The 57398-nt window shown below is 38.6% G+C and overlaps 4 protein-coding genes and 1 long non-coding RNA gene across 5 annotated transcripts; 4 read left to right on the forward strand and 1 right to left on the reverse strand.

The window, feature by feature from the left end:
• Nucleotides 1-14450: 14450 nt before the first annotated feature.
• LOC117294377 (neuronal acetylcholine receptor subunit alpha-7-like) lies at nucleotides 14451-18582 on the forward strand. Its single transcript, XM_033776758.1, has 6 exons — nucleotides 14451-14465; nucleotides 14679-14723; nucleotides 15463-15507; nucleotides 15772-15881; nucleotides 16426-16967; nucleotides 18575-18582. Exons 1-6 carry the CDS (start codon nucleotides 14451-14453, stop codon nucleotides 18580-18582), a joined length of 765 nt encoding a protein of 254 aa, XP_033632649.1.
• A 6622-nt stretch (nucleotides 18583-25204) lies between these two features.
• On the reverse strand, nucleotides 25205-27461 carry LOC117287821. Its single transcript, XR_004518853.1, has 3 exons — nucleotides 27369-27461; nucleotides 25954-26005; nucleotides 25205-25263 (listed from the first exon to the last, which is right to left on the reverse strand). It is a non-coding gene; the product is annotated as an uncharacterized LOC117287821 (long non-coding RNA).
• Nucleotides 27462-29985: 2524 nt separating this feature from the next.
• On the forward strand, nucleotides 29986-39541 carry LOC117306988 (lactadherin-like). Its single transcript, XM_033791604.1, has 4 exons — nucleotides 29986-30460; nucleotides 31424-31535; nucleotides 32263-32615; nucleotides 37729-39541. Exons 1-4 carry the CDS (start codon nucleotides 30104-30106, stop codon nucleotides 37870-37872), a joined length of 966 nt encoding a protein of 321 aa, XP_033647495.1. The 5' UTR covers nucleotides 29986-30103; the 3' UTR covers nucleotides 37873-39541.
• A 4549-nt stretch (nucleotides 39542-44090) lies between these two features.
• LOC117297825 lies at nucleotides 44091-47135 on the forward strand. The gene is made up of 3 exons (XM_033780979.1): nucleotides 44091-44255; nucleotides 44355-44775; nucleotides 46466-47135. The coding sequence occupies exons 1-2, from the start codon at nucleotides 44171-44173 to the stop codon at nucleotides 44771-44773; spliced, it is 504 nt and encodes a 167-aa protein (XP_033636870.1). The 5' UTR covers nucleotides 44091-44170; the 3' UTR covers nucleotides 44774-44775; nucleotides 46466-47135.
• On the forward strand, nucleotides 45543-55929 carry LOC117294496 (acetylcholine receptor subunit alpha-like 1). Its single transcript, XM_033776929.1, has 7 exons — nucleotides 45543-45608; nucleotides 46466-46487; nucleotides 51918-52063; nucleotides 52817-52861; nucleotides 53126-53235; nucleotides 53781-54322; nucleotides 55922-55929. The coding sequence occupies exons 1-7, from the start codon at nucleotides 45543-45545 to the stop codon at nucleotides 55927-55929; spliced, it is 939 nt and encodes a 312-aa protein (XP_033632820.1).
• The last annotated feature ends 1469 nt before the right edge of the window (nucleotides 55930-57398 follow it).

Below are 57398 nucleotides of genomic sequence, written 5' to 3' on the forward strand. Positions count from 1 at the left end.
AAAACAGTAGTCGCGACTCAAATAATAATTTGTAGTCGCGACTTTAACACTAAAGCACACTAGTCGCCCCTGCCTACTTTTGTCACAAGTAAAGCACGGTTTTTCCTGCGAATGCAAATCAAATTTTTAAGTCACTGTTTTCGCAGTGAAAGTTTCGCAGGAGTTGAGCACAATTAGTCAACTGTAGCAAAAATTTTTATGCGAATTGTGACGTGAAGAACACATTCCCTGCTAAGCTGTAAAATACGCTTAGCGTAAGCACAGTTCCCTGATTACGTAAGAGCTGCGATTCTTTCCTTTAAAAGCCATTGGCCCAGGGCCAAACTACATAATAGCTTTTTAAACACAAAAAGCAGCTTAACCATGCCTCATGTTCAAGTTGTGAATCCAGGTATTCTGCTCAATTTCTGCAATTTTGTAAAGCAAAATGTTTTGCCTGTTTATTATAAGCAGCTCTATAAAACTGAGCCACTCAACCACCAGAGAAACGTCAGCATAATAAAATCTCTGCTTTTGTATTCCTGTCAAAAGTTTTTGTTTGTCATTGTCTAATTTCCGAACGTAACGCGAAATACTGGAATTAGTTTAGGCAAATGGTCCCCGGTGCGAACAAGGTGACTTTACCCGTAAATAATTCCAAATCCCGGGCGGTCTGTTTTCGTCGTCCACGCTCGTCAGCTGAAATGAACCCGGTCCACGACGCACCATGCTCAGGCTTGTCAAATTTTGGGAACAAGTTTAGACTTGTGCTAGTCGGTTACCGTAAGAAATCTATGTATATTGAACAAAAAAACGCAATAACACCGGTCGAAAATGGTATAAGGACTTGGTCAAGTTAACAGTTTTACAATTTTGACTATTCAAATCAAGTTTTACGCCGTACCCATGATCTTTGAAAAAACTTCCTCGGAAATACAGGTTTTTAAAAATAATTACACTGTTTCTATAAGTTCTGATGCTTTTAAAATGACCATCAATAAAATATATCTTAATCTAAAGCAATTTTGGGAAGTGTACAACATGTAATTTAATTTTAGTCGAATAAATTATGTTTTGGAAAGCTGGGTTTGTTTACACTTCAAGAGACATTGTGTTTGTGCACAGACACAAAACGTGCATTACATGACGGCATGGTGACGTCGTCCAGAATTTTATGTCGGAAATCACATTAACAGGACCTGACTAGTGTATAGCTGAAAAAAGTTTCAGGATCGGCGGTCTAATTTTTGAGATATGGTGTTAACTTGGTTTGCTAATAAACATTCACAAGCTTAATTAAGGCTTATTGAAAAAAGTTTGAAAATCGGTTGTATATCTCTGAGATCTGGTCCCACTTCCGGTTGACCCGGAAGTAGAGGTCAACTTGAGGTCACGGTTTGTCAAAAGTTATATTTTATGCCTAAGGATTTTATAACTGAAAAAAGTTTTATAATCTGTTGTATAGTTCTTGAGATATGGTCCCACTTCCGGTCGACCCGGAAGTAGGGGTCAACTTGAGGTCACGATTTTTCAAAATTAATTTCCAATCCCCAAAGAGTCTTTAGCAACAAACAGTCTTAAAATCGGCTGTATACTTCTTGAGATATGGTGCAGCAAAGATTTTCTAATTTAATATGCAAATGAGGGTCATGTGGTTAATTAGTTACTAGTTGCCATTTTTCAAAAACAAATTAAAGATGCAAACATCACGACATCGTCTTCTCAGACTCTCCCCGAGAGTCCTCAACCCATACAGGTCCGCAGTGTGTTGCAAGAGCCATAGAGATGTTTAAACATTGCAATGAAAGTGACTGCACCCAATTTATGAAGTACTACGTTGTACCCATGATGCCAAGATTCTAATTGATTAATTAATTAATAGACGAACATTGATTGCTTTTATGGACTGAAACAAATCTTATTAGAATCAGTGTATTTTTCTACACATAATATGATATTTAGGAAACTAACAGATAAATTATTTCGAAGTTATTGTGTTTTTGACCAGTTTAAAGTATAGATTTGAAGAGCCATTGTGTTTGTGCACAGACACAAAACGTGCATTAAATGACGTCATGGTGACGTCGTCCGACATTTTATGTCAGAAATCACCTTAACAGGACCTGACTAGTGTATAGCTGAAAAAAGTTTCAGGATCGGCGGTCTACTTTTTGAGATATGGTGTTAACTAGGTTTGCTAATTAGATATTCATAAGCTTAATTAAGGCTTATTAATTAACAATTTTAATTTTTTTTTACGATAAGAATTAAGCTTATGTTCTAAGCTTCAATTTGGTATAATAAACTCACTCTTTCGTATTATGGTTTAGGAGATTAGGCTGCCACAAAAACGTGTACAAACACTATGGGATTTAGGGAGAAACAAAGAATAATAATAATAATAATAAAAACTAGACATTAAGTGTTTGTGAACAAACACGAAGCTGTTCCGTGATGTTTTGCTTGGATTATGTGCTTCATTGCCCAAGGAATTAATAACTGGAAAAAAAGGTTCAAAAAAGTTGTGTAGCTCTTGGTATTAGGTCACACTTCCCGGTTGACCCACAAGTAAAGGTCAAAATGGGCCCACAGCTACCAAAGACTAATCTGCAATGCCAAGGAGTCTATTACTGAAAAAGTTTAAGCAATCGGTTGTGAAGATCTTGATATATAGTCCCACTTCCGGTTGCCCAGAAGTAGAGGTCAACATAGGGTCACAGTTTTTCAAAGTTAATATTTATTGCCTTAGAGTCTATAACTGAAGTTTGAACATTGGCTTTGTACTTCTTGAGATATTGGCCCACTTCCGGTCGACCCGGAAGTAAAGGTCAACATGGGGTCAAATGTGTTTCAAACTTATCTTGAATGTCCAAGGAGTCTATAACTGAAAAAAGTTTGAAAATCGGTTGTATATTTCTTGAGATATGGTCCCACTTCCGGTTGACCCGGAAGTAGAGGTCAACTTGAGGTCACGGTTTGTCAAAAGTTATATTTTTATGCCTAAGGAGTTTATAACTGAAAAAAGTTTTATAATCTGTTGTATAGTTCTTGAGATATGGTCCCACTTCCGGCCGACCCGGAAGTAGGGGTCAACTTGAGGTCACGATTTTTCAAAATTAATCTCCAATCCCCAAAGAGTCTTTAGCAACAAACAGTCTTAAAATCGGCTGTATACTTCTTGAGATATGGTGCTGCAAAGATTTTCTGATTGAATATGCAAATGAGGGTCATGTGGTTAATTAGTTACTAGTTGCCATTTTTCAAAAACAAATTAAAGATGCAAACATCACGACATCGTCTTCTCAGACTCTCCCCAAGAGTCCTCAACCCATATAGGTCCGCAGTGTGTTGCAAGAGCCATAGAGATGTTTAAACATTGCAATGAAAGTGACTGCACCCAATTTATGAAGTACTACGTTGTACCCATGATGCCAAGATTCTAATTGATTAATTAATTAATAGACGAACATTGATTGCTTTTATGGACTGAAACAAATCTTATTAGAATCAGTGTATTTTTCTACACATAATATGATATTTAGGAAACTAACAAATAAATTATTTAGAAGTTATTGTGTTTTTGACAAGTTTAAAGTATAGATTTGAAGAGCCATTGTGTTTGTGCACAGACACAAAACGTGCATTACATGACGTCATGGTGACGTCGTCCAGAATTTTATGTCGGAAATCACATCAACAGGACCTGACTAGTGTATAGCTGAAAAAAGTTTCAGGATCGGCGGTCTACTTTTTGAGATATGGTGTTAACTAGGTTTGCTAATTAAATATTCACAAGCTTAATTAAGGCTTATTAATTAACATTTTTTAAATTTTTTACGATAAGAATTAAGCTTATGTTCTAAGCTTCAATTTGGTATAATAAACTCACTCTTTCGTATTATGGTTTAGGAGATTAGGCTGCCGCAAAAATGTGTACAAACACTATGGGATTTAGGGAGAAACAAAGAATAATAATAATAAAAACAATAAAAATCTAGACGAAAACAATACCTGTTCCGACGGACGGTCGGAACAGCTAATAATAAAAATCTCGACGAAAACAATAGCTGTTCCGACTGGATCGGAACAGCTAATAATAATAAAAATAATAAAAATCTCGACGAAAACAATAGCTGTTCCGACTGGATCGGAACAGCTAATAATAATAACTAGACATTAAGTGTTTGTGAACAAACACGAAGCTGTTCCGTGATGTTTTGCTTGGATTATGTGCTTCATTGCCCAAGGAATATATAACTGGAAAAAAAAGTTTCATAAAAGTTGTGTAGCTCTTGGTATTAGGTCACACTTCCCGGTTGACCCACAAGTAAAGGTCAAAATGGGCCCACAGCTACCAAAGACTAATCTGCAATGCCAAGGAGTCTATAACTGAAAAAGTTTAAGCAATCGGTTGTGAAGATCTTGTATATAGTCCCACTTCCGGTTGCCCAGAAGTAGAGGTCAACATAGGGTCACAGTTTTTCAAAGTTAATATTTATTGCCTTAGAGTCTATAACTGAAGTTTAAACATTGGCTTTGTACTTCTTGAGATATTGGCCCACTTCCGGTCGACCCGGAAGTAAAGGTCAACGTGGGGTCAAATGTGTTTCAAACTAATCTTGAATGTCCAAGGAGTCTATAACTGAAAAAAGTTTGAAAATCGGTTGTATATTTCTTGAGATATGGTCCCACTTCCGGTTGACCCGGAAGTAGAGGTCAACTTGAGGTCACGGTTTGTCAAAAGTTATATTTTTATGCCTAAGGAGTTTATAACTGAAAAAGGTTTTATAATCTGTTGTATAGTTCTTGAGATATGGTCCCACATCCGGCCGACCCGGAAGTAGGGGTCAACTTGAGGTCACGATTTTTCAAAATTAATCTGCAATCCCCAAAGAGTCTTTAGCAACAAACAGTCTTAAAATCGGCTGTATACTTCTTGAGATATGGTGCTGCAAAGATTTTCTGATTGAATATGCAAATGAGGGTCATGTGGTTAATTAGTTACTAGTTGCCATTTTTCAAAAACAAATTAAAGATGCAAACATCACGACATCTTCTTCTCAGACTCTCCCCGAGAGTCCTCAACCCATACAGGTCCGCAGTGTGTTGCAAGAGCCATAGAGATGTCTAAATACTGAAATGAAAGTGACTGCCCCAATTTATGAAGTACTACGTTGTACCCATGATGCCAAGATTCTAATTGATTAATTAATTAATAGACAAACATTGATTGCTTTTATGGACTGAAACAAATCTTATTAGAATCAGTGTATTTTTCTACACATAATATGATATTTAGGAAACTAACAAATAAATTATTTAGAAGTTATTGTGTTTTTGACCAGTTTAAAGTATAGATTTGAAGAGCCATTGTGTTTGTGCACAGACACAAAACGTGCATTACATGACGTCATGGTGACGTCGTCCAGAATTTTATGTCGGAAATCACATTAACAGGACCTGACTAGTGTATAGCTGAAAAAAGTTTCAGGATCGGCGGTCTAATTTTTGAGATATGGTGTTAACTAGGTTTGCTAAGTAAATATTCACAAGCTTAATTCAGGCTTATTAATTAAATTTTTTTACATTTTTTACGATAAGAATTAAGCTTATGTTCTAAGCTTCAATTTGGTATAATAAACTCACTCTTTCGTATTATGGTTTAGGAGATTAGGCTGCCGCAAAAACGTGTACAAACACTATGGGATTTAGGGAGAAACAAAGAATAACTAGACATTAAGCGTTTGTGAACAAACACGAAGCTGTTCCTTGTTGTTTTGCTTGGATTACGGCTTCATTGCCCAAGGAATATATAACTGAAAAAAAGGTTTCAAAAAAGTTGTGTAGCTCTTGGTATTAGGTCACACTTCCCGGTTGACCCGCAAGTAAAGGTCAAAATGGGCCCACAGCTACCAAAGACTAATCTGCAATGCCAAGGAGTCTATAACTGAAAAAGTTAAAGCAATCGGTTGTGAAGATCTTGATATATAGTCCCACTTCCGGTTGACCCAGAAGTAGAGGTCAACATAGGGTCACAGTTTTCCAAAGTTAATATTTATTGCCTTAGAGTCTATAACTGAAGTTTCAACATTGGTTTTGTACTTCTTGAGATATGGGCCCACTTCCGGTCGACCCGGAAGTAAAGGTCAACATGGGTCAAATGTGTTTCAAACTAATCTTGAATGTCCAAGGAGTCTATAACTGAAAAAAGTTTGAAAATCGGTTGTATATTTCTTGAGATATGGTCCCACTTCCGGTTGACCCGGAAGTAGAGGTCAACTTGAGGTCACGGTTTGTCAAAAGTTATATTTTATGCCTAAGGAGTTTATAACTGAAAAAAGTTTTATAATCTGTTGTATAGTTCTTGAGATATGGTCCCACTTCCGGTCGACCCGGAAGTAGGGGTCAACTTGAGGTCACGATTTTTCAAAATTAATCTCCAATCCCCAAAGAGTCTTTAGCAACAAACAGTCTTACAATCGGCTGTATACTTCTTGAGATATGGTGCTGCAAAGATTTTCTAATTTAATATGCAAATGAGGGTCATGTGGTTAATTAGTTACTAGTTGCCATTTTTCAAAAACAAATTAAAGATGCAAACATCACGACATCGTCTTCTCAGACTCTCCCCGAGAGTCCTCAACCCATACAGGTCCGCAGTGTGTTGCAAGAGCCATAGAGATGTTTAAACATTGCAATGAAAGTGACTGCACCCAATTTATGAAGTACTACGTTGTACCCATGATGCCAAGATTCTAATTGATTAATTAATTAATAGACGAACATTGATTGCTTTTATGGACTGAAACAAATCTTATTAGAATCAGTGTATTTTTCTACACATAATATGATATTTAGGAAACTAACAGATACATTATTTCGAAGTTATTGTGTTTTTGACCAGTTTAAAGTATAGATTTGAAGAGCCATTGTGTTTGTGCACAGACACAAAACGTGCATTAAATGACGTCATGGTGACGTCGTCCGAAATTTTATGTCAGAAATCACCTTAACAGGACCTGACTAGTGTATAGCTGAAAAAAGTTTCAGGATCGGCGGTCTACTTTTTGAGATATGGTGTTAACTAGGTTTGCTAATTAGATATTCATAAGCTTAATTAAGGCTTATTAATTAACAATTTTAATTTTTTTTTACGATAAGAATTAAGCTTATGTTCTAAGCTTCAATTTGGTATAATAAACTCACTCTTTCGTATTATGGTTTAGGAGATTAGGCTGCCACAAAAACGTGTATAAACACTATGGGATTTAGGGAGAAACAAAGAATAACTAGACATTAAGTGTTTGTGAACAAACACGAAGCTGTTCCTTGTTGTTTTGAATATATAACTGAAAAAAAGGTTTCAAAAAAGTTGTGTAGCTCTTGTTATAAGGTTTTACTTCCCGGTTGACCCGTAAGTAAAGGTCAACATGGGCCCACAGCTACCAAAGATTAATCTGCAATGCCAAGGAGTCTATAAAATCGATTGGGTAGATCTTGATATATAGTCCCACTTCCGGTTGACCCAGAAGTAGAGGTCAACATAGGGTCACAGTTTTCCAAAGTTAATATTTATTGCCTTAGAGTCTATAACTGAAGTTTGAACAATGGCTTTGTACTTCTTGAGATATGGGCCCACTTCCGGTCGACCCGGAAGTAAAGGTCAACATGGGGTCAAATGTGTTTCAAACTAATCTTGAATGTCCAAGGAGTCTATAACTGAAAAAAGTTTGAAAATCGGTTGTATATTTCTTGAGATATGGTCCCACTTCCGGTTGACCCGGAAGTAGAGGTCAACTTGAGGTCACGGTTTGTCAAAAGTGATATTTTATGCCTAAGGAGTTTATAACTTAAAAAAGTTTTATAATCTGTTGTATAGTTCTTGAGATATGGTCCCACTTCCGGTCGACCCAGAAGTACGGGTCAACTTGAGGTCACGATTTTTCAAAATTAATCTCCAATCCCCAAAGAGTCTTTAGCAACAAACAGTCTTAAAATCGGCTGTATACTTCTTGAGATATGGTGCTGCAAAGATTTTCAAATTTAATATGCAAATGAGGGTCATGTGGTTAATTAGTTACTAGTTGCCATTTTTCAAAAACAAATTAAAGATGCAAACATCACGACATCGTCTTCTCAGACTCTCCCCGAGAGTCCTCCACCCATACAGGTCCGCAGTGTGTTGCAAGAGCCATAGAGATGTTTAAACATTGCAATGAAAGTGACTGCACCCAATTTGTGAAGTACTACGTTGTACCCATGATGCCAAGATTCTAATTGATTAATTAATTAATAGACGAACATTGATTGCTTTTATGGACTGAAACAAATCTTATTAGAATCAGTGTATTTTTCTACACATAATATGATATTTAGGAAACTAACAAATAAATTATTTAGAAGTTATTGTGTTTTTGACCAGTTTAAAGTATAGATTTGAAGAGCCATTGTGTTTGTGCACAGACACAAAACGTGCATTACATGACGTCATGGTGACGTCGTCCAGAATTTTATGTCGGAAATCACATTAACAGGACCTGACTAGTGTATAGCTGAAAAAAGTTTCAGGATCGGCGGTCTACTTTTTGAGATATGGTGTTAACAAGGTTTGCTAATTAAATATTCATAAGCTTAATTGAGGATTATTAATTAACAATTTTAACATTTTTTACGATAAGAATTAAGCTTATGTTCTAAGCTTCAATTTGGTATAATAAACTCACTCTTTCGTATTATGGTTTAGGAGATTAGGCTGCCGCAAAAACGTGTACAAACACTATGGGATTTAGGGAGAAACAAAGAATAATAATAACTAGACATTAAGTGTTTGTGAACAAACACGAAGCTGTTCCGTGATGTTTTGCTTGGATTATGTGCTTCATTGCCCAAGGAATATATAACTGGAAAAAAAAGTTTCAAAAAAGTTGTGTAGCTCTTGGTATTAGGTCACACTTCCCGGTTGACCCACAGGTAAAGGTCAAAATGGGCCCACAGCTACCAAAGACTAATCTGCAATGCCAAGGAGTCTATAACTGAAAAAGTTTAAGCAATCGGTTGTGAAGATCTTGATATATAGTCCCACTTCCGGTTGCCCAGAAGTAGAGGTCAACATAGGGTCACAGTTTTTCAAAGTTAATATTTATTGCCTTAGAGTCTATAACTGAAGTTTGAACATTGGCTTTGTACTTCTTGAGATATTGGCCCACTTCCGGTCGACCCGGAAGTAAAGGTCAACATGGGGTCAAATGTGTTTCAAACTAATCTTGAATGTCCAAGGAGTCTATAACTGAAAAAAGTTTGAAAATCGGTTGTATATTTCTTGAGCTATGGTCCCACTTCCGGTTGACCCGGAAGTAGAGGTCAACTTGAGGTCACGGTTTGTCAAAAGTTATATTTTTATGCCTAAGGAGTTTATAACTGAAAAAAGTTTTATAATCTGTTGTATAGTTCTTGAGATATGGTCCCACTTCCGGCCGACCGGAAGTAGGGGTCAACTTGAGGTCACGATTTTTCAAAATTAATCTCCAATCTCCAAAGAGTCTTTAGCAACAAACAGTCTTAAAATCGGCTGTATACTTCTTGAGATATGGTGCTGCAAAGATTTTCTGATTGAATATGCAAATGAGGGTCATGTGGTTAATTAGTTACTAGTTGCCATTTTTCAAAATCAAATTAAAGATGCAAACATCACGACATCGTCTTCTCAGACTCTCCCCAAGAGTCCTCAACCCATATAGGTCCGCAGTTTATTGCAAGAGCCATAGAGATGTTTAAACATTACAATGAAAGTGACTGCACCCAATTTATGAAGTACTACGTTGTACCCATGATGCCAAGATTCTAATTGATTAATTAATTAATAGACGAACATTGATTGCTTTTATGGACTGAAACAAATCTTATTAGAATCAGTGTATTTTTGTACACATAATATGATATTTAGGAAACTAACAAATAAATTATTTAGAAGTTATTGTGTTTTTGACCAGTTTAAAGTATAGATTTGAAGAGCCATTGTGTTTGTGCACAGACACAAAACGTGCATTACATGACGTCATGGTGACGTCGTCCAGAATTTTATGTCGGAAATCACATTAACAGGACCTGACTAGTGTATAGCTGAAAAAAGTTTCAGGATCGGCGGTCTAATTTTTGAGATATGGTGTTAACTAGGTTTGCTAATTAAATATTCACAAGCTTAATTCAGGCTTATTAATTAAAATTTTTTACATTTTTTACGATAAGAATTAAGCTTATGTTCTAAGCTTCAATTTGGTATAATAAACTCACTCTTTCGTATTATGGTTTAGGAGATTAGGCTGCCGCAAAAACGTGTACAAACACTATGGGATTTAGGGAGAAACAAAGAATAATAATAATAAAAACAATAAAAATCTAGACGAAAACAATACCTGTTCCGACGGACGGTCGGAACAGCTAATAAAAACAATAAAAATCTAGACGAAAACAATACCTGTTCCGACGGACGGTCGGAACAGCTAATAATAAAAACAATAAAAATCTAGACGAAAACAATACCTGTTCCGACGGACGGTCGGAACAGCTAATAATAATAAAAACAATAAAAATCTAGACGAAAACAATACCTGTTCCGACGGACGGTCGGAACAGCTAATAAAAATAATAAAAATCTCGACGAAAACAATAGCTGTTCCGACTGGATCGGAACAGCTAATAAAAATAATAAAAATCTCGACGAAAACAATAGCTGTTCCGACTGGATCGGAACAGCTAATAAGCTCGCATTATATTCGACGTGTAATTGCATAATGGTTTTAAACACTAAAAGTGTAAGTAACATAACATAAAATCAAATATTATTATATTTAATAACTTCAGTTGAACTTAGTGAATTTACTAAGATTACTTAGGAGTCCTGCTGAAAAAATAAATAAAACATTAACAACTGATGGAATATTTCTTTTTCAGGTGAGGGTAGAAAATAATATAGGTCAATATAGTTGACTAAGTTGTTAGTTACCTATGATGGGGGGATCATTTTAATCCTGTATACTATAGTTCTGTTTACGTTTAATTTAGGTATGATGAAACTCCATCTTCCTATTGTGTGTCCTCATTAAATATTTCATTCAACCTTCCGTCTTCCTTTGTGTGTCCACAAAATTTTAATCCCTTCTCCTTCCGTCTTCCTTTGTGTGTCCTCATTAAATATTTCATTCAACCTTTCGTCTTCCTTTGTGTGTCCCAAAAATCTTAACCCCTTTCCTTTGTGTGTCCCCAAAATTGTAATCCCTTCTCCTTCCGTCTTCCATTTTGTGTCCTCATTAAATATTCCATTCAACCTTTCGTCTTCCTTTGTGTGTCCCCAAAATCTTAATCCCTTTCCTTTGTGTGTCCCCAAAATTGTAATCCCTTTCCTTTGTGTGTCCTCATTAAATATTCCATTCATTCCTTTGTGTTTTTATCGATTTCCAATACTATTTTCCTTTGTGTGTCCCCATCAGACGCATCCTTCTACTGTCATCTACGCTTGGTAATCACTGACTCTTGAAAAACGGCAATAAAACTTATTTGGTTGAAAATACAATAGCTTTCGGCGGTATAAAGCGTTTTGAAGTGTAAAAATATATCAGCTTTTATGCCCCAAATTCAAATCTGAGAAGCGTTGCTACAGTAACGTTTTTCCAATTGTGTGTTCCTCATAGGGATGAGTCTCCATGCGTAAACATATTCGCCTTGGAATTTTTGGCTAAATCTCCAAAACGGGGATCACCTTTTGAATTAATATTTTCACACTCAAGTTAGTTTTATTGTATAGGCCGACATCAACATTTAGGATTGGAACGATCGAATGGTTCTAAAAATCCAAAGGTATAACTTTCCCTTTAAAGCCATTGTACACTTTCGGTACAGAAAAAAAAAAGTTCACAGATTTACAAATAACTTACAGGGTTTACAGAAGGTAATGGTGAAAGACTTCTCTTGAGATATTATTACATGAAATGCTTTACTTTTTTTATAAAACATTAAAAGTATATCAATTCTCGATATCGAGAATTACGGATTAATTTTAAACACATGTCATGACACGGCGCAACATGTGGAAACAAGGGTGGGTTTTCCCGTTATTTTCTTCCGACTCCGATGACAGTGAGCAGGTTTGTTATTTTATATATATAAGTTGTGACACACAATGTGTGGGCCTTGGACAATACTGTTTACCGAAAGTGTCTAATTGCTTTAAAGTCACCTGGAAATAGAATTGTTTTTCTTTCAAACATAAGAGTATATGTATGAAGGATTTGAGGCATTGCATGGTGAGGTATCAATGTATATTTGGTTTGCGGTAACACCATGTGTGTATCTACTTGCCAGGTAGAGTTGTTCTTAGGGAACTGTCTTGCTTTATTCTACTGCCGTGGAGTAGATAATCGGAGGTTCGGGAGACTTCTCAGTTCTGAAAAGAACTGTCCTGCTTTTTAGCTATTACCAGGGCGGATGGTATAGAAATTAGACTGGACTACTACTTTAGCTTATAGGATCGTAATTAACTGTACTGCCGCGGAGTCAGTATATGATTACGAACAATAAAACAATTGGGGGGCTGACTCCGCCTACCCCTTTTGTGACCTCAATCGAGGCAGACTTTGCCTGCAATGCGTATAGTAAACACACGTGCAAAGTACATGTACGTCCAAGTCGTGAGTTGGTACATTTCAAAAAGTGTTTTTCTGCATTCAGCAGCAATACACCTGGTCGGCATTGCCGGAAAAAAAACTTTTTTTTTTTTTTAAACGTACAAACTCACGACTTGGTCCGTACATGTACTTTGCAATTGTGTTTACTCTACGCATTACAGGCAAAGTCTGCCTCGATTTACGTCACGAACAGCGCCCTCTCGGGTCGGGGTCTACTCTTAAGTTTGAAAATAACATAAGAACTGATTTTTTAAAACCTTAGTTAACTGTGTATTCACATTCCACTCATCAAAACACATATATTAGTGACAAAAGCTTTATTTTGAAAAAATACCACTTCCAGGTGACTTTAACTGCTCGTTATTACGCAAAATAATTGTTAGCATAAAAACCTATTTGGTAACGACGATGGAGAGCTTTGAGAAACGGCCTCCTCTGAAGTACTCACTGAAATATTTGAATTGAACTTCTAGACCTCAGCTGAGGTCTGGAGTGCAAGCATCTGAAAGTACACAACTTGTGCAACAAGGGTGTTTTTTCTTCCATTATTCTCTCACAACTTTCCACAGGTTTGTTATTTTGTGCAATTGTTGGGATACACCAAGTGTAACTTGCCTATAATGACCTGTTAAAAATTCATATGTGTCCCCTTACCGTATTTTTATGTAAGCTCAAGAAACTTTTTGATGTCTAGACTTAATGTGTTTTGGGGGATTTAGGAGACATACGCCTTTTAGCGATAGTTATTTTATTAAAACGTTTATGCTCTCCTGGGCACCCCACTGTCGTTTTATCTTGTTTTAAAAAAGAATATTTTTAATGTGTACATGTGCTTGTTAATGAGTTTGCCCAAATAAATATTATTGTTATTAAGAACACTGGTATTTGACAATTACAAAATGTGTCATGTGGTCGATTTCCTAACTTAGGTCTAGTCCTAGGAGATAAACAAAACGTACGGCTAGTCCTAAGTTAGGACGAGTAACTCGTCCTAACTCGAGATAAGACTATAGTCTTCAAGTTAAAACTCTTTGTGAAATCCACCCCAGTGCCCATTAAAGATCAGTTCGTGGTTGGTGCTTGTCGTCTTTTACCACTGATGATGAGTTAAACCTCTTTTTTTGTAGTGACACTCTTGTCTCCTCGGCATCAAAAAAGAGCGTCGTGACTCACCTTCTCAGCAGATATGGTCCTCGGAACACAAGACCGTTGGTAAACTTCTCCAAGGCAGTTCACGTTACCATCCGTCTCCGGATTGCTCAAATTGTTGAGTTTGTAAGTCATTACAAATATTTTTCTTCAATTTTAAAACGAACAATAATTGTTACTTATTTTCCACTTTTTCAAGCGCATGTAGTTTGGGATATACACTCCTTTAGACATCGACCGCAATTGTTTTCTTCTTCTACACGTTAGAATTGCCATCCTGAAAAGTTGCCCTGCTGTTTTTTAAGGTTTTTTTTTAATTGATCTAGAAGAAGAAACACAATTCAAAATTGAAAAGCACTACGACATTGGCAATTTCGTAAAGCAGAACAAATTGTTTCCCGGCCGCAATGACACGTTATCGAGCCTTTTCAAATTGGCGGCTAGGACTGTTGCTACGGACGTCCAATACTTCAATTCATGACGACGGGCGATCCATTTAGCCGCATAGCCGTAGCTAGTCTTGGTGCAAGACGTTTCTCGTTTTCCTTTCACGCACAGCGCGGCCAACGCACCAACAGTGCCCATCATAGGGCGCCCGAGAGACCGGTGAGGGGCGGTGAGTGGGCTAAGTGAGGTTAGTCGATGCGGGCGCTGTTGGTGAGTTGGCCTCGCTGCTGTGCGTTAAAGGGTAACGAGAAACGTCTTGCACCAAGACTAAGCCGTAGCCGACATACATCGCACTTACGCGAACCGTAAATTCAGATATTCTGAATAACAATTGGTGTACAACAAAAAAGAACACGTCATCGAATGTCGTCTTATTGCACAGTCACACCTTGATTTTCATACTTTGCACATTTCTTTTTGTAGGATGAACCTAAACAGCAGTTGACAGTGAACGGATGGCTAGAGATGGTAAGTTAGAAAATAAGTTCACCAAGTAGGGTATTGGGTGAAGCTCAGATGTTGACCTTTATCCTTTGCCTTCATTTCCATAAAGTCATTTCACGATACTACAAGCCTCGGCTTATCAAATCGGCCTATCTGTACATACTGTCTTTTCTATGAATGATATGCATTCTGCAATGCTGTGTTTTTGACATGTTTTAAAATAAATGTGAATTTAAATGAATATTTTCATTAATATTGCTAGGTGTTATCCTTGAATATTTGAATTGAACTTCTAGACCTCAGCTGAGGTCTGGAGTGCAAGCATCTGAAAGTACACAACTTGTGCAACAAGGGTGTTTTTTCTTCCATTATTCTCTCACAACTTTCCACAGGTTTGTTATTTTGTGCAATTGTTGGGATACACCAAGTGTAACTTGCCTATAATGACCTGTTAAAAATTCATATGTGTCCCCTTACCGTATTTTTTATGTAAGCTCAAGAAACTTTTTGATGTCTAGACTTAATGTGTTTTGGGGGATTTAGGAGACATACGCCTTTTAGCGATAGTTATTTTATTAAAACGTTTATGCTCTCCTGGGCACCCCACTGTCGTTTTATCTTGTTTTAAAAAAGAATATTTTTAATGTGTATTCAGATATTCTGAATAACAATTGGTGTACAACAAAAAAGAACACGTCATCGAATGTCGTCTTATTGCACAGTCACACCTTGATTTTCATACTTTGCACATTTCTTTTTGTAGGATGAACCTAAACAGCAGTTGACAGTGAACGGATGGCTAGAGATGGTAAGTTAGAAAATAAGTTCACCAAGTAGGGTATTGGGTGAAGCTCAGATGTTGACCTTTATCCTTTGCCTTCATTTCCATAAAGTCATTTCACGATACTACAAGCCTCGGCTTATCAAATCGGCCTATCTGTACATACTGTCTTTTCTATGAATGATATGCATTCTGCAATGCTGTGTTTTTGACATGTTTTAAAATAAATGTGAATTTAAATGAATATTTTCATTAATATTGCTAGGTGTTATCCTTTTATCCAACTGACAGACATGGAAGGACGAATACCTGGTCTGGAACCCTGACAACTACGATGGAGTTAATGAGATTTTCGTATCAGAATCGGACATCTGGATACCCAAACTCAAGTTGCTCCAAAAGTAAGTAAAAGTTAATCTCGTCAAAAAACAAAGGGTTTAATTGTTCTATTGTGCGTTACTTTTTTACCAGTTTTCATACAAAATATTTAAATGTTTTGGTTTTGTTTTGGGTTTAGGGTAACATTCAATAAATCGTTCAGCCTAAAACTTGTTCTGCTTTTATAAAGACACTTTGGGTATCATGGCGAGCGGATATAAGAGCACCGAACTCAAGCTCTGGTGTTTCTGTTCAGCAGAGTGTTGGTTCAAGTTCTGGTCGTGACACTTTGTGACCCTAAAAAAGACACTTAACTATAACTTTCTTCTATCCACCCATGAGTAATCCGGTACCTCCCTGTGAGGGCAGAAATGGTTCTTGTGATTGATTTAGCTTAGTAGCACGTTGCACCATTGCACACGCATACTCCCAGGGAGCTTAGATGGTTTAAAGAATGGATTAAATGGCCCACAGTGACTGAGGTAAAAATGTTGGAATCGCTTCTTATGTGTATAAAGCGCTATATACAAACCGATTACTAAATTTATTTCCAATTTTCCTTTCCAGTGTCGCCTTCGAGTTCTTAACAATGGATGAGGTAGAGCTGTGGGTTACCTCAGATGGAACCGTTCAGTGGCACGCACCCATCATGTTTAAAATATACTGCGCTGTCGAAGTCAGCAAGTTCCCGTTCGATGTTCAGTATTGTGAGGCCTCATTCTTGTCGTGGGTTTACGACTCTGCTAAAATGAATCTCTCCCGTTTCGACAACGATGACGACTCCTATAATCACTTATTCAGCATAAATGGGGTGTGGAGTCTCCAGAAGGTCGATTCGTCTCAAGAATCAATCTATTACATGTGTTGCGAGGCTCCTTTCTCCCGTGTGGTTTACAGGTTGACGTTGAAGAGGGGATCCATGTTCTATGTCTTCAGTATGATTATTCCATCAGTGATTCTTACGACGATTTCCTTGTTGGTATTTTGTATGCCGCCCGAATCCGGGGAGAAGATATCCCTTGGTATTACCAACCTTTTAGCCTTCATCCTCTTTCAGCAGCTCATATCGGGCGCTATGCCCCCACAAGGCATCGTTGTACCCGTAGTCGGTAAGTTCATAGATAGGTTGATTTTTACCCAATTCACCTTACGTCATCATCCAAATAATCTTGGATGCGCCATTTTGGTGGTCAACGTCACTGTGCATTGTTCAGTGAAGTGCACATTTTTAGGCGACGCGGCGTTAACACGTAAACCATGCCTATTGACCACCAAAATGGTGAGCGTGGCACAGTCTCCGCATTTTGTGACGTGCGTGCAAGAGGGTACGGGTTTCACACAATAGGGTGCGTTCGTTTAGCTTCCCTGGGTCGTCCCGTGTGGCGGCCTCAGCGCTCCGGCGGTCTCAGAGCTCCGGGTGACGTCACCGGACATTTCGGCACGCAGTAATTACGGTCTCAGATCTCTGGCGTGCCAAGCTCTCCGGGATGACGTAGCATGCTGTCGTTGGGCGTGAGTCCCCGTCGCCCCCCCTACCGCAACGAATAAATCTTCGAGACCTGCATGTTTTGCACGGTTATCGTCGTACGAGTGCTTTTCCGAGGGGCAACCCAGTACCCTTTTCTGGCTTTCAGAAGAACCTTCTTTGTAATTCCAACTCCTCAAATACTTTTTATAAACGTGATTACTTTTTTTCACAATACTGTCGCATACGCTCCACTCGTTCACCACACGATATGGGCGCCGCCATGACAGCTACGAGAGTGGACTTGTGGACAAGTCGTTTATGGTCCCACGCGGTGAGATAGTCGAGTTGCAGCGAACTGCTGGTTGCGCGACTACTACGAGCTGCCTGGAGTCGGGCAGCGCATGTAGTTGCGCAACCAGCAGTTCGCGCGCGGAGAGTACCGCTGCAACTCGACTATCTCACCGCGTGGGACAATAAACGACTTGTCCCTAAGTCTACTACGAGAGTGTACTCGGCACGGCGCTAAAATCGACTACTTTCGCTTGGTGTGCGCAGGCACGGCATGACGTAATACTACCGTATTTGGTAATCTGGAGCTCTGAGACCGCCGGAGCTCCGAGACCGCCACACCGGTCCGTCTCCGGTGCGTTCGAATAGCTTTGACGTCATTCCAGGGGCTCACCCGGGTTAGCCCCCAGTGCCCTGCTTGTGGAGTGGGTCACTTGGGGGCTGGCCCTAGGTACATGACGTCACTACGAGAGCGGTGAGTGATCGTTCGTTAAGCTCTTGTCAGGGGCTCACCCGAGTGAGCACCCCGCGGGGTAGACCCAGAGACCTTATCGAACGCACCCATAAAGAACCCTTAGACGGACAGAAGGGGGCGCAAAACTGTGTGTTTCTCCTTTTCAAACCTTGGGCGGAAGTGAATTTACGTCGCGTTTTTTCACACTTTTACGCCGTGTCTAACAGTAATGCCACCACTTCAAAGGGAATTTCGCTTAGTTTGAAATGGACCCCACAGAGTAAAAAAAACAATCCATTCAACTATTTTATTTAGGTTTAAAAAGAAAGATTTTCGATCTCCTTTCGAAATACCAAATGTCTAGAAAGAGACAATATACTTTCTTGTTTAAAGTTGCCCTCTCCAATTAAATGCCTCACTCACCAACCTTAGAAAAAGGTTCTTTTTTGTCTGTGGTCAATACCATAGCACAATTAACATTTTGTTGTTTTACGGTATTGTTATAGGGTTTTGAAAACCTGGATGTGCAGCTTAAAGGCAGTGGACACTATTGGTATTACTCAAAATAATTATCGGCATAAAACCTCACTTGGTAACGAGTAATGGGGAAAGGTTGATAGTCTAAAACATTGTGAGAAACGGCTCCCTCTGAAGTGACGTAGTTTTCGAGAAAGAAGTATTTTTCCACGAATTTGATTTCTAGACTTCAAGTTAGAATTTGAGGTCTCGAAATCAAGCATCAGAAAGCACCCAATTTGTGTGACAAGAGTGTTTTTTCTTTCATAGATATCTCGCAACTCCGATGACCAATCGAGCTCAAATTTTCACAGGTTTGTTATTTTATGCATATGTTTAGAGATACACCAAGTGAGAAGACTGGATTTTGACAATTACCAATAGTGTCCATTGTCTTTAATGTATTGGTTTATTATGTGACAAACCTTAGTTAAAAACTAAAACTGTTTGATTTGTTTCTTGGGTGTAGTTATGTACCTGTTCTGCATGGTGGCTGTTGGATCCACGTCTATCTTCGCATCAGTTTACGTACTACGGCTGATGTTCTGGTTATTTTTGTTGGTATCTTTTGCTGTCTTATTTTTCACATTTCTAAGCCTTGTTTTTTAAACAACTGATCATGATTCAATCTAACGCCAGTTCGACAATAAATACATATTCTATGTTTTGAATGTGGGCCAGCCCAGTGATACAAACTCCACACCTTTGTGGTTAATTTTCAATGTCGTCATTCAAACAAAGTAATGTAACTTTTGGGGTAGTTTTAACAAAATAAAAATTATTTGTATTTTTTGATATCATCCACTATATGGATCTATACTGCATTTGGAGTATCACTCAGATTTGCCCAGTGGTTTTTTCCCGTACTTTCAAATCCCACGTCAGAACTGGGCCTCGCAAATAGATTGGATTTGTATTCACCTCCAGTGACTGCGTGGGTTTGCCCTGTTTAGGATTTTCTTGTAACTTAAATTTTAATATTTCTTCTTTCGTTCTATTCACCATCCTTTTATTTTGTACTTGCTCGCTTTTTTTATGTTTAAACAAATATAAACAAATAAATGAACTTTGTAGTTTGTATATAGTTATTAGGTAGTGGTTTAACTGTTGGCGCCATCGTGGATATGCAAATTTCTCTTTCACACTCAAACACAAGCAAAACGCAATGCCATTATTCAGCGTCGTATTTATTATAGGTATATAGGCCTACAACAACAGGCGTGGCCGGATATTATGTCCCACCGAGATTCTGTATTTTATTATTGCGAACTGTCTACAAATTTCTTCTGATATTTATAGCGCCCTCTTCTGAATCAACCTCCTTTAGCCAAGTTATTTTCCCATAACTGTGGACAGAATATCCCGTAGCCTTGATCAAGGCGCTCAAGCCAGCCGCGACCTGCATAATCCGAGTCCCCACTGACGTTTACGAGGTTGAAAGTAGAAAGACACGATCGTACTCACGACATTGCTATACTGTTCTCGCTGTACAATGTACTGTACATACAATGTACTGTACATACAATGCATACGTTGTTCGTGTATGCACTTCTTGTGCACTGCCGAATCGTGCCGCACCGGGCCGGGGCACACTACGCCAACATCCTTGAGTCAAGGCTACATCTCCGGGGCGTGCGGGACCCGGGACAGAAATATCTTGGACACCGTCAACGCACTTACACACATGCATAGCCTTAACAAAAGTAAAGCGAGGAGTTAACAACAAACATTTTATAAGAACATAAAATGTTCTTTGTAAGCTTCAAGAGATCTTAAACCGTTTTGAAAGTAATGACACAACATTGATAACGATTTGATAACCAACATTCATAAATACCTCAGACAGTTTCGCTATTCCTATTGGTGGAGAGTGCGTCACATGGGTGTGTATACACCTTTGTTTATGACCGGTAAAAGGTGTTAATTCATGGGCGTGACACGCGAGTTTGCACCTGTGCTTATAAGCTAGTTTCTGCAATCCTATTGGTCGAGAGCAACGGCTGAAACAGCTGTGCCACATCACGCGATACGCGCGACGCGCACAGCATTCCCTTATAAGGAGTTGTTTACGCGAGGGCGGCAGATGGTTTTACCATTTCATAGCTGGAGGGTTTGACCAAAAAGTGATGATGTTTTTGACCGAAAAGGTTATTTATGAATGGGAATCAAAGTGTGTTGAATCGGTTTTCAACTAGTGGTTTAAACCCGCCGAGGCCTGGTTCTTGATAATTTACCTCGACTTCTCCTCGGTAAAATTATCAAGAACCAGGCCTCGTTTGGATTAAACCACTAGTTGAAAACCTCTTCACCACACATTGATTCCCTTAATAATGTCATAGGAAGACACAATGTAAAGATGCATACACGTAAAGCACAGGTGAAAAAAACCAGTCGCACAGCAATGTTTCTCGATTTTGGTGCGGAACCGAAGTGTGCCCTCATTTTTACATCCTGCGTGTATATTTTCATTAAAGACACTGGTTTCTGGCATGTTTTGATTAGAGTAATATATAGTTGTACTTACACGATTTTGTTAAATACTGAATTTAAAGAACGCGATTGTTTTGTTAGTTGTTCTATGAAATGCGTTTGAAACATTTTGCATGATGAAACGCATATGTTTAGAAAGATGTTTTAAAAATAAAATTTAACAATCCGCACAATATGCCTCGAAATTGCATGATTTTTCTTATACGTTGTGAACTATCACGGCACGCCAATTTATGGAGTCAAGTTTTTGGAGTCAAGTTTTTAACTCAGTTGTCTTTCCTCAGCACTCAGCTCTCCAAGTGTTGTTTATGACAGCACTTTTGTGACCGATCTTCACTCCGCCAACAAGCAAGCACCCTTGCCTTAACGTCCTAACTTGAAGACACTGGACACTATGGTAATTGTAAAAGACTAGTCTTCTCACCTGGTGTATATCAACATAGCACAAAATAACAAACCTTTGGAAATTTGAACTCAATTGGTCATGGACGTTGCGAGATAGTAATGGAAGAAAAAACACCCTTGTAACACGAAGTTGTGTGGTTTCAGATTTTCGAGATCTCAAAAAATAATTCTGAGGTCTCGAAATCAAATTCAAATATTCTAGTGGAAAATTACTTCTTTCACGAAAACTATACGTTACTTCAGAGGGAGCCGTTTCTCACAATGTTGTAAACTATCAACGGCTCTCCATTGCTCATTACCAAGTAAGTTTTTTGCTAACAAGATACTTTGAGTAACTACCAATATACATGTAGTGACCAATGCCTTTAAGGGTCGTGCCGAGTTACCTACGTAAACGTATATGAACGCTTGATTGGATTTAAAGTCAGATTATACAGTGAAAACAATGGAGTTTTTATTGGGTCACGTGGAGCACCTGTTGGTGATAAGTACTCAGCAGTGAACATTATCAATAACTTCACAAATTGACTGCGGTTCGTGAAATAAATCAATTGGATAAGCCTAAGCAGATGATAGCTAATGTTTTGTTTTCTAAAATCAACATACGGATGAGAAGATGAGTTAACAATGTTGTTGAATGCAGAAAAAATATCATAATACATGGACGACAAAATGGTAGCGGGCCGGCACATTAATCTGGAAGTTGCAGGTTAAAATCCCACTCTATAGTCAATTTGTATTCGATTAACTGACAATATTGTGTTTATTTTAATCATCTTATTAGGAAAAAACCTTATGACAGAAACTTCGAACAACGGCTTTCTTTTCTCTTCTTTTTTTAAAATGATTGAACGGGAGAAATACATGACAGCAACTATATTAAACTATATGAAGTTGTCCATCTTATAATAACAGACAACCAATAGACCTTTGATGATCGTGGTACATCCATTATGAATTTTCCCCATTTATATCAATGTATAATCAAACTGAGGCTGGAAGCACAAAATAAACTGGTTCCTATTTGCAAAATGATTATTAGCATTCATTAGTGTTATTCGATACAAGGGACACGACCAAGATGGAGACGCCACGATAAACGTCTATTAGGAGAGGTGTTGGTATGTTACACATATTAATATGACCCGTTTTTAGAGATATTGTCCTACCACTTTTAGTTCTCTATGCATAGACAAAATTCAGTATTCTCATATCAAATTAAAACAAACATAATCTGAAGACTCACTGATAATTATGAAAGTTTTAAAGACAATGGACACTATTGGTAATTGTCAATAGGAGACTTTCCAACGCTAGGTGGCAGCAGACATACCGGGTAAATTTCCATTGTTTACGTAGTTCTGAACATGCGCATAATTCTGAGAACAATGGATTTACCCGGTAAGTCTGCTGCCCTCTATCGTCCCAGAAAGTCTCCCATTGGTGTCTCTCAACATATGCATAACATAACAAACCTGTGAAAATTTCAGCTTGATTGGTCGTCGGAAAAAAAACCTTGTCACACGAAGTTTTGTGCTTTCAGATGCTTTATTTAGAGACCTCAAATTCGAAACTTAAGGTCTCGAAATCCACTTCGTGGAAAACAACTTCTTTTTCGAAAACTATGCCACTTCAGAGGGAGCCGTTTCTCACAATGTTTTATACTATCAACCTCTCCACATTACTCGTTAGCAAGTAAGGTTTTATGCTAATAATTATTTCGAGTAATTACCAATCTTCTGTGCTTTTTTATATTCCCCTCTTTTGCCTTAATGTTTTTTGGGGGATTAAGGAGACATACGCCTTTTGGCGATAGTTATTTTTTTAACTTTTATGCTCTCCTGGGCACCCCACTGTTGTTTTACTTTGTCTTCTTAAATGTTTTTAATGTATGTACATGTGCTTGTAAATGTGATTGCCCGAATAAATATTATGATTAATATTATTCATTATCAAAAGCTTTTCAACAAAGGAGTTAGCATGATACATCTGGTTTGTATACATTTAACTTGTAATGAAAAGCTAAAAAACCATCTTAATTGATTGGACATGAATGTAGAAACCTTGGAGAGATTGTGCAAGTTTGTTTTGTTAAAATCCCCCAAACTTTCAATCGCCTCGCTTTCCACCAATCAACAGTGCTAAGCAACACCACAGTAAGTGAGAGTGTGTAGTTTCTACTGTCATTGTTTTAAATACTGAATGACATGGCATTGGAAGCATGCATTAAATAAATTTGGTCTAAACTCCTTCCCATTGGCCTCCATTATTTCATAAATTTTCATAAGTTTTCATAGAGAAATAGAATTAGCTGTTGCAAACAGCTTACCATTCAAGAGGAACTATCAAAGGCTTAATCGAGAAAGACGCTGCTAGGGTCGAAACGTGAGGGCCATTCACTATTTCCCATATTAAAGGAACACGTTGCCTTGGATCGGTCGAGTTGGTCTTTGAAAAGCGTTTGAAATCGTTGGTTACGAAATGGCCGACCATGTTAGTTGATGATGTAAAAGGAAAACCATGCAATTTCGAGGCATATTTGTGTAGATCATTGTATTCTACTTTACAACATCTTTCTAACTATATGCACTTTATTACAGACCAACTCGTCCAAACCGAGGCAACCTGTTCCTTTAATATTATTATTACCCATTATTCGGCATAACAAAAAGAACAATGCAAAATACAGGAATCACAAAACCAAACAGCAAGGAATATAGGCCAAAAGCACATGCCTGGAACCAAATCTCTGTGACTCGGAAGCCAATGCCACTGGCTACATTAAAATGTATAAACAATCTAAGTAAGCCAAGATTACAGAAAGCAGCAATAAAATATTTACAAGAAAATACACAAAATACAATGTCCAAGGAAAGTTAAAAGAACCTTAGCATAAAACAAAAAACATATACAATATATACGCATACATATATACACGCAAACCAGTGTGTATACGCCTGCAATCGTGGGCCTCCTACTTGCCCTCTTTTGTTTATTATCTTATTTTTTTGCGCAACAACATGTTTTACAACTGTGGACTTTTCCTGAACCATTGACAATATGTGACCCGCTCTCTGAAAATGAGTCAGATGTAGGCAATTTCAAGAATACACGTTCAAAACGATGACCTATAACAAAAGGACAAAGAAAGTCCACGGTTGCAGGATACACAAGCACATACAATAATATACATGTACGGACATACAAAAACAAATGCATATAAATACTGCAGCCTGTAAGTTCATATTTGAGAGGGCAGGGCCGTTTTCAATTCCCAAAGGGAAATTCCATTAGAAAACTTTGAGTCTATGGGAATCTTTTGAAGAGGCACCAAGGCCAAGACCAGGGGCCACTGAGGCCATGACCTCTGTGACCTCTGCGTAAATCCAGAGATGCAATAGACCCTATTTAAAACGTGCAGCGCACATACACGCGCGTCTGCTGTCCGCCACTTTGTGACAAAACGTGCACAAAAGGATGGTACACGTGTTTAACGCACCTCAGAACAATTTTCTGCCCTTTTGGGGTGTCCATTCCTTTTTGACACACAAAATGGCTGACAGCAGATGCGTGTGTACGTGCGCTGTGCGTTATAAATAGGGTCTGTATTACATGTTTGATTGGTATTGATCACGACTTACTGACTGGGTGAGCACCATGCTGTCAATCTGCAAGGCTGGAACCTGGCCTGTTGGATTCACAGACAGATACGTCTCCCCAAGGTGCTCGGATTTTAACAGATTCACCGCTGAATATTCATGTTCGATTCCTTTCAATGCCAATGCTTTTGGGATCGGGAAAGGGGAAGGAATGGTTCATGAAAACGAATCGAAGATAACAAATTCAATTGATTTTGTTAATTTTGTTTTTATTGATAAACAATTGATAAAACTAACAATAGATTTTATAGGGGGCTAGATACTATCTACTATCAAATAATATGTATAGATAGATAAATTGTTATGGTCCAACCAGGGGAAAGCCATAAGTTTGGCCTTTTGACAGAATAAAAACAAGTATAAAATAGACAGATAATTAAACGCAATAATTATTAAAACAACTTGCAAGTTACAATGATTCTAAACGATGTAGTAATGAAATGATGCAGTTGGCAGTTTTGATAAACAACCCATATGAATAGATACAACTTTATGGTCCCACTAGGGTAAAGTCATGTGTGGCTTTTGACAGCACAAACAACACAAATAACAATGAAAACTTGTAAAGATAAAGCATTGACAGTATAAATAGGCCAAAAGTAGGCAGAACATTGTAATAATAAATGACAACAGAAAAGTTACAATATTCTAAACAATTGAAATTCTGGTGAACATCAAGCATCAATATAAAACATGATTTTTAAAGAAAAAAAAGTTATTTATTTTGAGAGAAAAAATATAACTGAAAAGCAGGATAATTCACAGTAAACATAAATTGGTTTATCCAGTTACGTTAGGGTACAACCTCTACTTACCAATCCTCACTCGCCAAGAGCAGGAGCTTCGATAGTAAGAATACAAAATGGGCTGAAAATGAAACAGATATAATTAATAAATATATGTTTTAAAAAGAGGTAACATGAACTGGCTTTGGGAATTGGACTGTATTGACAAAATAAAAGAAGAAAACAAAAAAGGCAATTATTTTGCCAGTACTTTTATAGAACTGAAAATGCTCAACATATTTAACATTCAAATACAAACTAATTTTAGCCAAATGCCTACTGGGTTTTACAAAAAGTAAACAATGTTTTCCTCTATCAATAATTCAACTGCAAGATGAGAAGGTGGAGATAATTTGCAATGTATTGAAATTGAAGTAGCAATAACTTTGGCTGATCAAGGTTGGAATACCTTCCATTGCACACTCATTTATGAATATTCAATTGCATCACCATTTATATGACCACAAAAAATACCTGGCGGTTCTACACAATTGCATTGTATTTTTTGTACTACCTCCGTGGTTGTTCTTTGTTGTAAGATTTAAGACAGTGGACACTATTGGTAATTGTCAAAGGTCAGTCTTCTCACCTGGTATATCTCAACATATGCATAATGATAAAATAACAAACCTGTAAAAATTTGAACTCAATTGGTCATCGGAGTTGCGAGATAATTGGCACACGAAGTTGTGTGCTTTCAGATGCTTGATTTTGAGACCTCAAATTCTAAACTTGAGGTCTCTAAATAAAATTCGTGGAAAATTACTTCTTTCTTGAAACTACTTCACTTTAGAGCGAGCCGTTTCTCACAATGTTGTTTACGTCTTCACTTAAGGATTCTGCCGAGTATCAACGTTAACGTAAACGTAAGCGTATCAACCTTTCCCCATGGCATTACTCATTACCAATTGAGGTTTTATGCCGACAATTATTTTGAGTAATTACAAATAGTGCCACTGCCTTTAAAGAAAGTAGACACATACATAAGACTTTGTTATTACTAAGTTAACAAGAAATTTGATTCAACCATGGAGGTAGAAATGATTCAACAAACACAAAACAGGGAATGTTTTTAATTTTATCCAGCAATTTTGGAAGCAAGGAACCAGCAGCTCTTAAAAAATTAATAATGCAATGCAAGTTATGGGACGAACGATTGTACGCTGCGGGACACAAATATTTACACTCGGCATCCATCATACATTCTTACACCGAACTTCAACATGGAGGTTCTACCTCCATGCACCACCATGATCATAGTGCACTGACCCGACAGTGTGCACAGTTCATGCAATCACACCATCCATTTGTTCCGTCCCAACTTGATAATCACCCCAACTATAGTTGGTGTTGTTTTTATATGGTATATGGAAAAACAAAAGTACGTATTAGAAACATATGACAATGAAGGCGGACACAACACACTGATTAATTAAGTCACCCACCTTTCCAGCCATATTAATGGATTAAATAATAGACAGGCTTAGTGGTTGGCAGACAGCAGACGAAACGTACCAGCTTTTTCAACAAAACGTGTACCGTACACAAACTACAGAAAATAACTTTTAACTCTTGAGGGCGCTACTTCATTTGAGTTGCTGTGTTGTGTGGCCAGCCAAAGAAGGGGGCGGGGGAATGAATTCAGTGTGGCTGGAGATTCTGCCCCCCCCCCCCCCATATGGCGAACTGGGTACAAACTTCTTCTGATGGCGCCCTTTTTTTGATCATCCTCCGACACGGCCCACGTTAACATCCCAAAAGGAGGACAGCATCTCCGGTGCGTCATCTTCAAACATTCTTCTGTTATATTAAAGTAGGCCCTATACTACTCCTAGAACTATTTCGGTTTCGTCCGGCTATCGTCTCCCGTAACGGGAGACGATAGCCGGACGGGAGACGATGGCCGGACGAAACCGAAATAGTTCTAGGAGTAGGCCTATACCGTATCAAAAGAACTTGTTGGTCTTGTGCAAAACGAATTTGACGCTCTGCGATTCAGCTGGTGTCCCAGTGAATGACAACTAATATTTTTAAATAATTTAATGTTTTAATTAGCCATGTTCAAGGAGTGAAAAATATTAAAACATCGCAACACAAGTTCTTTTTAGAGAACAACTGTCGCAATACTGAAACTGTCATACTGCGATGGTTGGCACGGTCGGCCGAATGTTGGCAAACATTCAATGTGTGGACATTTTTCTGACCAAATTAATTCAACATTTTTTTGCAAATCTTCAATTAATTTAATAAATCTCCCATGATTGGTCGCTTATTTTTTGAATTGTAACTTTTTGTGTAATTGTTACTCGAGTGCCATGTTTTTCTTGTGTATGGCTATATGAGTTTCCAACCTCAAACCAGGCTGTGACGTTGCGTATTGACAGAAAGGCCTCTACGTCTTATAAATTTTAGGATAACAGGAAAATTGTTCACAATCAAAAACTAAATGTTTTTTTTTAAATCATCTATCCAATTTTTTGAACAATAACACTTACACTTCATGGTGTGTTGAAATTTTAAAAGTTTTGGTTTTACGTTGCGCGAGACAGTCCGCCATTAACAGTGCTTATGCATGCACGACATTGGAGCAACGTCGTATGTTTTCACATTTTTCTTTGGTTGGTATTTTATTGAATATTCAGAAGCTAGTATGGCGTGCAAAATAAATCAAAAATATTATTCAATTACTACTTAACAAATTTAATTACATTTTTGTCCCAAGGCATTATGGCTACTATATTAGAATCCAGAGATATCATAAGGCATGAAAGTAAAACGCCCCACCCCCCTTGAAACACACACACTTCATAACAATCCGTTTTCCTCCATTTCAGACCAGTAATGTTTGGTTTCAGGAGATAAAAAAACAATCTATGATATTTTCTCTTTAATGTAGACTTAATATTTATTACGCTTATCGGAATTTATTACAGTATGCAGTTAATAAAAAAGCACAACATAGCATCCCAAATAAATTTAGTAATCACCTCACGTGATCCATCTAGCAGATAGTAATTTTGTTTTGAACTTTCGAGGTTGGATGATGTTTCTTTGACTCATTTGAATGTTGGTATAATAATGCACTAGTGATTTGTACCAAAAATCAATCATTTTATAAATGTTTGAGCATAACCAACGACAGGAAACTTTATTCTCAGCATGATTATTAAGCCTGATGAAAATACAGACCGTGAGTAAACTGCATAGCTTCTGTCAACGGTGCAGCTTGCACAATCTCGCGGTAAACGGGAATCAAAGTTGGGGTTCGAAAACATATGAGGGTCGATAACGTATGACGCTACGATTTAAATTCGGCTTCAGGCTCCGTCCTCTCGTCTGAAGCCTTGAGCGCGTACGTACGCACCAGCACGCACAGTGTCAAAGGCCAAGCTAGCCTGAGCTGGGAAGGGAAGATACAATCTTGGTAATTGTCAAAGACTAACTAGTCTTCTCAGTTGGTTTATCTCAACATTATGCATAAAATAACAAACCTGTGAAAATTTGAGCTCGATTGGTCATCGGAGTTGGGAGAAAATTATGAAAGAAAAAACACCCTTGTTGGACGAATTTGTGTGCTTTCAGATAGGAATAAAAGACAGAAATTACCTCCCTCAAAAACTACGTTACTTCAGAGGGAGTCGTTTCCCACAATGTTTTATATTATCAACAGCTCTCCAATGCTCGTTACCAAGTCAGCTTTTAAGTTAATATTATTTTGTTTTGAGTAAACGTGTACCTTCCCTTTAAGTTTAAATTCGGCTTCGAGGCTCCGTCCCCTCCCGTCTGAAGCCTTGAGCGCGTACGTACGCACCAGCACGCACAGCACAGTGTCAAAGGCCAAGCTAGCCTGAGCCATTGATCTCCATTCTTCCTCCATGATTATACTGACAGTATTATGGAGATCAATGGCCTGCGCCTAATCTGCATATTAAAAACTTAATTTCGGCTTCCGCAAGAAGCCGTGGATTGATCGAAAAGGGCCACATACGCAGTACAGAGCCTATAAATAGCTGATGAGGTGCCCGGATGTCTGTTCTCGTGAAAGCTCGTACGCTCTCGATGTTGGCGTACACACTTTATTGATAAGGGGGAAACAAAGGTGTTTCGCTGGGGAGTAGAATAACCGTAAATTCGATGCTAGTGGATCGCAATAAAAAGAACTCAACATATTAAGGGAGAAATGTTGAACCAGGGATTTGTTGTCTTAAGTTTGCTTGAAGTGTTTCTGGTAGGAATGATGGGATTAACATGTAGCAGTAGTAGTCTGCAGCGAGAGGCGGTTTTCTCGCCCGAGCATCGAGCCCGACTCCTCGGCCAGTCGTCCCTGAATATCTCGGGCATCTCTGCTGTAAGGTGTTCGGCCCGGTGTCTCCGTCATCATCGATGTGTTTCTTTCAACTACGATCGCATCAATCGAGTATGTCAGCTGAACAACGCCTCGAGGGAGGAAGCTACTGGGTTATTTCATCATCAAGATGGCTACTCGTATTATGAACTGAAGAACATCTCGACCTCCGCAATCAACACAGGATCACAGGTGAAGTTTAAATTTAATGACTTATTTAATATTCCGTAAAGGGATTTATGGTGTTGAATGTTTTTATTCATCCTGTAATAAACGCTTGCGCTGTTCGGATGTTGAATAAAATAAAATAAAATGTAGAACTAGTTTTGGGAAGAGTTATCGATAAATCGCTTTTGTCAAACCCAAATTCCCATCAATTGCTATACAGATCGCATCCAATTTTTTTTTCTTTCAATTACTCCAAACAGTTTGCCAACCTGTGACAAAAATATAATGCGTGTTCCTTATTCGTGTTTTTATTTGCAAAAGTGTAGGCCCCATCAAGTTCAAAACATGAGATTGGTGAGCGTGAATACTTGAGGGAGCATGCAGATGATGCAGGCATTCACTATTAATTATTTTCTTATTATTTTGTTTTTATATAATGCCATGCCTCCGAAAGAAAGCTTGTACAAAATGACTGTTATTCAGGAACTGGTTGCTTTTAGGAGCTTGTTTCACTTTTCACACGGAAACGCCATTAAAGGCAGTGGACACTATTGGTAATTGTCAAAGTCTAGTCTTCACAGTTGGTGTATCTCAACATATGCATAAAGTAACAAACATGTGGAAATTTGAGCTCAATCGGTCGTCGAAGTTGCGAGATATTAATGAAAGAAAAACCACCCTTTTCGCATCATGGTCACACGAAGTAGTGTGCTTCCAGATGCTTGATTTCTAGACCTCAAATTCTAAATCTGATGTCTCGAAATCAAATTAGTGGAAAATTACGTCTTTCTCGAAAACTACGTCACTTCAGAGGGAGCTGTTTCTCACAGTGTTTTATACTATCAACCCTTTCTTGATTACTCGTAATCAAGAAAGGGTTTATGGTAATAATTATTTTGAGTTATTACCAATAGTGTCCACTGCCTTTAAAAGACATAGTAAATATTAAACTGACTTCACACGGATTTTGTCATTTGTTTGGTACAGTTTGACGCCACAACCGAGCCCAATGAATCAACAACCATTGCGTATACCACGTTGCAAGAGTCTACAATGGCAACAACGACCGGTCAAGCATCTACAATGGGAACAACTACCAGTAATTTGGTTTATTCTATCACTCTGTTTAAACAATTCATTATTTTCAATAATTTTACAGTTTGCTGAAAATGTTGAAGCTTTAGTCATTAAGGATGTACTGTTATGGCCGAGCGGTTAAGAGCACCGAATTCAAGCTCTGCTGATTCTGTTCAGCAGTGTGTGGGTTCGAATCCCGGTCGTGACACTTGTGTCCCTGAGCAAGACACTTAACCATTATTGCTTCTCTCGACCCAGGGGTAAATGGGGACCTGTGAGGGCAGAGATGGTTCTTGTGATTGATTTAGCCGAGTAGCGCATTTGTTGCACGAGGCTGTATACTCCCCAGGGAGCTGAGATGGTTTAAGGAGTGAATTAAGGCCAAGTGACCAGGGGTAATAATTTGAAGCGCTTTGAGACACCCATTCGGGAGTGAAAAAGCGCTATATAAACTCAAATATTAAGTATTATTAAAAGAAAAATACGGAACGGGCTATATAATAATACACATTATTTTCCTTTGGATTCGAGGGAACGACATTCATTTCGAGAGAACAAAATACATTTTCTGTTTAATTTTTATCTGAGTTTTATCTTTACACTTGTGTAATTATTGTGTGACTTTTCTTTTACAAACTGTCCCTTTCCAGGGCCGTGCTCCGTAACTTTCTGCCAATATCTTATTTCAAATTATCACTGGTTGGTTGTTTGCACTCCAAATTCAACCACAAGCTCTTTTCCATAATCAGATCCTTGCAAAAACAAACTTGGTATGGAAGATGGCTCCATCTCTGACGGCAGTATCACCGCTTCAAGCAGTTGGAACGCAGAAGGGGGGTACATCGACGTCAGCACTCCCGCCGATGGACGTCTCAACAAAGTTCCCACACACGTTGATATCATAGGTGCGTGGCAACCCCGCGTTGCGAACCTCGACCAATGGATACAGGTAGATCTAGGCAGCCCGACCTACGTGACATGCGTACTCATACAGGGGCGTCAGGATCATACGAACCAATGGGTGACCAAGTACAAAGTTCAGTTCAGAGAGACATTGACGTCATCCCTACTTGCTGTGAATGATGACTTCGGAGTGTCCCAGGTGAGAACAACTGTTCTTATGTTAGTCGTTTTTTACCCACACACACCGATGTGTGGAAAGCACTGAAAACTAGGTAAAATGGCCTTCAGAACATAAACATTTGTCTAAGCATCTCGCTTGTGATGCCAGGATACGGAAATCTTCCCTAATGAACTAAACATGAGCTGTTTTTTGTTACTGTCACAATAATATCCATATTATTTGGCAAATGGCGGACGGTTTAGTTCACAAAAATAAAAAAACATGGTACGATAGCTCAGTTTGACCAGAGCATTTCGTTCGTTGTTCCAATAGATGGATTCGTCATTTACCACCATTTACTGAAGTACACGCGGTCGCGAGCAAGGTTATAGACCTTTATCACGTGTGGTCATCTTGATTTTACTCCATTCCAACTCATTGTAAGCAAACTGAGGCTGGACGAAATACTAGTCCGGTGCCATGCGCAATGAATATTACACACAGAGGAAAGATTACACAACTTGTGTAAAATATTACCTGTTTTAGATGTAGTGGGCGAACACCATAACTATAAGGTAAAACTTTACCCAACAGGCGTTGGGTAATATCTTGCTTAATAGCTGTGTAAAAGTTTACATAAATATTGGGTAGTTTTCTTTACTGAATTGTTGGGTAAACCCACTCATGTAAAATATTACTTAATTGTGACGTAAGACTTTACCGCTTTACAATGTAAATAGTTGTGTAAAACTTTACATCAATATTGGGTATTTTTTTTTACTGAATTGCTGGGTATAAATCCACTCATGTAAAATAATTACTCAATTTTGAAGTATAGATTTTACCGATTTTTAATGTAAACTGTGTGCCTTTAAAACTGGTAATAATATACACAATGCTTGTGTTGAATACTAGCAAAGTGTTATTTCATGGAGTTTAGGGCTGTAATAAATGGACACATCATAAATACTGAGACTTGGCGACTACAACATGAATTTCAAGATAACAACTTTTTAATAGAAATTTAATGGTAATAATATTAACAATCCAAAACATCACATGTGCAAAATGGGGTTTTCTGTATGTTTCATAATCAGTCAACAATTTCAGTGAATTTAAAAAATTACAAAAAATCTACCTAATTGGCAAGGTCAGAATAAATACTTCCAGGCTAACACAGTTTAAACTGTAAGGTTGTTCCATAAATCAAAACTATCACAACTATCACATCTCTTATGATTTTGATACTTTATTGCAAACAATTTGTGCAAGAACTTCTTTAACTACAATGCTTCTGGAATGGTCAAATTACATTAATTGGCAAGGTCAGAATAAATACTTCCAGGCTAACACAGCTTAAAGAAGAACTCCAAGGTCAAATTCAATTTTGGGTTTGAACAATTTGTATGGGGAATTATTGGTTTATCCTAATTGTCGCTAAGCAATCAAAACGGTGTTGAATTTGACATTTTGACAAATTTGACAAAAACTGGAAGGGTATTGAATACAAATTTGAATTTGACCTTTGAGTTCCTATTTAAACTGTAAGGTTGTTCCATAAATCCAAACTATCACAACTATCACATCTCTTATGATTTTGATACGTATTTGCAAACATTTTGTGCAAGAACTTTCATTGCACCACCCGAGTTTCTGAAAACCAATTTTTCAAGATTCTTGCAGTAAACAACTGGAATCGTAGTTCAATTTTTAACCCTTTTGGTAATGTTTGTATAAAAGTACAAGCTCCCATTGGGAACAATAATCAGCTCTCGAATATTTTTTTGTAAGGATAAAATGGACACAATAGCTTTTCAAGGCTTTTATCTGGCTCAATGCTCATACTAATTAAATGCGAAGGCGTTAGTTTTCGACAATATCATAAATCATTAATGATGAATAAATACAGTTTCCTTTGTGCTTACTAATTAGTATGAGCTAAATTATTTCATCGAAGCTAATGATGATGAAATAATTTAGCTCATACCAATTAGTAAACACAAAGGAAACTGTATTTATTCATCATTAATATTGATATTGTCGAAAACTAACGCCTTCGCATTTAATTAGTTTGAGCATTGAGTCAGATTAAAGCCTTGAAAAGCTATTGTGTCCATTTTATCCTTACAAAAAAATATTCGAGAGCCGATTATTGTTCCCAATGGGAGCTTGTACTTTTATACAAACATTACCGAAAGGGTAAAAAATTGTGCATAAATATTAAGCTATCTTTTAAAAATTGAACTACGATTCCAGTTATTTACTGCAAGAATCTTGAAAAATTGGTTTTCAGAAACTCGGGCGGTGCAGGGACTAGAGGGTTAACTACAATGCTTCTGGAATGGTCAAATTACATTAATTGGCAAGGTCAGAATAAATACTTCCAGGCTAACACAGCTTAAAGAAGAACTCCAAGGTAAAAATTCAATTTTGGGTTTGAACAATTTGTATGGGGAATTATTGGTTTATCCTCATTGTCGCTAAGCAATCAAAACGGCGTTGAATTTGACATTTTGACAAATTTGACAAAACTGGAAGGGTGTTGAATACAAATTTGAATTTGACCTTTGAGTTCCTATTTAAACTGTAAGGTTGTTCCATAAATCCAAACTATCACAACTATCACATCTCTTATGATTTTGATACGTATTTGCAAACATTTTGTGCAAAAACTTCTTTAACTACAATGCTTATGGAATGGTCAACATTAATCAGATGCATCATGAGATGAACAGTAAGCCCTGAACTCTCGAATAGTGCTGCTCTTCACACCGCCTTTGAGTTCAAACACAACCAATTCAATGAACTCCCAAACGCCAGAACACTCCTCCTGGTAGCTCAAGTCGAAGACAAAATGTGTTTTGAAACACACATCCAGTGCTTTCACAAGGGATGACTGTTCAAATGCATTTGCTCAAAAATTACGAACACTTGCTGTGGAGCCAGTGCAGACCCACCTAGTATCAGCATGGTTGCGATCTGGTGTCCCTGTTGATGTCTTTCAAATACTGGTCCAAACTTGTGTTTTCCTGCATAAAGGGGAATAATATTAAACACAATAGGTTAAATTTCAATGGGGGTGCAGTACAAATTGTATGACACGTGTATATTGTCTGTAATGAACTTAAAGTATTGTAATATTACAATTATACCAATTTTGCTGTAAAATAATGATTTAATCTGATTGTCTTAAGGATGGGGTACACACAATGTCAGATTAAATCATTATTTTATATCAATAGTGGTTTAATTATCATATTACAACACTTATAGATCAATAGAGACAATGTTCCAGTACTGCAATGTATGTGCAATACAATTTGTACATGATGTACATGCACATAAATTTAAAAAAGTACAAATACAAATTGAAATAAAATAAAATAAATAAACAAATACATAGGGGCTTAAAAAATAAACAAATCAACAAAAGGTTCAATGATGGAGACTTGCAGTTCTGGAATAAGGTGATAGGATCCCAGGAGGAGAGATAATTTTGGTGCTATATATGCAGTCCCACATAACAGTAGGCTACCTGAAAACTTTGATTTTTCTTGATCTTTATCTGATTTTTCTTTTTGTTCTTTTTCTTTCGTCCTTTTTTTTGTGTGGGGGGGGGGGGGTGAGATTTCTTGAATAATTCCTTTAACAGGTTAAAATAAACAAAGGGTAGATGTGTTTGTGCGATTCCCCTCTCCCAGAATTTGCATTTTAAGTCAGTTGTATCATTTGTCAGTATCTTGTAAAGACAAAATGTTGAAAAGTTATTTGATTGTTCTTCTGAACAAATGAGAGATTAAAGTTAGCCCAATCATTGGCCTGATGCACCGTGGCTGTATGCAGTGGTGGTGCTTTAACACAGTGGCGATGTACATGTGTACAATGGTCTTCAACGATGCATGCTGTACGTGTACTATGTGCACAATACGGGGTCCATTGATCAGACCTACGTATGTATTTGTGATATTCAAGTCACTGTTCAAAAGTGTTGTCAGTCAAAATATGACGTTCAACTGTCCCTTTATCTGTGCTAACTCGTGCTAACGAGTCGTGTATAGTCTATCACTACAGATAATAACATCAATACAGAAATATGTTATAGTACTTACCTTCAAACGTCTCAACTAAATGAGGGAAGTTCCACTCAAGAAGGTTTCATGAGATCCATTTCGTTACGTTGTGTGTGGTTACACTGTGGTACTGCAGAGCGCGACCCCATCAGCAGACAAGTCACACGCTGCGTATTTTGCACAATACTTGAGTAAAATATCGTGGTTTACTAAACACCATGTAAACTTTTACAACCAGTTCAGTAAAATTTGCATAATATGTGTTTAAAGTTGCTAAGTTATGTAAACTATTAGTTTTACTAACTATTTGAGTAGTTTTTTATTTACACAAACATTTTGTTTAAATTTTTCATTAATTTTTACTTATGTTAAGTATTTTTTCACTTAACACATTTAACATAACTTTTTTTTACCATTCTTTTTCTGAGTGTAGCATTCATATTAATACGTGGAAACATGAAACAATATATGACCAATATGGTAAAAGCGTGATAAAGGTCTATTGCTGGTCTATTACAGCGCGAACACGCGTTCACTTTTCCATTGTTTATTATACAATTAATATTGAGTGGCTCAGAGTGGAATGGGAGGAATATTATCGCAAGGTGAAATTTACACTCTGAGCCACTCAATATTTGTTTTATAAGAACTGACATATATATCGTTGTCATTTGATGTATTTTATAAAAGTATAACATGAACAATCACACAAATTTCTGGTTCGGAACAAATTGTATTCAACAATGCACAAATTTAATAGCAATCAGATCACAACCTTTTGCATAGGTGCTCCTTTGTTTTAGCAGCAGCGCGGCGGCACTGTACGGCTCAAAAACATTGAGAACATAGATGCTCCTAACTGTTGAAAGGGAAATGCCATTCCCCATGGGCGAATAGTTGATTGCCGGTGCGGATGGGAGTAATAATAGTGAATGTCACGTGTGAAGTAAGTTCAACTAATCAAATGACAAGGATCTGTATGTCAGTTATATAACATCAAATATGGCGGTCGATCACGAAATCCATCATTATTGAAAATACGTTACCGCAATGGGTTTTTTTTCTCTCTCCTAACAACCCAGGTTTTTGATGGCAATGTTAACTCGCATGGTATTGTGGAAAGCTGCTTTGATGCGCCCATCCTGATGACAGTGGTGCGCCTTATCCCGGTGGAGTGGAACGATTTCATTGCTATTCGGTTCGAACTGCTTGGCTGTGTTGTATGAGCTGGCCACTCATGCCGCCATGCCTGACTGGTTTATTATTTTATACATAACCAACTGGTAATCACCACAGCTGCTAAACGCTACTCTCACACTTGGGTAAATATTCTTGCGAATATGAATCTTTGAAATTCGCGATGAATGCGCCAAAATGTTTCGATTTTATAGTGAATATTATGTCCTCGGTCGTCCTTAAACCTCTCCTTATCAAGATCTTACGCGTTCGCACGCTTTACTAACAGCACGAATGGCTTACCGACGCTAATTACGAAACGGATGGCGAATTACCGTAATCACAACAATCGCTTGAATTTAGGAAGCGCTTCGTATTGCTGCTCTGACAGAGTGGCGAATGTTCTTGCGAAGACGAATATTTGAATTTCGTGTTGAATTCGTCCAAAATGGCGGTTGGTCTCACACCCACTACTATCAATGCTTGTCACTGTCTTTATGAACGTTGCCAACGCTTACGCACGCTTTACCAACCGTACCAATTCGACGGTGAATGACCGTCTTCGCAACATCCGCTGCAATTTAGAAACCGGTTTCTAAATTCAACGATCTTCGTAAATGAGGTGGGGATTAAGATGTGGACGTTCCAAATTTGTTACCAACGCTTACGAAGACACAGCGAATGTTGCGAAAAGTTTGAGCGAGTGTCAAATATTTCCTTTCCTTAGCATCATAACTTGACCGATCATGAATGAGGTGTGAAGAATAACTTGTGAACGTTCCGAATTTGTTACCAAATCTAACGAAGACACGGCAGATTTTGCGAAGTGTGAGCAATTGTTAAATATTTCCGTTCGTCGTGAGCACATTCGCTAGCATATTCTCCCCAGTGTGAGAGTATAGCATTATTGAAATTTATACCGCTCTGTACAAGCATGATACAAGTAGCATTAGTGAAACTTATATCGCTCTATACAAGGGCACTTTAGTTTCATCCCTTTCCATGTAACCAAACTGCGGCTGGAACGAAGACTGGATATTATGACGTCATAAACCATGATGATAACTATTGGTCTTGGTTGCACCATTTCGACGCCATCCCAACAATTTTTCAAGCTAGTGGGAAGTCGAAGAAGGTACCTGAAAGACGTGACGAACCTAAAGGAGCATTTGCTTTACGTGAAAAAAATCGGGTATTGTTTCAACTTTGAGGGCATGTTTTAAACTTGCGCATAGCGTCAATATCTTGTGTTGGCACTGCATGCGATTCACCGTGCCGGGTAATCCGAGTGGACCGTCCGCACAGCAGCCATGCGTGCAGTCTTCTATGTGACAGTAGTTCTGTAAGTAGGCATTATGCCGATAAGGTACCCAAACGTAGTGTATGGGGCCAGACTACACACTTTCTCTTCAAATATCGCGCCTCGATTGACGTCACGAACAGCGCCCTCTCGGGACGGGCCTGCTTTTAAATTTGTAAATAATTAATCATGAAAACTAATTGACTGTGCACAAGCCAGGAATTGACAAATATTATATTGTTGTAAGATTTTTGGTAAAAAGCTGTGGGACTCATAAGTATTTTCGAATATTATGTATTAGCATTTCGCACTGTAGAGGCCTATGCTAGGATATTGGAGGGTTGCCCCTGGAGCTTAAAGGAACACGTTGCCTTGGATCGGACGAGTTGGTCTATGAAAAAGCGTTTGTTACCGTTTGTTATAAAATGCATATGGTTGGAAAGATAATTTAAAAGTAGAATACAATGATCCACACAAGTTTGCCTCGAAATTGCATTGTTTTCCTTTTACTGTGCGAACTAACGGTCGGCCATTTATGGGAGTCAAAAATTTGACTCCCATAAATGGCCGACCGTGTTAGTCGACGAGGTAAAAGGAAAACCGTGCGAGGCATGTTTGTGTGGATCATTGTATTTTACTTTTACAGCATCTTTCTACCCATATGCATATTATAACAAACGCTTTTCAAAGACCAACTCGACCGATCCAAGGCAACGTGTTCCTTTAAGTGTTAATTTTAACTATTCAACGAATAACAAACGCCTCATCCGCGTTTTCATATTGACATGTTACAAATAGGTCAATGTTTCCATGAGAGCAATTTCTTTGAATAAATTATTGCCCGAATATTGATTATTTTGAAGACTTTGGCCACACGACACAATCGCTCATCAAACAGTGTGCCGTTGTTGTGAGGGTATTGTTGCATGCTGATTTTTGCAACGCAACGTCACGAGTTCTGACATGACTCTGTAGCTGCCTTTTCCAATAATATATCTCTAAAATGTGCTGTTTAGTGTTAGCCTACATCGACGTTATTATTATACTCAAGATGAAATAAAAACTGTTTTCTAACATATAAATTGCATTGAACGCAAATTGCCAGTCAATATTGTTTTTGTTTGTGGTAGTTGCCTCAACTAAGCTCGATGTTATGATAGTTTCGCCATGGTAACATTCGTTGAAGCACGTACATCACCACCACAAGAAGGCAAGTTGACCTTTATAGCCGGGAACTGCCTTCTGGTCGTTTGACAAACACAATAGGCCTAAATACTCTGAAATCGAGCTGTCTATAATTAGATAACACTTTACTCTGCCATGCGTTTTGGTGTGCGAAATGAGGAAAATTAAACACTTTGAACGCAAATTGCCTGTCAATATTGTTTTTGTTTGTGGTGGTTGCCTCAACTAAGCTCGATGTTATGATAGTTTCGCCATGGTAACATTCGTTGAAGCACGTACATCACCACCACAAGAAGGCAAGTTGACCTTAATAGCCGGGAACTGCCTTCTGGTCGTTTGACAAACACAATAGGCCTATATACTCTGAAATCGAGCTGTCTATAATTAGATAACACTTTATATAAAACTGAACAATAAAGCAACAGGCTACAATACACGGAAACGATATTGTCCCTGCGTGGGAAAATCCCCACGTACACAGGATGGTATAAATTTTAGTCATTTTGCCCTCAGACCAAAATTTCTGTGTACGTGGGGATTTTCCCACGCAGGGACAATATCGTTTCCGTGTATTGTAGCCTGTTGCTTTATTGTTCAGTTTTATATAAAGATTGTCAACTATACACTGAAACAAATGGGGATTAATTAGTAAGATTTGATGTGTTTTTGATATTGACTGCGAAGAAATTTTTCAATGAGGGAAAATAAAGTCACGGGAATAATAAAATTACAAATACACGGAAACCTAAATCTTTATTCAATGCGTACGCAGCAGCTACCCAAAAGTCACGCAAAAAAAAACCCCAAAACCAGCACGATCGAATGGCGTAGCAGCGAATAGCCTTAATAACGAAATCGCTTTGTGGCTTTATGTTTTTCTTAACTGATTTCTACCGTTTTGGGGAGGAGAGGTGTTATGCATAATCCACAAGCTCGCTTTGATGTTGCCCAATAAGAAGACACTGCACAGAATCTCCGGGGATAGTATCTCCTGCCACAGGCCTACGTGGTGCAATGCCGGAAGGACTTTGATTCAAAAGAGGGCGCTGTCCATTCGCTACAATCCCAATAGACCTTATCGCAAATACCAATGCGCAAGCGCAGACTGTTCAATGAGGTGCATTGTGGGATATATATGGATCAAATTTGGATACCAGCTAGACCACAATGCACCTAATTCCAAGCTTTACGCGCGCGCCCCGGTATTTGCGAAAAGGTCTAAGGTTGTATGCTAATAATTATTTTGAGTAATTACCAATAGTCGAAGAAAAACTGTAAAGGAAACAAAAAGTCGGCTGGACCTATCCCACTTCAACCATAGAGCTAGGACTTTAGTCCTGCTATGCTTCAACTACTCGCTTAATGCGGCAGTCAGCCGAGCAAACAAGAAAAAACACGTGTACGTACTGAGATTGTGCAGCATACGTCAGGAAACACGACCATCAAGACATACATAAGACACGTTGTTGCTTTACCTATAAACAGCCATTATTATCAGGATTATTGATGTTGGGGGATGACTAACGTATACCAATTTAGCTGCGTGTTTAAAATTTGGAAGAGAGTACGTGTCTTTAATCAATATACTTCGATTTTTTCTCCACCGGTAGTGAAAGTCGTTCTTTTTGATTCGCCCTTGATGAGCTGAAAATAGCCCAAACTCAAGTTAATCCAAACTAAATCAATTCCACCAGCCGATTGATTGTTACCCACGCAAAAGAAATAGGTTAATAAATAACAGAGTCAATGGTGATGTTTACATTGGGTGTCACGAGCAGGGCCCAATTTGATGGTTCTGCTAGCCGTACTCAGAGAATCGGCGCTTACAGAAGCAGGGAATTCCGTGCTTAAACGTCAAGCGTATTTGACTGAGCCCGTACTTACTCTCCGCGCCAAACTAGGCATTATTTGCCTACATGGCTATAACAGGAATTCGGCGCTTGCTTAGCAAGCGGACCATGGTGATCTTAACCGCAGAATCCAGCGGTATAGAGCCCTGCAGGGGAAGAACTTGCTAGAACTTGCTAAGCACAGACAAATCTTGCCCAGTAGAAACTGGTTACCAACTAAAGATCCATAACATTAACAATGTTGCAACTAGTGCCCACAGTCTGTTTTTGCTTAGCAAACTAAACAGCTTTATGAAATTTTTCCCTGATGGGGACGAGTAAATCTAGCCTGAACATCTGACGTCACACTTTGAGGCTCGTGAATAACACCATTGAGTGGCCTCAGCGTAGGTCAACCCTCGTCCATCTTCACATTCACCTATAGATACATAAAATGCAGATCCAAGCGTCACCTCGGACCAATCCAAACACAACATACTGAATGCTTACGTCACTGCACGTTTATCCAGTGGCATCTCTGGTTGTTCAAATACCTTTCTTTATCCTTGCGGATAAAAACAAGGGAATCGAGAATGTCCTCATTTGGCGTCATCTGCGCATGCGTCGGCTTTGAGGACGGTCGTCCCTCAATTTCTACGACAGTACTTGGGATGAATATTCGTTGTGCTGAAAACGACAACGTTTAGCATGAACAACCGTCGCAGAACCATCCGTCGTCGAAAACGAAAAGTCCCTAATGCAACACACGGACGTACAGAGCTCAATCGCGTCGCACAACGGATAAGTTTTACAGAGTTTCTTACTTTATTACGACTTTTAACCAAAAAGACATTTATAAATGGGAATAAAAGAGTAGTAACTTTTCTTAAACTGCCGTTTAAAACCTTTCAGGGTCGTTGCAGTGCGATAAAGGCCCTCGTATTTGGCTCGGGCCTTTATCACACGGCAACGACCCTGCTGCCGGTTTTAAATGACCGTTTAAGAACTCATCGGTACCCTTTCATTCCCTTATTTAATACATGATGTATGGCACTAATACTATTTTAATCCACACGTCATGGATACGGCTGTGACGACATCGAAACCACAATTATTGGCACCAAGATATAGTGCCGGGTCCACTGTAAGGAAGCACGCTCAGTATAAGCTTTTTTGAGGTATAGCGGATGTGATAGGAGTGTACTGTTTGGTTTGGGTGTACACAGATAGACTTACCCAAGCCTTATATAGTGTTGTAGCATTGTGTCCGCCATATCTCAAAAAGGCTCATACTGAAGCCTGTGATGAAAAAGAAGACTGCAATTTTGACAGAAAATATCTAGGACACTGCGACCTGGAATCCGTGTGCTTAACCCAGATGAGAGTGTTAGAGAAACGTGTGCAGCTGGGAGGTACAGGGCATCACTATTACTTTACGGTTAATAGGCGACTTTCCAACGCTAGGCGGCAGCAGACATACCGGGTAAATTTCCATTGTTTACGTAGTTCTGAACATACGCATAATTCTGAGAACAATGGATTTACCCGGTAAGTCTGCTGCCCTCTATCGTCCCAGAAAGTCTCCCATTACCAAAACACGTCACCATTCGTCACCTTTAATTAGGGACCTTGAATGTGAACAAATGAAACGTGGGGGAGGGATGCATAACTCCCAAATGATTTAAATACCGTTTTGAGGCTAAATCGTTGATTGTCATTGATGATTTAATAATAGTGAAAATCACATCTTTTCACCTTAATAGGTGTGAAGCTTTCTTATCAGATGTTGTATTTATGGTAAAAACGTTCGTTCATCAATAGACATTAGAACCTTCGAAAGGTCATGTTCGACTGAATGAGGAGGCTTAGCCACTGGCAGCAGCGAAATCGATAACATTTGTTTTCAACAAAATGATTCAAAAGAAATTCGCAAACACAACGGTCCCCACTTGTTGTAGAATTCATTACTCAGCTCACATGTAACCAAGTTTGAATCTGTATATTCACGCGGGTTACTGAGAAGACAACGGGAAAATGGCAAGACTACCCTCAGCCTGGGCGTTGCTCCTGCTTGCCGGAGCCGTGCTTGTTGTATACTCTGACATGGTCAACGGAGACGGTAGGCCCTAGATCAGTTATTGTGTTTCGTATTTTGTTCTCCTAAAATAATCTTGACGATCACCCTAATGACTTAATGTATGTGTCCTTTATATTTCAGTCATACCAAACGTTTCATTTCATACTGCCAAATTCGGCTTATCGTCGTGGGGGGCAGCTCCTGGTGTGAACAATCTGAGGGTTGCCTTCTGGGTCAAAGTAACCACGTATTCGTCAACTGTTCAGGACCTGACAGGCACCGGCCTGTGGAAGCTCTCACTCTCAGCCAGCAGAACAAACGTTACATCTGGAGCGCCAGATATCAAACAAAGTTTGTCATCGGGACAAAGTAGCACACCGCTGTCTGGAGGCGTCTTGCACATAAAGACCGAAGCTGTTCTGAGCGGAATGGGTGGTTGCGATGGGGACAAGGCCTATATTTGCTTCAAACTTGCCAAGGGGGATAACCCACATCCCTTGTTTAAGCTTGCATCTCCAATCAAAGGTTGCTTAAAGCTGCCGTTGAAGTGTAAAGAGTAAAGGTAATGTTTAAGGTGTAAATATTAGTTATAGTTATGGCAAACCATAACAGTTAAAGACACCGCACACTATTGGTAATTGTCAAAGACTAGTCTTCACAGTTGGTGTATCTCAACATATGCATAAAATAACAAGCCTGTGAAAATTTGAGCTCAATCGGAAAATTGCTTTCTCGAAAACTACGTCACTTCAGAGGGAGCCGTTTCTTACAATGTTTTATACACCTCTCCCCATTACTCGTTACCAAGTGAGGTTTTATACTGATAATTATTTTGAGTAATTACCAATAGTGTCCACTGCCTTTAAAGCCATTGGACCCTTTTGGTAAACAGTATTGTCCAAGGCCCACACTTCGTGTATCACAACTTCTATATCAAATAACAAACCTGTGAAAATATGGGCTTAATCGGTCATCGGAGTCGGGAGAAAATAACGGGAAAACCCACCCTTGTATCCGCAAGTTTCGCCGTGTCATGACATGTGTTTAAAATAAATCCGTAATTCTCGTTAACGAGAATTGATATTGTTTTACTATTTTCTCAAAAAGTAAAGCATTTCATGGAATAAAATTTAAAGAGAAGTATTTCACCACTACCTTCTGTAAACCCTGTAAGTTATTTGTAAATCTGTGAACTTTTTTTTCTGTACCGAAAGGGTCCAATGGCTTTAAACAATAAAAAGCATCGGCACTGTTTGAGGACTCGAGACCGGTCATACCTTCGAGACCGGTCTCGAGTCTATTTTTTGGGGTGTAGAATGAGACTCGGACATGGACCTGAGAGACTCGGACTCCGACAAAAAGGACCTCGGCCACAGAACTCACACGTGGCGATCCGTAATAAGAATATCAATGTTACAATATTAAAGCTCGAGTCAATGAGTGCTTCTGTAATTACACCAATAGTGAACCGTTGGATCCGGGGTTTTTTTAGCATGTAAAGTGAGTTGAAAGGGACACTTTGCCTTGGATCTGACGAGTTGTCAGTATAAAAAGCATTTGTAACCGTATGTTATAAAATGCATATGGTTGGAAAGATGTTTTATAAGTAGAATACAATGATCCACACAAATTTGCCTCGAAATTGCGTGGTTTTCCTTTTGCTTTGCGAACTAACATGGTCGGCCTTTTATGGCCGACCGTGTTTGTCGACGAGGTAAAAGGAAAGCTGTGCAATTTCGAGGCAGATTCGTGTGGATTATTGTATTCTACTTTTAAAACATCTTTCCAACCATATTATGCATTTTATAACAAACGGTTACAAACGCTCTTCAAAGACCAACTCGATCGATCCAAGGCAACGTGTTCCTTTAAGAGGCACTGGACACTATTTGTAGTTACGTTACTACAAATAATTTTTAACATAAAAACTGACTTGTAAAATAAGCCATGGAGAGCTGTTGATAGTATACAACATTGTGAGAAACGGCTCCCTCTGAAGTAACGTATTTTTTTTTTTAAAGAAGTAATTTCGCACTCAAATAAGACTCCATCTGAAGCCTTTACTATGCATCTGAAAGTACACAAAGTTATTTTTATTTTCATTATTCTCTTGCAAATTCGATTTCACAGGTTAGTTATTTTCATATTATGTTTGGATACATCAAGTGAGAATACAGGTCTTTGATATTTACCAAATGCGTCTATAGCGCCTTTCAAATAAATACGTTTACTTTAATATTTGTCTTTCACAGGAATCTGTTTCATGGGTGAAAGGTGAGACGACTTGTGAGGGAACGTTTGACCATGCTTTGGCGCAACTTATCGATTGAAACATCACATTATGGATTTTAAATATAACGTAAATTAGCTAATCTCTGGTTATGATGTAAAAGGTGGTCGGGGCTTGCTTCAAACCACAACGATTAAAACTGCTGACGGCCGTGAAAATTCACTCCAATGAAAGTTGTGTTTCTGTCTCCATTTTGTATCCCCTTCCTATAGTCGAGTTATTAAGTATTATGTGTCCCTCTATTCAAAAGTTATTATATCATAGTTTTGTTATCATAGCTCCTTCGTTTTTGTTTTATTATAATACAAATTTTTTTCGTTCAACGTAGGTCTACTCCACTTTGAGTTCAATTGTAAATTTGTTTTTGTTTGTTCCTTTTCTTTTTTTTGCTGAAATTATTTCGTTGTGTATTTTGTCAGTGTCATATTTTCAAAACACCGCCTTTTGGCTTCGGTAAAATGCATCCGTATTGGTTTACTCCGTATCCATGACATTGTATATTATTTTCATTTCATTATTAATTTGTTGTTATTCAATATTTTTTTCCAATCAGTTCTCGACAGTCTTTGACTTAATTTATTTTACTAAAATTGTTGTAATCTTCTCCTCTGTTCACCAATATGAAAATAAATGTTGATTATAATTGAATTGAATTGAATTGAATTGAATTGAATTAAAGAGACAGAAGTACTAAATTGAGCACTTATTTATCACGACGATCACATATGACTCTTCCTCTGTACTGTACACAGAAAACAGAAGAGAAAAAAACAAACACACCGAATAACAAAAATGAACACACATAATTTTTAACATCTGTCGGAATAAGCTTTTGCATGAGATGTGGTGGCCACACTCTAAAAACAGTGCTTAGAGTTTAAACACAAATGTTGTACCCACTTTTGAAACCTTCTTTAAAGCTCAACAAACTTATTTCAGATTATACAATCGCATGTGAAAAATGTGGGTACGAAACTTATGCTTACATGTTATAGACATTTGACACTATTGGTAATTGTCAAAGACCAGTCTTCTCACTTGGTGTATCTCAACATGCATAAAATAACAAACCTGAGAAAATTTGAGCTCAATTGCTCGGCGAGATAACTATGAAAGAAAAAAACACCCTTCTCACACAAAGTTGTGTGCTTTCAGATGTTTGATTTCGAGACCTCAAATTCTAAACTTTAGGTATCGAAATCAAATTCGTGGAAAATTACTTCTTTCTCGAAAACTACGTCACTTCAAATAAAACCGTTTCTCACAATGTAACACCAACCTCTCCCCTTACTAGTTACCAAGTGAGGTATTATGCTAAATTTTGAGTAATTACAAATAGTGTCCACTGCCTTTAAATTTTAAACACTGTACGCTCTGTAAAGTCTTAACAATGTTTATGGAGTGCACTGCTGGGTGTGCAGATAGATTTTCCCAAATTATTGTCCGAGCAGAATGTTAACTCGCGCGTACTGCATGACTGACGCGGTCTGGGCCAAATTTAATGGATCTGTTAAGCAGAAAATTTGCTCAAGCAAACAAATCATTGCTTAGTAAAATCAGATTACCGGCCAAGACTCCACTCATTTTTATGCCACAAGTCACAAGCGATGTATATGGGGGAATTTTGGCCTGTAACATGTGTAAAATAACCAAGCTATTTTCGTGCTTAAGCAAGTTTTGTGTTTAAGCAGCTCAATGAAATTGGACCCTGGCGTGCCTATGCAGTGATAGACTTGGTTAAATTCCCGTTCTCGTGTGGGAGGTGCTAGGCATAATATTACGTCAACTAGCAAACTAGCCGTAGTGCGCCCTCGTCGTCAAAATGTAACTTGTGGTCTCGAGGCAGGCTGGGGGAATGCAGAGCATCATCTGGCGATGCAGATGAGTGAGACTTGAGTTAAGTCTAATGCAGTGATTTTCAAGAGACATCTAGGTGGTGTTTCTCTGACATAAGTTTATTTTAAGCAATCGTGACGTCAGTTGGGCGGAGTGATATAATGTTATTATCTTATGAGCACATTGATGACGGCCAACCTGAGCAATCGTAGCATCTGGACCTCAACAAAATGGCAAGTCAAATACACAATTTAGTAAGTACGAAGCATTTAAATTTGTTGTTATAATTATGAGCCTGCAAATTATACACCCTTACTCTTTTCAAGTAACATCCGAATATTCGATTATAAAGAATCGAATTTACTGTACGCGTTTCATGTAGGTAATCTCAAATTATGGGGTTCGTTTTTTTTTATTCCAATGATAATTTGTTTTATAAAAACTAAATACAGAAATAAGCTCGCATTATTTTCGACGTGTAATTGCATAATGGTTTTAAACACTAAAAGTGTAAGTAACATAACATAAAATCAAATATTATTATATTTAATAACTTCAGTTGAACTTAGTGAATTTACTAAGATTACTTTAACTGCATTAATGTTTTAAGACACGTAGGAGTCCTGCTGAAAAAATAAATAAAACATTAACAACTGACGGAATATTTCTTTTTCAGGTGAGGGTAGAAAATAATATAGGTCAATATAGTTGATAGTTACCTATGATGGGGGGATCATTTTAATCCTGTATACTATAGTTCTGTTTACGTTTAATTTAGGTATGATGAAACTCCATCTTCCTATTGTGTGTCCTCATTAAATATTTCATTCAACCTTCCGTCTTCCTTTGTGTGTCCACAAAATTTTAATCCCTTCTCCTTCCGTCTTCCTTTGTGTGTCCTCATTAAATATTTCATTCAACCTTTCGTCTTCCTTTGTGTGTCCCCAAAATCTTAATCCCTTTCCTATGTGTGTCCCCAAAATTGTAATCCCTTCTCCTTCCGTCTTCCATTGTGTGTCCTCATTAAATATTCCATTCAACCTTTCGTCTTCCTTTGTGTGTCCCCAAAATCTTAATCCCTTTCCTTTGTGTGTCCCCAAAATTGTAATCCCTTTCCTTTGTGTGTCCTCATTAAATATTCCATTCATTCCTTTGTGTTTTTATCGATTTCCAATACTATTTTCCTTTGTGTGTCCCCATCAGACGCATCCTTCTACTGGCATCTACGCTTGGTAATCACTGACTCTTGAAAAACGGCAATAAAACTTATTTGGTTGAAAATACAATAGCTTTCGGCGGTATAAAGCGTTTTGAAGTGTAAAAATATATCAGCTTTTATGCCCCAAATTCAAATCTGAGAAGCGTTGCTACAGTAACGTTTTTCCAATTGTGTGTTCCTCATAGGGATGAGTCTCCATGCGTGGACATATTCGCCTTGGAATTTTTGGCTAAATCTCCAAAACGGGGATCACCTTTTGAATTAACATTTTCACACTCAAGTTAGTTTTATTGTATAGGCCGACATCAACATTTAGGATTGGAACGATCGAATGGTTCTAAAAATCCAAAGGTATAACTTTCCCTTTAAAGCCATTGTACACTTTCGGTACAGAAAAAAAAAGTTCACAGATTTACAAATAACTTACAGGGTTTACAGAAGGTAATGGTGAAAGACTTCTCTTGAGATATTATTACATGAAATGCTTTACTTTTTTTATAAAACATTAAAAGTATATCAATTCTCGATATCGAGAATTACGGATTAATTTTAAACACATGTCATGACACGGCGCAACGTGCGGAAACAAGGGTGGGTTTCCCGTTATTTTCTTCCGACTCCGATGACAGTGAGCAGGTTTGTTATTTTATATATATAAGTTGTGACACACAATGTGTGGGCCTTGGACAACACTGTTTACCGAAAGTGTCTAATTGCTTTAAAGTCACCTGGAAATAGAATTGTTTTTCTTTCAAACATAATAGTATATGTATAAAGGATTTGAGGCATTGCATGGTGAGGTATCAATGTATATTTGGTTTGCGGTAACACCATGTGTGTATCTACTTGCCAGGTAGAGTTGTTCTTAGGGAACTGTCTTGCTTTATTCTACTGCCGTGGAGTAGATAATCGGAGGTTCGGGAGACTTCTCAGTTCTGAAAAGAACTGTCCTGCTTTTTAACTATTACCAGGGCGGATGGTATAGAAATTAGACTGGACTACTACTTTAGCTTATAGGATCGTAATTAACTGTACTGCCGCGGAGTCAGTATATGCTTACGAACAATAAAACAATTTTTTTAGTAATTGTTTGTCACGATTTATATGTTTAAAAAATATATAAAGTTGTTTGGGGGGCTGACTCCGCCTACCCCTACTGTGACCTCAATCGAGGCAGACTTTGCCTGCAATTCTTATAGTAAACACACGTGCAAAGTACATGTACGTCCAAGTCGTGAGTTGGTACATTTCAAAAAGTGTTTTTCTGCATTCAGCAGCAATACACCTGGTCGGCATTGCCGGAAAAAAACATTTTTTTTTTTTTTTTAAACGTACAAACTCACGACTTGGTCCGTACATGTACTTTGCAATTGTGTTTACTCTACGCATTACAGGCAAAGTCTGCCTCGATTTACGTCACGGACAGCGCCCTCTCGGGTCGGGGTCTACTCTTAAATTTGAAAATAACATAAGAACTGATTTTTTAAAACCTTAGTTAACTGTGTATTCACATTCCACTCATCAAAACACATATATTAGTGACAAAAGCTTTATTTTGAAAAAATACCACTTCCAGGTGACTTTAACTGCTCGTTATTACGCTAAATAATTGTTAGCATAAAAACCTATTTGGTAACGACGATGGAGAGCTTTGAGAAACGGCCTCCTCTGAAGTACTCACTGAAATATTTGAATTGAACTTCTAGACCTCAGCTGAGGTCTGGAGTGCAAGCATCTGAAAGTACACAACTTGTGCAACAAGGGTGTTTTTTCTTCCATTATTCTCTCACAACTTTCCACAGGTTTGTTATTTTGTGCATTTGTTGGGATACACCAAGTGTAACTTGCCTATAATGACCTGTTAAAAATTCATATGTGTCCCCTTACCGTATTTTTATGTAAGCTCAAGAAACTTTTTGATGTCTAGACTTAATGTGTTTTGGGGGATTTAGGAGACATACGCCTTTTAGCGATAGTTATTTTATTAAAACGTTTATGCTCTCCTGGGCACCCCACTGTCGTTTTATCTTGTTTTAAAAAAGAATATTTTTAATGTGTACATGTGCTTGTTAATGTGTTTGCCCAAATAAATATTATTGTTATTAAGAACACTGGTATTTGACAATTACAAAATGTGTCCTGTGGTCGATTTCCTAACTAAGGTCTAGTCCTAGGAGATAAACAAAACGTACGGTTAGTCCTAAGTTAGGACGAGTAACTCGTCCTAACTCGAGATAAGACTATAGTCTTCAAGTTAAAACTCTTTGTGAAATCCACCCCAGTGCCCATTAAAGATCAGTTCGTGGTTGGTGCTTGTCGTCTTTTACCACTGATGATGAGTTAAACCTCTTTTTTGTAGTGACACTTGTCTCCTCGGCATCAGAAAAGAGCGTCGTGACTCACCTTCTCAGCAGATATGGTCCTCGGAACACAAGACCGTTGGTAAACTCCTCCAAGGCAGTTCACGTTACCATCCGTCTCCGGATTGATCAAATTGTTGAGTTTGTAAGTCATTACAAATATTTTTCTTCAATTTTAATACGAACAATAATTGTTACTTATTTTCCACTTTTTCAAGTGCATGTAGTTTGGGATATACACTCCTTTAGACATCGACCGCAATTGTTTTCTTCTTCTACACGTTAGAATTGCCATCCTGAAAAGTTGCCCTGCTGTTTTTTAAGTTTTTTTTAATTGATCTAGAAGAAGAAACACAATTCAAAATTGAAAAGCACTACGACATTGGCAATTTCGTAAAGCAGAACAAATTGTTTCCCGGCCGCAATGACACATTATCGAGCCTTTTCAAATTGGCGGCTAGGACTGTTGTTATGGGTGTTGCTATGGACGTCCAATACTTCAATTCATGACGACGGGCGATCCATTTAGCCGCATAGCCGTAGCTAGTCTTGGTGCAAGACGTTTCTCGTTTTCCTTTCACGCACAGCGCGGCCAACTCACCAACAGTGCCCATCATAGGGCGCCCGAGAGACCGGTGAGGGGCGGTGAGTGGGCTAAGTGAGGTTAGTCGATGCGGGCGCTGTTGGTGAGTTGGCCTCGCTGCTGCTGTGTTAAAGGGTAACGAGAAACGTCTTGCACCAAGACTAAGCCGTAGCCGACATACATCGCACTTACGCGAACCGTAAATTCAGATATTCTGAATAACAATTGGTGTACAACAAAAGAACACGTCATCGAATGTCGTCTTATTGCACAGTCACACCTTGATTTTCATACTTTGCACATTTCTTTTTGTAGGATGTTTCTAAACAGCAGTTGACAGTGAACGGATGGCTAGAGATGGTAAGTTAGAAAATAAGTTCACCAAGTAGGGTATTGGGTGAAGCTCAGATGTTGACCTTTATCCTTTGCCTTCATTTCCATAAAGTCATTTCACGATACTACAAGCCTCGGCTTATCAAATCGGCCTTTCTGTACATACTGTCTTTTCTATGAATGATATGCATTCTGCAATGCTGTGTTTTTGACATGTTTTAAAATAAATGTGAATTTAAATGAATATTTTCATTAATATTGCTAGGTGTTATCCTTTTATCCAACTGACAGACATGGAAGGACGAATACCTGGTCTGGAACCCTGACAACTACGATGGAGTTAATGAGATTTTCGTATCAGAATCGGATATCTGGATACCCAAACTCAAGTTGCTCCAAAAGTAAGTAAAAGTTAATCTCGTCAAAAAACAAAGGGTTTAATTGTTCTATTGTGCGTTACTTTTTTACCAGTTTTCATACAAAATATTTAAATGTTTTGGTTTTGTTTTGGGTTTAGGGTAACATTCAATAAATCGTTCAGCCTAAAACTTGTTCTGCTTTTATAAAGACACTTTGGGTATCATGGCGAGCGGATATAAGAGCACCGAACTCAAGCTCTGGTGTTTCTGTTCAGCAGAGTGTTGGTTCAAGTTCTGGTCGTGACACTCTTGTGACCCTAAAAAAGACACTTAACTATGACTTTCTTCTATCCACCCATGAGTAATCCGGTACCTCCCTGTGAGGGCAGAAATGGTTCTTGTGATTGATTTAGCTTAGTAGCACGTTGCACCATTGCACACGCATACTCCCAGGGAGCTTAGATGGTTTAAGGAATGGATTAAATGGCCCACAGTGACCGAGGTAAAAATGTTGGAATCGCTTCTGATGGGTATAAAGCGCTTTATACAAACCGATTACTAAATTTATTTCCAATTTTCCTTTCCAGTGTCGCCTTCGAGTTCTTAACAATGGATGAGGTAGAGCTGTGGGTTACCTCAGATGGAACCGTTCAGTGGCACGCACCCATCATGTGTAAAATATACTGCGCTGTCGAAGTCAGCAAGTTCCCGTTCGATGTTCAGTATTGTGAGGCCTCATTCTTGTCGTGGGTTTACGACTCTGCTAAAATGAATCTCTCCCGTTTCGACAACGATGACGACTCCTATAATCACTTATTCAGCATAAATGGGGTGTGGAGTCTCCAGAAGGTCGAGTCGTCTCAAGAATCAATCTATTACATGTGTTGCGAGGCTCCTTTCTCCCGTGTGGTTTACAGGTTGACGTTGAAGAGGGGATCCATGTTCTATGTCTTCAGTATGATTATTCCATCAGTGATTCTTACGACGATTTCCTTGTTGGTATTTTGTATGCCGCCCGAATCCGGGGAGAAGATATCCCTTGGTATTACCAACCTTTTAGCCTTCATCCTCTTTCAGCAGCTCATATCGGGCGCTATGCCCCCACAAGGCATCGTTGTACCCGTAGTCGGTAAGTTCATAGATAGGTTGATATTTACCCAATTCACCTTACGTCATCATCCAAATAATCTTGGATGCGCCATTTTGGTGGTCAACGTCACTGTGCATTGTTCAGTGAAGTGCACATTTTTAGGCGACGCGGCGTTAACACGTAAACCATGCCTATTGACCACCAAAATGGTGAGCGTGGCACAGTCTCCGCATTTTGTGACGTGCGTGCAAGAGGGTACGGGTTTCACACAATAGGGTGCGTTCGTTTAGCTTCCCTGGGTCGTCCCGTGTGGCGGCCTCAGCGCTCCGGCGGTCTCAGAGCTCCGGGTGACGTCACCGGACATTTCGGCACGCAGTAATTACGGTCTCAGATCTCTGGCGTGCCAAGCTCTCCGGGATGACGTAGCATGCTGTCGTTGGGCGTGAGTCCCCGTCGCCCCCCCCCCCCTACCGCAACGAATAAATCTTCGAGACCTGCATGTTTTGCACGGTTATCGTCGTACGAGTGCTTTTCCGAGGGGCAACCCAGTACCCTTTTCTGGCTTTCAGAAGAACCTTCTTTGTAATTCCAACTCCTCAAATACTTTTTATAAACGTGATTACTTTTTTTCACAATACTGTCGCATACGCTCCACTCGTTCACCACACGATATGGGCGCCGCCATGACAGCTACGAGAGTGGACTTGTGGACAAGTCGTTTATGGTCCCACGCGGTGAGATAGTCGAGTTGCAGCGAACTGCTGGTTGCGCGACTACTACGAGCTGCCTGGAGTCGGGCAGCGCATGTAGTTGCGCAACCAGCAGTTCGCGCGCGGAGAGCACCGCTGCAACTCGACTATCTCACCGCGTGGGACAATAAACGACTTGTCCCTAAGTCTACTACGAGAGTGTACTCGGCACGGCGCTAAAATCGACTACTTTCGCTTGGTGTGCGCAGGCACGGCATGACGTAATACTACCGTATTTGGTAATCTGGAGCTCTGAGACCGCCGGAGCTCCGAGACCGCCACACCGGTCCGTCTCCGGTGCGTTCGAATAGCTTTGACGTCATTCCAGGGGCTCACCCGGGTTAGCCCCCAGTGCCCTGCTTGTGGAGTGGGTCACTTGGGGGCTGGCCCTAGGTACATGACGTCACTACGAGAGCGGTGAGTGATCGTTCGTTAAGCTCTTGTCAGGGGCTCACCCGAGTGAGCACCCCGCGGGGTAGACCCAGAGACCTTATCGAACGCACCCATAAAGAACCCTTAGACGGACAGAAGGGGGCGCAAAACTGTGTGTTTCTCCTTTTCAAACCTTGGGCGGAAGTGAATTTACGTCGCGTTTTTTCACACTTTTACGCCGTGTCTAACAGTAATGCCACCACTTCAAAGGGAATTTCGCTTAGTTTGAAATGGACCCCACAGAGTAAAAAAACTATTTTATTTAGGTTTAAAAAGAAAGATTTTCGATCTCCTTTCGAAATACCAAATGTCTAGAAAGAGACAATATACTTTCTTGTTTAAAGTTGCCCTCTCCAATTAAATGCCTCACTCACCAACCTTAGAAAAAGGTTCTTTTTTGTCTGTGGTCAATACCATAGCACAATTAACATTTTGTTGTTTTACGGTATTGTTATAGGGTTTTGAAAACCTGGATGTGCAGCTTAAAGGCAGTGGACACTATTGGTATTACTCAAAATAATTATCGGCATAAAACCTCACTTGGTAACGAGTAATGGGGAAAGGTTGATAGTCTAAAACATTGTGAGAAACGGCTCCCTCTGAAGTGACGTAGTTTTCGAGAAAGAAGTATTTTTCCACGAATTTGATTTCTAGACTTCAAGTTAGAATTTGAGGTCTCGAAATCAAGCATCAGAAAGCACCCAATTTGTGTGACAAGAGTGTTTTTTCTTTCATAGATATCTCGCAACTCCGATGACCAATCGAGCTCAAATTTTCACAGGTTTGTTATTTTATGCATATGTTTAGAGATACACCAAGTGAGAAGACTGGATTTTGACAATTACCAATAGTGTCCATTGTCTTTAATGTATTGGTTTATTATGTGACAAACCTTAGTTAAAAACTAAAACTGTTTGATTTGTTTCTTGGGTGTAGTTATGTACCTGTTCTGCAAGGTGGCTGTTGGATCCACGTCTATCTTCGCATCAGTTTACGTACTACGGCTGATGTTCTGGTTATTTTTGTTGGTATCTTTTGCTGTCTTATTTTTCACATTTCTAAGCCTTGTCTTTTAAACAACTGATCATGATTCAATCTAACGCCAGTTCGACAATAAATACATATTCTAGTTTTGAATGTGGGCCAGCCCAGTGATACAAATTCCACACCTTTGTGGTTAATTTTCAATGTCGTCATTCAAACAAAGTAATGTAACTTTTTGGGTAGTTTTAACAAAATAAAAATTATTTGTATTTCTTGATATCATCCACTATATGGATCTATACTGCATTTGGAGTATCACTCAGATTTGCCCGGTGGTTTTTTTCCCGTACTTTCAAATCCCACCTCAGACCTGGGCCTCGCAAACAGATTGGATTTGTATTCACCTCCAGTGACTGCGTGGTTTGCCCTGTTTAGGATTTTCTTGTCACTTCAAATTTTAATATTTCTTCTTTCTTTTTATTCACCATCCTTTTATTTTGTACTTGCTCGCTTTTTTTATATGCAAATTTCTCTTTCACACTCAAACACAAGCAAAACGCAATGCCATTATTCAGCGTCGTATTTATTATAGGTATATAGGCCTACAACAACAAGCGTGGCCGGATATTATGTCCCACCGAGATTCTGTATTTTATTATTGCGAACTGTCTACAAATTTCTTCTGATATTTATAGCGCCCTCTTCTGAATCAACCTCCTTTAGCCAAGTTATTTTCCCATAACTGTGGACAGAATATCCCGTAGCCTTGATCAAGGCGCTCAAGCCAGCCGCGACCTGCATAATCCGAGTCCCCACTGACGTTTACGAGGTTGAAAGTAGAAAGACACGATCGTACTCACGACATTGCTATACTGTTCTCGCTGTACAATGTACTGTACATACAATGTACTGTACATACAATGCAAACGTTGTTCGTGTATGCACTTCTT

The sequence above is a fragment of the Asterias rubens genome, chromosome 1 (assembly GCF_902459465.1).
Source record: "Asterias rubens chromosome 1, eAstRub1.3, whole genome shotgun sequence".
Lineage (NCBI taxonomy): Eukaryota > Metazoa > Echinodermata > Asteroidea > Forcipulatida > Asteriidae > Asterias > Asterias rubens.

Coding starts and splice junctions, on each gene's coding strand:
- LOC117294377 (XM_033776758.1), top strand. Junction 14,724..15,462: donor TGAACGGATGGCTAGAGATG/GTAAGTTAGAAA, acceptor TTCTTTTTGTAG/GATGAACCTAAACAGCAGTT. Junction 15,882..16,425: donor AAACTCAAGTTGCTCCAAAA/GTAAGTAAAAGT, acceptor TTTCCTTTCCAG/TGTCGCCTTCGAGTTCTTAA.
- LOC117306988 (XM_033791604.1), top strand. CDS start 30,104: ATGTTGAACCAGGGATTTGTTGTCTTAAGTTTGCTTGAAGTGTTTCTG. Junction 30,461..31,423: donor CAATCAACACAGGATCACAG/GTGAAGTTTAAA, acceptor TGTTTGGTACAG/TTTGACGCCACAACCGAGCC. Junction 32,616..37,728: donor ATGACTTCGGAGTGTCCCAG/GTGAGAACAACT, acceptor CTAACAACCCAG/GTTTTTGATGGCAATGTTAA.
- LOC117297825 (XM_033780979.1), top strand. CDS start 44,171: ATGGCAAGACTACCCTCAGCCTGGGCGTTGCTCCTGCTTGCCGGAGCC. Junction 44,256..44,354: donor TGACATGGTCAACGGAGACG/GTAGGCCCTAGA, acceptor TTTATATTTCAG/TCATACCAAACGTTTCATTT.
- LOC117294496 (XM_033776929.1), top strand. CDS start 45,543: ATGGACCTGAGAGACTCGGACTCCGACAAAAAGGACCTCGGCCACAGA. Junction 45,609..46,465: donor GAACTCACACGTGGCGATCC/GTAATAAGAATA, acceptor TGTCTTTCACAG/GAATCTGTTTCATGGGTGAA. Junction 46,488..51,917: donor ATCTGTTTCATGGGTGAAAG/GTGAGACGACTT, acceptor TCTTTTTTGTAG/TGACACTTGTCTCCTCGGCA.